This window comes from Babylonia areolata, chromosome 23, assembly GCF_041734735.1.
Source record: "Babylonia areolata isolate BAREFJ2019XMU chromosome 23, ASM4173473v1, whole genome shotgun sequence".
NCBI classification, from domain to species: domain Eukaryota; kingdom Metazoa; phylum Mollusca; class Gastropoda; order Neogastropoda; family Buccinidae; genus Babylonia; species Babylonia areolata.
The window spans coordinates 29,345,989-29,418,077 of NC_134898.1; the positions used below are offsets into that span (position 1 = coordinate 29,345,989).

Below are 72,089 nucleotides of genomic sequence, written 5' to 3' on the forward strand. Positions count from 1 at the left end.
TGCATTTGGTGGAGCAGGTGGTTCTGTCCAGTCCTCAGGCGGAAGATCTTGACCTGTTCCCGTAGTTCCAGCAAATGGTATCTGTTTTCTGGGTAATATTTGGGGTGCTGGAGGCGCCACTTTATTCCTTGTTGTGCCTTAATGATTGTCTTGATTTCATCGTATGACACCAGTTTGTTGGCCTGCTCCTCCTGTGCGCCGTCTTTTGCCAGAATGTCCGCTTTTTCGTTGCCTCTGATGCCAGTGTGCTGGTACCCACTGTATCACCACTTTCTCCACTCTGGCACTCAGCACAACAAGGGGTGAAGTGAGATGGTTCTGTTCTTTGCAGCGGGAGTTCTTGAGGGCTTGGAGCACGGAGAGAGCGTCTGAGAACACCACCACCTCCCCTGTTGTTCTTGTGGAGTTCTGCGAGACTGTTGTGGCTGCCTCACAGAGGGCTTCTCGCTCAACTCGGAAGTTGGTGGAGTATTTTCCTGTTGGCATTGCCACTTCATCTCAGTCTTGTATTGGAGGAAGATTCCAGCTCCTCCATCCCTCGTTGCTTCTGTGGCGGAACCATCTGTAAAGACATGGGTCCAGTCCTCCTGGGGGTACTGGTTGCAGATGTACTCCATGGCCAGGGCCTTCCTTTGGGTGTCTGACTGTGTTCCTCTCTTCTCCACTCCGGGAATGCTGGTGACGACTGTTGGGAACGCCCGCCTCTTTCAAGATGGGTCGGTGACATGTGCCGGGATAGGCTTTGCTTCGTGTTCCATCAAGACTGGGGTTTGTCTTTCAAGACGTCTTGACTGGTGGATGAAGCTGCCTCTTTTCAGCCGGCTCTTGGTGGGTCTGCTCATTCTGTTGTTCATTGGATTGTTTTCAAGGCGTTTGAATTTTGCTGCCTGGATGAGGATCTTTGTGTCTCTTCTGTCCTCCAATGACTGTAGCCCAGTAGTCTCCTCCATCTTCAGGATTGGGGTGGATCTCATGGCGCCAGTTATGACACGCTGAGCTTGGTTTTGTATCTTGTTGAGATGGTCGAGGTTAGACTTTGCAGCTGATGCCCATGCTGATGTCCCGTACTCAACTACAGGTCGGACTCTCCCCGTATAGAGTCTCTTTAGGATACGTTCATCAGCCCCCCAGTCCGTCCCTGAAAGTTTCTTCATGATCGTCAGTCTCAGCTTGGCCCTGCTACAGCATCTGGTGATCTGCTGTTTCCAAGTGAGCCTGCGATCAAAGATCACTCCCAGGTAGGTAGGTGTGGGTTCCTCTGCAAGCCTTTGGTTGTTCAGTGTCAACTTCGCCTCTTGCTTCATGCTGGATAGGCTGAAGACTGTGTAGGTTGTTTTGCTTGAGTTGACAGAGACAAGCCATTCCTTGGTCCAGTTGCTGATCTTGTTAAGCACAGTCTGGAGGCGTACCTGTGCTGTAGTGGTGTACTCTTCAGAGCACCAGAGTACCAGGTCATCTGCACAGATCGCTCCTCTGACCCCTCTTGGCAGTTCTCTGACGTTGTCATCTATGAAGATGAAGAACAGTGTTGAAGATTGTTAGAAGGACTGCCTTGCTCTTCATCCCAAGATCCAGAATCATTTCATTTGTGATTCCGTCTGGTCCAGGTGACTTCAGGTTGAGGCTCTGCAACGCTTCCTCCAGCTCTTTCTCTGTGAAAGCTGTGGTCATGACTTCCTCTTTGGGCTCTTTCTCATGAAGTTCACCTTGGGCCATGTGCACTGTGACTTTATGTTCAGGAGGGACTTCCAGATTGTTGATGCTTTCATAGACGTCTATGAAGTGGTCTGCTGCTTTCTTTCCAGAGAGGTAATTTCCATTCTCTTGTATTGTTATTGTGGTGTGACTTGTTGTTTCGTTGCTGAGGGTTCTAGCCAGTTTCCACAGCTTACTGCCATCCTTGTCAAGATTTAGGCTTTCAGTTTCCTCTTGCCAGCTTTTTCTTGCAGCTTGTGCGCAGGACAGCTTGTATCTGGCAGTTACTTCCTTCAGCGCTATGTTGTTCTCCAGTGATGGCTGCTTTTCTGCTCGGTCCCTGGCTTCCATAACAGCATCTTCCAGATTCTGGAGTTCCTCCGTCCAGTAGGGCTTGTAGTCTTTGTGTGCTCCTCTTGGGATGGATTCTATAGCAGTTTTCAAGACGGCCTTTGTGAAGTCTTGAACCATCTTGTTTGAGTCCTTCTGCCTGATGTTGATTGGCTTTGTGTATGTATCTGTGAGGGTCTTGAAGAGAGTCCAGTCCGCCTTTCTGTAATTCCAACGGGGAAAACACTTTGCTTGAGGAGCCTGCAAGTTGAGGTTGATAGAGAGTTTTACGGGCTTGTGGTCACTTCCTCCAAGCTTGTTCAGGACTGTTCTTGTGGTCCTGACGAATAGGTCTTGGTGACGAACACTAGATCTGGTGGTGATGTGGTCATCCAGCGTCTAGAGTAGAAGGTGGGTTCATCATCTTCTTGGTTGATGAGAGGAAGATGTGTGTCAATCTCCCAATCCTCAACTTCTTCGCCTCTCCTGTCCGTCTCCTCATAGCCCCATCTCTCTGAGTGACTGTTGAAATCTCCCACCACCACACAGTTGTTGTCTGGGATGTTCATGTATGTGATGGAAAGATCAAGATCTTGAGGGCAACAGACATTGTAGATCCTGATGTTGTGTTCCTTTAGGACTATATCAACCCCTTGGATCTCTGCCTGTTGACTGGTGTTGATCTTGAGTTCTTGTGCGGCGATGGAATTCCGCACCAAGACAAGCACTCCTCCTTTGTTTCTTTCCTCACGGTCCAACCTGATGGTCTCGTAACCCCTCACTTGAAAGCAATGGTTTACGGTCAAATGTGTCTCTTGGACACATGCAATATCAGTATTTTCTTGGTGCATCCTTTCTGCCAGGCCAAGTTTCTTCTTATGCACCCCCTCTGCATTCCACTGGAGAATGTTTATTCCCTCTTCTATGTATTCTATTAACACCATGCTTTAATCTTTATTTAGTATTGTGTAGTGTAGACCCTATTCAGGGCGGGGATTGGAAATTTAAAAAAAGAAAAAAAAGAGTACACCAGTGCTTATCTTATCCTAGAAATAAAGCATTTTGTCTTGTCTTGTCTCATCGTGTTGGCGTAATCTGTTTCAGCCGACGTCTACACGTACAGGACACGGAGATCGTAGCCGTTGAAGACGACGACAGCAGTCATCGATCCTCACAGGACAAGACTGAAGACTGAGGACAGGCCAGGCCGAGAAGTAATCCTGTAACCCTTTCTGGGGGCATGGACTGTCAGTTCCGTACAGTAAGCAGATTGATTTCCCTTCCAAGCTTCTCCGCTCTTCCGCTGATGTCACAGAGAATCTTTTGCGTTTTCAAAATTCAACATAGAAACACGTCGGCAGGAGAGCTTTTAGTTTTTCAACATTACAAACCTGGACGGAATTCACTTCCGTTTTCAGTCCGACAGCCTTTCACTTTCTCACGGTCCTTTATAAACATTCATTTTCAGGCAGTTTTTACATAACCAGGCCTACATTTATGTACTCAATGGATTAACACGTATTAATTTTTTTTATTCCATGTGTGGGTGGAAGGTGGGGGTGGGGGATTGGGGTGGTGACTGATGTGTAAAGCACTTTCAGATGTTTCAAAGCACTGTATCATCATCATCATCATTATTACAAGAACACAGAACAGTGTTATGAGTTACAAAATGATATACAGATCCTTTATTACTCAGGACAAATGAATTTCTCTTACTGGCGACAGTAAAGCGTGATTTTTTTTCTTTTTTCTTTTTCTTTTCAAGATTCAAGATGATTTATTCATATATAAGCCAAGATCAGGTCAGGGGCATAGCCCTTGCTACTGGTATCATGTAACTCAGTACTACCTGCCGCATGTGAAGTCTCCCAACGACAGACCAGGCGGAGGAGGAAACCTTTCCCACGGCTGTGAAGGCGGAAGAGGATGACCAAAGGGCAGGGGGAGCTCTAATCCTTGGCTGTAAATCCCCCTAGAAGACGGAGCTCCGAAGAAAAAACCTGCACCTGCCTAGGCCGTCCTACACGTGGCAGTATCTGCACCTGTTGGACTGTGAGCGTCGGTAGGCGAGAGAGTGGGGAAGGGACTGCACAACTCCTCACTAAGAAAGTCACCTGTGCTGGTCAGGCAACCAGGCTAATGTTGGAACGACGAGCTAGCCCTTCAACACCCAGCTTTCCCAAGCTTTGCGGCGATGAAGAAGTGGTAACGTGGACAGGCAGAGGATGCTGCTGGCAGTTCCTAGTCACGACTCTGCACGCAGGCGGCTGTGGGGTGATGGTCGTCCGCCGTAGACTGGGGCAGATGCGGCGCCCGTATCCTCCCACAGTGTCAGAGCAGCCCTTTTTAGGGACAGCACTGCTCTCCCCACATGGGGAAGGGGAAATAAAAGGATCCCCAAACAAATCCTGCCTCACCTAGTACCTAGTAGGAAACCGCACCTACTTGGACATCCAAAAATAGCGGTCGAAAACAACAAAAGAAAAGAACCAGGAGTCATGCCCTGACTCTGGGTGCCTGGAATGTTCGCACCCTCTTAGAGACGACAGACCAGAAAGACGCACAGCGCTCATTGCTAGAATGCTTGATCGCTACCAGGTGGACATAGCAGCCCTGAGCGAAACCAGGTTTGCAGGTGAAACCCAGCTGGAGGAAGTTGGAGGGGGCTACACCTTCTACTGCATTGGAAAGCCAGATGGCACCCCAAGAGCCTCAGGCGTCGGCTTTGCCATACGAACCGAACTTGCACGACAGCTTGACAGCCTTCCACATGGGATAAACGACAGGTTGATGACCCTGCGTCTGAAGCTGTCCAAGGATCGCTTCGCCACAGTCATCAGCTGCTATGCCCCGACGATGACCAACCCTGATGAGGCTCGGACAGGGGTTGATCCTGTAACTCTCGGCCCATACACAGCTCGGAGACCATCATGGAAGGTCTTCATGTCGTGATCATCAGCAGCGGACTGAAGCTCTTCGGACTTTCTCTCACACTGGGTGTTCTTCATCTCACGCAGCCTCTTCTGTACGAGTTGCTTGGTTTGCAAGAACTGGTTCTTCCTCTGGCAGTCTTTACCGGAAATGTGATACTGATGCCGTATATGCAGTGTGTTCAGAAGCTTGGAGATTCCAGAGTCGTTCTCATCAAACCAGTCTTTGTGGCTCCTCTGTACAAAGCCGAGTTTCAGCTGCTGCTGTGTACACAGCATCTCTAAAGGTGCTCCATACCTCTTCTACATCAGTCGATGCAGGAATTTCTTGGAGAGCTATTTGGATTTGCTGCTGCAGCACGTCCTTGGTGATAGGGAGGCGGTGGATGTTCAGCTTCCTAGGGGGTTTCTGCCTGGCTGGTTGGAGCTTGCATGCAAATCTAATGTTCATCTTGCTGCGTACCAGGCGATGGTCCGACCAACAGACTGCTCCTCTCATGCAGCGTGTAATGGAAACATCACCTCTGTTCCTCTGCCGGACAATGACATAGTCCAGCATATGCCATTGCTTGGAGCGGGGTTGCATCCATGTGTTCTTGTACTTGTCCGCTTGTTGGGAGAGGGTGTTGGTGATGGTCAGTCCATGCTGCGCACAGAGCGAGAGCAAAAGCAGTCCGTTGGAGTTGCACTTGGCAGTACCGTGCTGTCCTAGGACTTTTGGCCACGAGGAGAAGTCCACGCCGACGCGGGCATTGAAATCCCCAAGGATGATCAGCCTATCCTTTTTGTCTACCGCTGAAATGGTGCGGCTGTGCTCCTCGTAGAAAGCTTCTTTGATGTCATCAGGGTTGGTCATCGTCGGGGCATAGCAGAACATATATATGTATGTCATTCATCTTATCAGAAATTTCATGACATATCATAAACTTCTAATCTATGTTTTCCAACCATTCCTGGTTTTTTGTTTTTGTTTTTGTCTTTCGTTTGTTTGTTTGGCCAAATATTTTCTTGTGTCAAATTACACTGGAATGTCTTTGTCAAAATAAACCAGTATGTGGAAACAGTGAAACATTATTGCAAATCTGACTTTACAGAATTGCAAGGGAAAATAATCATGCTAAGCAGTAGTCTTTTTTTTTTTTAGGCTTCAGTTGATTGTGACTGAAAATATTCACCTACACATAATGAAAGCTTTAAAATTTGACATACATATTAATGAAAACATTGACAAATTCAGAGACATTAGAACCAGTAACTATGCATTTATTCTTGATACACTTTATACAATTTAATACTAATTCTATTATGCATAAATACTAATGTGGTTTGTCGTAGTGCTGTCTTACAAGAACAAAACAGATCTGTGTATATGTGCAGTTCAAGATGCAACATAAGATTTTACATGTTTGTGTTAGTAATCTGGACCCACCATTTTCTGCTGCTATTTCAGATTGGTGGTCGCTTTGACCAATCGCATGCAGAAAAATCAGTCACACATCTTTCAATCAGATCCAGTCATATACTTTTTCCTGTAATCAGTGCTTCCATACTTGAAGCACTCAGCTGATATTTATTTATTTATTCAGACTTCTTGCTATAGCGCATATTCTTGAAGCTCTATGCGCTTTACAATAGCACTAAAAACATTCACTCAAACATCCCCACACAAACATATGCATATAATTTGAAATATAGGCGAGAGAGAAAAATTAAAATAGGTCATGTCAGTTGATTAAATCAAGAAATGCAACAGGTATTAAAAAAAAAAAAAGAAATTGAAAGAACACAAGCACGTATACGCATGCATATATACGTAGGCACATACATACATACATACATACATACAAACACACAGCGTGCGCACACACACAACACACACATACACGCACACACGCGCGCGCGCGCGCACGCACTCACACATGCACCAACGAACACAAGCCGCATACCGAAACACATTACTCACGCACTCACTCAGTGACAAACACACATACACGCACCTACAGGCACAATACACACACGAACACAGATCAACAATCGAATAATGCAAACTACTGCGACATTACATATATACATATCTACACACACATATATATAATAAAATAAAATAAAAGTTCCTGCTAAGCATTTCCCTGAAGAAACAGCCCGCATTACACACACAGATCAAAACTAGAAAGATGAAACAAATGTTCACACACACACATACACACACACACACACACACACACACACACGAATGACAAACAATTGAAACACACAGGCTACAACATCACATGATAAAGCAATATTCATCAAACATTTCAAGTAAAAACGTATGTACATCATTACATTTAAGAAATTAAACCTGAAAATGTAAAAATGTACGTATTGTTAAAAAAACAAACAAACAAACAAACAAAAACACAAAAAAACAAACAAACTCACACCTCCACCACGTCCACATACACTAGCACACACACACTCACACAAAACTCATCAACAACAACAAAAGCACAACAGATGGACAACTGAGTAAACAAACTACAACATTACTTCATAAAACAGTTCGTGTTAAAATCTCTCACATACATATTTATACATTAAAAAACACAACAACACACACACATACGCGCGCGCGCACGCGCACACACACACACACACACACGTACCAACTCACCCACCCGCACACCCCCAACACACAGACACAAGCTCGCGCGTGTGGACGTGCAAACACCCGCCACCACCTCTCCCCCCTCGTCCCCCTCCGCCCCCCCCCCCCCCACAACCTTCCCCCCCCCACACACACACAACACAACACAACCACACACCTCTATTGTATGTGTACCCACACAATTCCACTTGGAAAAAAAAAAAAGAAAACAGAGAGAGACTAAACAAATCGTCTTCAACTTCAAGTAAAAAAACACCCAACAATTCCTGCAGTTTTTGTGGGAAAATAGAAGAATGTATCCTCGCTGTTAAGTCACATGATGCCTGGAGTGGTGAACTACTGTAACTAATTGAAACGGCAACAAAAATTCTTAAGATGCAGTTAACGCTTAGATTTGTCTATGCACAAGATTCAGCGCAATATAAGTACCATTGTTATTATCATTATTATTAGTAGTAGTTAACCAAAAGATAGGGGGCACAATGAAGTGCAATGGTGGAGGTGGGGTGTAACGGAATTTTTACTTAAATTCGTGGGCATGTGTTGTTTTCAACTGGCACTCCATCCGAACCAAAAAGCAAAACACAAACGCAAATCTAGTTGTTTTTTAGAAGAACGAAAACTCCCATTTTCTTTTACTTTTTAATTAATTTAATGATATTAATAAATATTTAATCAAAGAAAGAAAATAAGTGTTCGTTTCCCAACTCACTCAAAAATAAATTCGGCAATATTAACATTTTTACCCGTCCACTCTTCGATGTTGAAGTCACAAATAAAATCTACCGAAATGGGTATACCTGTTTCTGACGAACGTGTCCACCATCTCTGGTTCGACATTCTTATATTATAATTAACATTTTCACCCGTCGGCAGTACAAAACATACGTGAAAAACTCCAAAACGGGTAAAAATGTTAATTATATATATATACGGGCAATATTAACATTTTTACCCGTGCACTCTTCGATGTTGAAGTGAGAAATCAAATCCACCCGAATGGGTATACCGGCTTGTGACTTTGTGCACTATCTCTGGTTCGACATTCTTATATTATAATTAACATTTTTACCCGTCTGCAGTACAAAACATACGTGAGAAAGTCCAAAACGGGTGAAAATGTTAATTATATATATAAGTTTGTCGACTATAGTAGAGGATTTTAAAACGAACTTGTGGAGATTAGAAAGGTGTCTAAAAAGGGATGCTTTTTGGGGCATTCCATGCACCTAGCAAGGGGCTTGGAAAGAATGGGGGATACGCAAAGTGAAAGAAAAAATGTGACCCATGGGTCAGTTCGAACTTACCCGTCTGTGTTACAAAACATACATGAAAACGATTAAGACGGGAGTGTGTATATATACACAAGTTTGGGTCAGTACTCGTAATGAAACTTGTCTCGATTCTAAACGCCGGTATGTCCGAGTTCGTGGGGCATTCCATGCATCAAGCAATGGGCTTGAAATAGAAAAATTCGTAAAGAAATCGGGAAGCTTGTCGCTGTCATATCTCCAGGAGCGGACATGCGCGAACGAGACGTATAAGACATTTCGATCGAAAGCGGTCAGTGTACGCGAGCGCCAGGTTATTTAAAGTGAAGACGGAATGAACTGTACCATGCTTCGCGAGAGGATGAAAACAGAGTGGGGGACGAGACAACAGGTTGTGATCCTAACATGAACATGACTGAAAATAATAAAACAGCTTGCATGAAATACCGTCACGTGTGTGCGACGTCAAAAGAGTGACGGCAGTCTCCTGTGGTGGGTCCGTTCTTTTCGGCCTGTTTCGTTGTACGTCCTTGCTCGGTTCCGACAGCACTGACCAGGTACACGTGGAAACCGCACACCATTCCCTGTATTGCAGTGCTGAAATGCGTTGCACAAAGGACTTCACATTAAAAAATGAGCGGGACTGGTGAAACTGACCTTCCTTAACAACGTGCTGTGCAGAAAAGTCACATACCGAAATAGGAAAGTGCATTTTAACGGCCGAGTCAGAGTCTGTGCTGAACTTAACTGTTTCAATTGGACAGCTGCACGTCCCTTTCTCGTCAGTGATGCTTTGGCCGGCTGTGAATGTTCAAGTCAGCGATTTCACATGTGTGTGTGTGTGTGCCGGTGTGTGTGTGCCGGTGTGTGTGTGTGTGTGTGTGTTGAGAACTTCATTCCGTGATTGAACGTGGTGTGTGTTAGCTTGTTTCCTCGACAGCACGCGTCACATACGTGTGTGCTGTGTCCTGTGTTGCATGTCAGTGTGCTCCTGGCCTTCCGTGGAGAACTGAGGGCGAGACATAAAATATTTAGCTCCACAGATGGCCATTCTTTCCGTACGCACACAGTTGTTCATGTTACGTTCGGAACCCATCAGTTGTCTAGTCCTCCACTCTTGTTTTCATCCTCCCGCTGAAACACGGTGCAGTTCATTCCGTCGTCTTCACTTCAAGTATAAGATTGTCAGTGCACAGTAACCTCTTTCCTACGTCCCCTTCGTGCACATCCACTTCGGCAGACAGTCGTGCATGTACAATCACAACATTCTTTCAACATGTGTCTGGCAGTGTACAGTGGCAGGTTCATTCCGTGTTTGCCAGTGTGTCCGTATAGTTGCCGCGGGGGCTCAGGCTGACTTCATTCCGTGACATATGATGTTGTGCGAGCCAGTGTACACTCACAAGTTCATTCCGTGATAATGTGTGTAGGGTTGACAACTTCATGGTTCCGGGATTGTGTGTGTAGGCACTGACAACTGACTTCATTTCGTGGCGCACCAAACCACGAAATGAATTAAGGTGTCAGTGCCTACACACAGAATCCCGGAACCATGAAGTTGTCAACCCTACACACATTATCACGGAATGAATTTGTGAGAGTACACTGGCACGCACAGCATCATAAGTCACGGAATGAAGTCAGCCTGAGCCCCGGCAACTGTACGGACACTGGCAAACACGGAATGAACCTGCCACTGTACACTGCCAGACATGTCGAAGGAATGTTGTGATTGTACATGCACGACCTGTCCTGTCTGCCGAAGTGGATGTGCACGAAGGGGACGTAGGAAAGAGGTTACTGTGCATTGACAATCTTGTACTTGAAGTGAAGACGGAATAAACTGCACCGTGTTTCAGCGGGAGGATGAAAACAAGAGTGGAGGACTAGACAACTGATGGGTTCCGAACGTAACATGAACAACTGTGTGCGTACGGAAAGAATGGCCATCTGTGGAGCTAAATATTTTATGTCTCGCCCTCAGTTCTCCACGGAAGGCCAGGAGCACACTGACATGCAACACAGGACACAGCCGTATGTGACGCGTGCTGTCGAGGAAACAAGTTGTCTAGCACACACCACGGACAATCACGGAATGAAGTTCTCAACACACACACACACACACACACACACACACACACCGGCACACACACACACCGGCACACACACACACACACACGTGAAATCGCTGACTTGAACATTCATAGCTGGCGCAAGCATCACTGACGAGAAAGGGACATCCAGCTGTCCAATTGAAACGGTTAAGTTCAGCACGGACACTGACTCGGCCGTTAAAATGCACTTTCCTATTTCGGTATGTGACTTTTCTGCACAGCACGTTGTTAAGGAAGGTCAGTTCCATCAGTCCCGCTCATTTTTTAATGTGAAGTCCTCTTTGCAACGCATTTGAGCACTGCAATACAGGGAATGGTGTGCGGTTTCCACGTGTACCTGGTCAGTGCTGTCGGAACCGATACAGCAAGGACGTACAACGAAACAGGCCGAAAAAAACGGACCCACCACAGGAGACTGCCGTCACTCTGTTGACGTCGCACACACATGAGTGTTTCATGTAAGCTGTTTTATTACTTTCAGTCATGTTCATGTTAGGATCAGAACCTATTGTCTCGTCCCCCACTCTGTTTTCATCCTCTCGCGAAGCATGGTACAGTTCATTCCGTCTTTACTTTAGATAACCTGGCGATCGCGTTCTCTGACCGCTTTCGATCGAACTGCCTTATACGTCCCGTTCGTGCATGTCCGCTCCTGGAGATACGACAGCGACAAGCAGTCCTGATTTCTTTACGAATTTTTCTATTTCAAGCCCATTGCTTGATGCATGGAATGCCCCACGAACTCGGACATACCGGCGTTTAGAATCGAGACAAGTTTCATAACGAGTACTGACCCAAACATGTGTGTATATATACACACTCCCGTCTTAATCGTTTTCATGTATGTTTTGTAACACAGACGGGTAAGTTCGAACTGACCCATGGGTCACATTTTTTTCTTTCACTTTGCGTATCCCCCATTCTTTCCAAGCCCCTTGCTAGGTGCATGGAATGCCCCAAAAAGCATCCCTTTTTAGACACCTTTCTAATCTCCACAAGTTCGTTTTAAAATCCTCTACTATAGTCGACAAACATATATATAATTAACATTTTCACCCGTTTTGGACTTTCTCACGTATGTTTTGTACTGCAGACGGGTAAAAATGTTAATTATAATATAAGAATGTCGAACTAGAGATGGTGCACAACTTCGTAACAAGCCCGGGTATTTTAGACACCTTTCTAATCTCGACAAGTTCGTTTTAAAATCCTCTACTATATTCGACAAACTTATATATATAATTAACATTTTCACCCGTTTGGGACTTTCTCACGTATGGTTTGTACTGCAGACGGGTAAAAATGTTAATTATAATATAAGAATGTCGAACCAGAGATGGTCCACAACTTTGTCACCAGCCGGTATACCCATTTGGGTAGATTTGATTTCTGACTTCGACACCGAAGAGTGCACGGGTAAAAATGTTAATATTGCCATAAATTCGTTTTCCCAACAAGATAAATTCGTTTTCCCAACTCACTCAAAAATATAAACAAAAAGTAACTTCACACACATTACAATGACGGCTGTCCACATCTTAGGTGCCGACACATCCCCGACGGACACCGGGGAACACAGGGCACCACACCAATGGGTGGTCCGCCCTTCCAAGTAGTTTTTGGCATGGCCGCTCTCCCTCAGCAGGTAGTCTCTCCCCTGGGACGGCAGTGGACCAGCGTCTCCCTCAAAATGAAATAAAAGTATCCCCATAAGTCTCCCGACTCAACCAGCTATACCCAAATGTCTGCCCTCAATGAATACCGATCAACCGTTACATTCACATAAAGAAGCGTTAACACTTACATCATACCAAGCAGCTCCCCAAATTATTCGACTTGTAGCATCCACAACATGAAAAATCAATATTCAACTCACGGTTTTTTTTTTTAAAGTAAAATCTTTTCCCACATTAAACAGAAACCAGTCTTAGCCGAATACTGGAAAAATTATCAAGCACAAAAATATATTTAGTTTCTTCGGCAAAATAAAACAAATCAATAAATACCTTATCTCAGTGTGCCACGATGCTGTTCACAACGGGAATGTTTCTGGCCCTCGAGTCAAACAGCAATGACTGGCATCAGCAAAAATAAACCAGTTCAGGGAAACGGAACTGACTTAACGGTAATAATTAACAGTTTAAAAAAAAAAACCGGCATTCACGTGCTTCACAATATATCCCACAGCAGAACATCGGCTGGGAACCTTATGTTCCCGTGTGAAAAAATGTCTGCATTTTCAAATAGACATAAAAATCAACATGCACAAAAAGATACCATATAAAAGAATTATCACCGACAACACATGTACAAAGCGATTTGTTTCATGGGGGTGAGGGAGATGCCTGCTGTTTTCATCACCTTTTCAATATGATTCCATGGTGTATGAAAATCAGACAACCTTCTGTCTGATGGTGCTCTGTGTGTGTGTGTGTGTGTGTGTGTGTGTGTAAAGGAGAGAGAGAGATAAATAAGTAGCAAAATAATTTTGAAAAATAATGTGCGCACGCGCGCACGGGCGCGCACACACACAAACACACACACCCCTTAAAAAGATAGAACAGAGGCTGAATTTTTCAGACAGTAGTTGGCAGCCAACGAACTACTGTCTCAGTGACAAAATTAATTCGTTCAGTTGTTTTTTTCCGCTCTGAAAAGCTAAGCGTAAATCCACATGAACGATCACGCGCGGAAGACAAAAATCATCGCTGAGGTCAGAACTGTATGCATCATTATGCACTGAGTGTCACAGGGCTCAACAACATCACCACAGTGTGGTTTGGCTGACAGGCCAAACCGAGAAACACACTACTGGAACTATGTCTATGTCTCTGTCTGTCTGTCTGCATTTCCATCAGACCCCGTGCTTGCAGGTGCCCTTACATACGTGCGTGCGTGTGTACTCGTGTGTGTGTGTGTGTGTGTGTGTGTGTGTGTGCCAGTGCATACGTGAGTGAGTGAGTGTGCGTGTGTGTGTCTGGGAGAGAGAGAGAGAGAGAGAGAGAGAGAGAACGAAGGGAGAGGGGTATCATAACTTCAGTCACGCCAAAGGTTGTTTCCCGAATTATCCCGGGCTTGCGTGCCCAGGCAACACAAACACTGATTAACCCTTTCACCGCCAAGCTCGCATTTCTGCACAGGCTTGGTAGAGGACCCATGTCACTGAAAGGTGACCATTCATTGGTCTGTTATCCATGAACCTACTGCTCTTAATATTCGGCGGTGGGATAGGCCATATTTTCTATACATTTCAGGGGGGATCCCCAGCTATTCTTAGCCAGTGTCTTTTCTGTGTTTATACCACAAGGGAATTTTGTACTCTAAATTGAATGGCGGTGAAAGGGTTAAACAGAACCAGTCACACAACACCATCAGCACTATGATAAAGACGTGCATCGGGAATGCCTCCCCTGTGAATGTCTGCATGCTGCCGGTCTTGTCCTTGTGCGAGGGAAAGGGAGGTGGAGTGGGGTGATGACTACATCAGTGATTATGGGTCAGTGCTCCCCGCCATATCACTGTGAGAGATTCACAGATGTGTCTTGGAGGATAGGAGGTGAGTGGGGCAGTGGGTTGTTTGGATAACAACGAAGATTTATTCTTGTTGTTGTTGTTAATGGTGTCATTTTAATTGTGAACAAGAAGTGATGCAAGTTAGAAATGTATGGTTTGGAAGTGAAACGAGACTGACATATATACTGGAGAAGTGAAGGTCAGACATGTATGCTGGAGAAGTGAAGGTCAGACATGTATTGTGGGGAAGTGAAGGTCAGACATGTATGCTTGGGAAGTGAAGGTCAGACATGTATTGTGGGGAAGTGAAGGTCAGACATGTATTGTGGGGAAGTGAAGGTCAGACATGTATGCTTGGGAAGTGAAGGTCAGACATGTATTCTGGGGAAGTGAACGTCAGATATGTATTCTGGGGAAGTGAACGTGAGACATGTATTCTGGGGAAGTGAAAGTCAGACATGTATGGTGGGGAAGTGAAGGTCAGACATGTATTGTGGGGAAGTGAAGGTCAGACATGTATGCTTGGGAAGTGAAGGTCAGACATGTATTGTGGGGAAGTGAAGGTCAGACATGTATGCTTGGGAAGTGAAGGTCAGACATGTATTCTGGGGAAGTGCATGTATTGTGGGGAAGTGAAGGTCAGACATGTATTGTGGGGAAGTGAAGGTCAGACATGTATGCTTGGGAAGTGAAGGTCAGACATGTATTCTGGGGAAGTGAAGGTCAGATATGTATTCTGGGGAAGTGAAGGTGAGACATGTATTCTGGGGAAGTGAAGGTCAGACATGTATGGTGGGGAAGTGAAGGTCAGACATGTATGGTGGGGAAGTGAAGGTCAGACATGTATTGTGGGGAAGTGAAGGTCAGACATGTATGCTTGGGAAGTGAAGGTCAGACATGTATTCTGGGGAAGTGCATGTATTGTGGGGAAGTGAAGGTCAGACATGTATTGTGGGGAAGTGAAGGTCAGACATGTATGCTTGGGAAGTGAAGGTCAGACATGTATTCTGGGGAAGTGAAGGTCAGATATGTATTCTGGGGAAGTGAACGTGAGACATGTATTCTGGGGAAGTGAAGGTCAGACATGTATGGTGGGGAAGTGAAGGTCAGACATGTATGCTTGGGAAGTGAAGGTCAGACATGTATTGTGGGGAAGTGAAGGTCAGACATGTATTGTGGGGAAGTGAAGGTCAGACATGTATGCTTGGGAAGTGAAGGTCAGACATGTATTCTGGGGAAGTGAAGGTCAGATATGTATTCTGGGGAAGTGAACGTGAGACATGTATTCTGGGGAAGTGAAGGTCAGACATGTATTCTGGGGAAGTGAAGGTCAGACATGTATTCTGGGGAAGTGAAGGTCAGACATGTATGTTGGGAAGTGAAAGTCAAACATGTATTCTGGGGAAGTGAAGGTCAGACATGTATTCTGGGGAAATGAAGCAGGTCGGACATGCATGCTGGGGAAGTATCAGACAGAAAAGAGTGACAAAGAGGGCTATGATTACACTCAACTCTGTAGCGGGCAGATGAAGTGAATAGTTCAAAGAACATAACCTTACCACACCAATCATAAGAAAAAATTTAGAAGTAAAATCATTCACAACAACAGTGACTGATCTGCCTGAGAGATATAAAGAAAGCAATTAAAGAGCGAGCCTCGAAAGTGATAAATTTCATGTCACTTTTGCACCAAGATTCTACAGTCGACTGTATCAAATGCAGCTGACAGATCAAAAACAATGAGAACAAACAGCTCCTTTATCAAGAGAGAGAAGAATATGGACAACTCTGAGAGGCATAGTTTCTGTGCTATGAACTGGGCGGCTAGCAGTCTGATATGGACAGATGAAGTTATAGGAGTTGAGACTGGTGAAGGTTTGCTGAAGATTTTTCCCTCGAAGACTTTTGGACAGAAATGAAATGTTTGAGACTGAGCAAATGACCTGGTACATAAACGAGTAAGATCGTCTCAGTGCGGTTAGGACACGACACCGTATAAGTTCGAGAGAGATGCATGAGATCAACTAGACACGAAATTATAATTATCAAAGTATGATGACCATAGGCTGCATTACTTGACACGCAACAAAAAGCATTCAAGTAACAAACAGCTCACCACCGCACGTACTGTCTTGCACATGTGTCACATACATACGCGGCTTACTGAGGTTAAAGGTTAAAGGATGTGGAAGCCGTGTGTGCAAGGAAGAAAATAACAGGGAAGCTTCAATTGTATTGTGGCAATAATTCCGCACCCTCCCTCCCTCCTTTCCCCTCTGGTTTTAATTCTGGGTGTATGGGTTGTTCATTGCTAAGTATCCGATGATCTCATCTTGCACGAGTACATCAATTCAAGATGTTTGTCTTTGCTGTTCAAGGAATTTGGGGGTAGTGACGTGGTGTTACAGCTACGTTTTTTCTGACTTTCCTTCACTTTCTCGGAATCGTTATTCCCGTCAGACATACCGACTTTTAGTGGATTTCAACATTCTGCGCAAATGATAACGCGCGCGTGTGTGTGAGTGTGTGTGTGTGTGTGTGTTTCCTTAGTTATTTCAGTCGTTAAACCGATCCATATTGTGAGGGTAAAAAAAAAAAAACTGCACTGAAAGGTTACTCTCTTTTCTATGTATATACCTACCACTCATTTTTCATAGAGACGGAAAGATCGTGGTGACTGTCTCTTTAAATAAACATAGAAACAACCCACTATAAAACGACAATAACAAACTAACTAGTCAGTGGATATTTATGCAGTGAGTCTACACTAAGGACAGCACACTCTTTTCAGTCGTAGCACGCTATATCATTTTCCGTGTTTTTCAATAAGGCCCACCAAGATGAAGTTCGATGAGGTACTCAGCGATGTTGGTGAGTTTGGAACGTATCAAAAGCGGATCATATTCCTGATCTGCATCACCTCTGGCTGTGTGCACCTCCAGAACTTGTCACCTGTCTTCACCATGGTTATCCCCCATCACAGGTAAACTTCAGTCTTTCAGTTCCCTTGTATGATTTTGAACACTAAACCTAAACGTAACTACCTGTCTGTCTCTGTCTGTCTGTCTGTCTGCCTCTCTCTTTGATTGCTTAATAAATTTCGATGTACATTGATGTACATTTGACAAGGATGATAGCAACTAATTTTTGTAGAGCTGGACGAAAGTATAAACATTTGCTAAAGAGAAAAAAGCAAGCAGTTTGCATAGTTAACAGAGTTAGTAGCATCTAAAAGAAACAGAAAGAATTTTTGGAACACTGTACATGATATTTCAATTAAAAGAAAACAACCGACTAATGATATCAGTATCGAAACTTGGTTTGATCATCATTTTAAGGCACTCCTAAACAAAAGACATCTGTTTGGATAATGTATTACCACTTGAGAATGAAGAACAAGATGAAATTAGCCGAAACCATCCAATTTCAAAAGAAGATGTTTTGTTTGCTTTGAGATTTTTTTTAATCGTGAGGAGCAGGTTCAGATGGCATTATTGGAGAACTATTGAGGTATACATGTAAAATAGAATAGATTTTTGATTTTTTCTCTTTTTTTTCAGTTCTCATTTTGATGGAGGAATCTCTCCTGAACACTGGGCTGAATCTATTGTTCCTCCACTTTATATATACCTCGGTCTTGGTTTTGTCCTCTCTCTTCTTCTCCATTCTCTACTTTTTTTCCCATGAAGAAGGGCCTAGGGCCCGAAACGTGGGGAAACTTTCATCATAGGACAAGTTACCACCTACAGGTCAGTCTGACTAGTTTTTTCGCCTTTATATATATATATATTTTTTAAATGCGACTTGAATGACCCTTGTAATCTAGGGGAATTTCTCTGTGTGATATAAGCAGTAAGTTGTACAGTACTATTATAAACCATATACTGGAAGAATGGGTTGAACAAAATAATCTTACCGGTGAATGTCAAGCAGGATTTAAGCATAATTATTACACAACTGATTGTATGTCACATTTATAGATTTCGAAAAAGCCTTTGATTCTGTTAATCAAGCTATTCCAGGACTTTAATCTTAAAAGGTGGTGTTCATGAAAAACTACTAAGATGTATCATGAGTATATATAAATGTGTAAAATTTATGGTAAGGTGTGGAGGTAATATGACCAATTATATTCAATGTACTTCTGGTGTGAAGCAAGGTGATGTATGTAGTCCTGTTTTATTCTATATTTTTATCAATGTATTAATTTCTGAAGTTATTAGGTGTGGAAAATATGGTGCCTTTACTGGGGGCTGTTTAGAAATATTCATACTGCTTTTGGCTGATGATGCTGTGTTTATATTGAAATTATCATTGGTTTACAAACACAGCTGAACATTTTATATAGGTCTGCTACTTCACTTCATCTGAAAGTTGATATGTCAAAAAGCAATATTATTGTTGTGATTAGAAATGGGGGACATTTGGGCATTATAGAAAAACAGACTTACAACGGAATAGTTGTGTCACTTGTGAATGTACCTGGGTATGTATTTTTTTTACAAAACTTAGTTTTACTGTTGCATGTAAAAACCTTGCAAGCAGAGATAAAAATGCACTATCCTGTATTATGCGCTAATTGTCTAGTTTAGAAAATCAATCTTTTGAATCATTTATGAAATTATTTCACTCTCATATTCAACCTGTTACACAGTATTTGGGCTGAAATATTGGGTCTTCATGAATCAGCAATTGATTGAGAAAAAAAAATTATTTGTTTTAAGGAAATTTCTTGGATTGTCTCTGTATACGCCAAATGATTTGTTTCTATATTGTTCTATACAATATGACACAACCACAGACAACATGACCCCATTCCACACAACATGACCCTATCCACACAACATGACCCTACTCAACACAACCTGACCCAATTCCACACAACCTGACCCTATTCCACACGACATGACCCTATTCCACATGACCCTATTCCACACAACATGACCCTATTCCACACAACATGACCCTATTTCACACGACATGACCCTATTGCACACAACCTGACCCTATTTCACACGACATGGCCCTATTCCACACGACATAACATGACCCTGAACAACACAACATGAACTTATTCCAGACAATATAACCCTATTCCACACAACATGACCCTAATCCAGACAATATGACCCTATTCCACGCAACAAGACCCAACACCAGACATTATGACCCTATTCTAGACAATATAACATTACTTCATACAACAGGACCCTATTCCATATAATATAACCCTATTCCAGATGACGTGACTCAATTCCAGACAATATAACACTATCCCAGGAAACATGACCCTACTCTACACAATATGACCCTATTCCACACAACATGATCCTACTCAAGACAGTATGACTATCCCATACAATACGACACTACCACAGACAATATGACTCTATTCCACAGAACATGACCCTATTCCAGACAATATGACCCTATTCCTACACAACATGACCCTATTTCACATAACACAACATGACCCTATCCCATAAAACATGACCCTATCTCAGACAACATGACCCTATTCCACACAACATGACATGATCCTATCTCAGACAACATGACCCTATTCCTACACAACATGACCCTATTCCACACAACATGACTCTATTCCAGACAATATGACCCTATTCCTACACAATATGATCCTATTTCACATAACACAACATATCCCTATCCCACAAAACATGACCCTACCAGACAACATGACCCTATCTCAGACAACATGACCCTATTCCACACAACATGACGCTATTCCACACAACATGACCCTGTCTCCAGATGTCAGATTCCGGGCCTTCCGAACGACACCTACGAGGTGCAGAGCGCACATCACGCCTGGTTGATCAATCTCACCATTCCCCTCACCGACGAGGAGGGACACTACTCGCAGTGCACTGTCTATGACGTGGCAAGCCAGGGAGCGGACAGCAGCACCAACAAAACGGAGCGCACGTGCCAACAGTGGGTGTTCGACAGGTCCGTGTTCAAGGAAACCTTGACCTCGCAGGTAGGTCAAAGTGCGGAGTTCATTTTACACAGAGACAAAACATAATCATTTGGGGGCTTACGGCTGAGGCAGAATATCAGACAGCTCTTATTCATATTAGAAAGATAAATTCTTTGTGTTTATTTTTGAGAGAGAGAGAGAGAGAGAACGCTGAACACTGAAATGTTTAATGTCATTAGCTGAAAAGCTCTGGTGACATAGTAGGTACTAATCAGAACAAAATGGTGCAAAATAGATAAATATGGAACAGAAAGAAAAAACAAAACAAAACAAAACAAAAACAGAACTGAAACAACACAAACTGATAAGAGATTTGCGACACTTTGGCACTTTGTCATTAGCTTGAAGTACATGTGACAGTGGGGCAATGTGCCTTTTTTCAGTCGTTCGTCTCCAAGGTTTGAACAGTACACAGAAACCAAAGTACAGATAAACATATAATAAATATTCACGCATATAACATTGACACACATCATATCAATACAAACACATACTAAAGTACATATAAATCCTGAAATAATTATTCATGCCTCAACATCAAAACCCATCATATCAAAATGAACACATCAAATGATTACAATGTCGAGATTGACCAATCAAATGTAGCCCTTCCTTTTTATCCATGCTATTTTCCTCAAAGAATCCATACTAATTTTCAATTGATTAATGAGTATTTGGACTAATGATGGACATTTTCCGTATATTTACTGCCTCAGATACCATATTTTGCAAGCTAAAGTATCATATTTTCATTTTCTGTCATCAGTATGCCGGTCAAATCTTTTCTCTGCACTGGAGCTGTATTGAAAAGGGTACAGTTTTTTTCGCAATTCATCATATCTTTTGCAGTTGAATATAAAATTATTTTCATCTTCTGGGCTTATGCCACATTGGGCAAGGAGATGTTGCTACGTCTGAATCGAACCATCTTCTGTTGGCATTCAGTCCAAGTGCTCTCAATCCGAGCTTCGCAAAGCAGATTTTATGCCATTTATTTGTTATAAACTTAATATACTTCTCCGTTTGAAATACTGATTTAAATGAATAAAACCATTTATACTTATCATTGCTAATTCTCCGTGCCAGTTTTGTTTGTAACATGCTATGAGTCTGTCTTTTAATTCCGATACAAAGCCGCTATTGTGCCCTACTCCTTGGCACATCCAAACAAGACTGAATCCATGTTCCGATAGCGTTTTCTTGATGTGGAATACCCAGTTCTGTTTGCTCTTCTCCTCTTGCAGCAGCAGCATTTCGTATACTTGTATACACAATCGTGATGTTGGCAGTCTTGTTAGTTTGAGTCAATATTTTATGCATTTTACAATTGATCTAACATGCAATGGGTACCTGCCAGTTTCGCCATACGTTATAGTGTTTGATGAGTGTAATGGGACACCCAGAAAGCACTTCATTGCAAATGCATGTACCTTTTCCATTTGGTTATTTGACATAAGTCACATATTTATATGTTTTTTTTCCTTCTAATTCTGTCAATTTTTTTCATCTCCGATTTAAGATGTGTGTATACACTTTACTAATTGTACTTGTCAAGGCTACTCCTCTGTAATTGTCCGGGTTGTTTGTGTCTCCCTTTTTATGTATAGGCACAATAATTGATTTTGCCCAGTCCAACGGAAATGTTCCACTTTCAAATAATTTGTTAAATAGGTTTACTAGGAATTTCATAACATTACTGTTAGCATTTTTTAGCATTTCGCCAATAATATAGTCTGGGCCGGCACTTATACCCGATTTCAGGTTTTTTATATTCGTTATAATTTACTGTTCTGAAATTGGGTCATCAAAAAGAGGTTCTTCCTCCACATCTACTGCTTCTTCCGTCATTACTTCTTCCTGGTCATAACTATTATCAGCTGTAATATAATTAAAAACGTTAGAAAAGTGGTTATGCCACTGTTCAGAGCTAATGTCATTATAAACTACTGCTTTCCGGTTAACTGAACTTATTATTTACCAGAACAGCTTAGGGTCATGAACGCAGTTTCTTAATTTGTCTAATCTTTCTTCTTCGTACGCTCGTTTCTTTGTCCTTTTTCGCTTAACATAATCCTTCCTCTCCTTAACATAGTCTTCTTTCCACTGATTCTTAACTCTTTCTGTCTTACATATTTGGAATCTCTTAAGGAGTGTCCTGACCCGTTTCTTTTGCTGCCTGCATTCCACATCAAACCAGTCAATGAATTCTTTCTTAGTGTTTCTGACCTTTCTAACCATACAAGCAGCTGCTCAATATAGAGAGTTTGTGAACAATTCAACCCCGATATCAACATATAAATCTAACATACCGTGGGCTTCACCCAGGCTATCTTTGAAATCATTGCTGTCTAGCTCCTCTTTATATACCTACAACTTCCCATCATTCCAAATAATCCTGATTTCATTAGAGCAATCCCCCTTTACAGTTGGTTCCTGACTCTTCTCACTGCATTGACTATTTTCCCACTTTAGTACTAATGGTAGGTGCTGTTATAGTTTTTCTCTGTTGTTCGTGGTTCTACTAATTTTCTATTTTTTTTGTATTCAAATATTACCAGACGCATGTTTTTCTTATTAGTTCTGTAATGTGTGTTAGTGTACAGTTGTGTCCAACTTCCACACAGCTAACGAAACCAAAAATTATGGGAAAGAAACTTTGTTTTGATATAACAATAACGAAATTTTTTAGTTTCCTTTCTTAGTTAGGTTCAGTTAAGGTCTCCAGGAAGGTATTTACGTGTCCTTGAATATGTATAAGACTCTTTGACGGTGGCTTCCTGGTTTGGGTGGGTTTTTAAAAAAATTTTTAATAACATCTACTTAGCTGGCCGGTTGAAGTCTTCGCCGTAATTGAAGAAGCGTCTTCTTTTCACTGGGACGCTGAAGAGGTGACGACCTCCGGATGGTGAAGTCTGTAGAGGAAGAAGACTTCAGGTTGAGTAGTCTTTCGTTCTGCGCCGGAACATAAAGTACTGTTCTGCTTCCATCTTGGTCACCTTACCATAACATTAATTTTACTACAATTTCAGTTTCAGTAGCTCAAGGAGGCGTCACTGCGTTCGGACAAATCCAATATGCTACACCACATCTGCCAAGCGTATCCCAACGTGCTTAGTCAGGCCTTGAGAATAAGAAAGAAAGATAAATACATAAAAAAAAGAACTACTAATAATAATTATATGTATAAGGCGCAAAAACGTGATGAAGCCAATTATAAGCTTACAAAATAAAATAAAAATCAAATCAAATAAATGAATAAATAAATAAATATAAATAACTAAATAATTTTTTTTTTTAATTTAAAATAAAATAAATAAATAAATGAAGAAATAATAATAATACTAATAACAATAAGATAAATAAATAAAATAGATAAATAAAAGAGACAACAATGATGATAAATAAACAAATAAATGTAAAAAATTCAGACACACATTCACACATACACACACATATGCATAACAGATATGCACCAAACGTGTAGTTTCACAGATATGAAAGCACAGTCAAATACACATAAACGTACATGAGCCCCAACACACACACACACACACTTACTTGTACGAGCACACACACATACACCCATATCCCCTAACCCCAACCCCCCACACATATATACAAAGATATATATATATGCACACCTGCACGTTCCAATATTCCGTTGCTCCCACAGTGTAGGCATGCATATACACTCATATCTCATCCTCCTCCCCCCCTTCTCCCCCCCATACCCCCCCCCCCCCCCCCCCCCCCCCCACGCATGTGCACAGAACTCTCCTGACACGTGTACACTTACAACCTCGCGCATGCGCAAACGCACACAAACACACAGACCTACACATACACACAAACACACACATACACACACAGAGGCTGCCACTGATTGGCCGCAAGAAGGATGGGAAAAGATCTCTGATGCCAAGCACGTGGCGTCTAGTGTGTTGCTCAGTCTATTGTATTTGGAAAAGCCCACAGAGACTCTGTTCCGTTCTGAAGAAATTTGCGCAATGCTGGTTTGGAAATGATGCTGATATTTGTTTGATTTGCAAAGCATCGTGCTCTACCTTTCATGCTAGACTTACGGCTGCTCCCTCTCTCCGCCTTTATTTCTTTGAGGTGATCGATGGTGTGATGGCTTTGTACCTGTTCTTTTTGATATTCTTTGACTTTTCTGAGGATTTCCGATTTTCCTAGATATAGGCCGCTCGTTGTTGTTGGTTACCAGCAAGTCTGTCAGCTCGCTCATTTCCCTTAACACCTGCATGTCCCGGGCAGTATGACCATGTAAGTTTTTTTATCTGAAAGTTGCGCATTGCCTAATGCCACTCTGGGCTTCCCATTCCGTTTTCAATTTTCTGTATGAGGTTTATTGAGTCAGCTAGAATCATGGCATGTTGGTTTCCGGGCATATGGATGGACGATAGCCACTGGAGGGCACGTGTCACAGCTTCAACTTCCATCGTTAGGCTGGAGGTTGTGACTTTGTAGGCAGCATTTTTCCCTAATTGTTTTTCCATTTTGTTTCGCAGTGAATCCCCAACCGGATTGGTCTTTGGTGACGGAGCCATCTGTGTATATGATAATGTCCTCTTCTTTACTGTTTTCTTCTATGAGTAGCTTCACTTCCGTATCAGTTTTGCCCTCTGGCCATTCCCGACATTGTCTTCCTAGAGTGGGTGAAATGGCTGTGTTGAATAGATGGTTGAGGTTTTCGGGGTTTTTCTCCCATTCTTTTGTTTCTTTCAGGTCTTGTAGTCGGCATACTAGCCAGATTGTGTCTTCTGCTTGCCCCATCCATGATCTTCCTCGTCCTAGACGGCTGCCTTTTGGTTCTTTGACTGCGTCATGCAGTGGGTTTTGAAGGTTTTCTAATGCTTTGAAGTAGGTCTTAACCTGTTCTAACTTGTTTCTGGCCTGCACTGAAGGAAGGTCGAGCAGGTATCGCATGGTTTCCGTGGTCGTGTCTTTTGTTGTTCCAAGGATCAGCCTCATAGCTTCATTTTGAACTCTTTCTAATTTTAGGAGGTTGCTTTGAGATGGTGTTATTAGCCCAAGTCCGTAGTCGATCACACTGAGGACGAGTGATTGGTATAGCAGGAAGAGGTGGCGTTGTTCAATACCTTTGGTTGCCATTGCTTTTAAGAGTGAAAGGCCCTTTTTGCATTTGAGAACAGTATTTTCCGTATGTTTTCTGAAGGTCAGCATCCTGTTGAACTGTATTCCTAGGTAGCGTAGGCATTCGGTTTTCTCGATCTGAATCCCGTCAAATGACACAGGTGGTGGTGATTTGCTCGCGGTTCTGTTGTTGAGGGTGCACAGCAACGTTTGGACTTTCGTTGGATTGATGGAAGATCCTGTGTCTTTGCACCATTGAGCAATATTGTTTAGTTGTTTCTGGACGGCTTTAGTTCTTTCCTGAGCATTTTTCGAAGTTTTGAAGACCAGGCCATCGTCCGCAAGAGTAAGCACCCGAGCTATTCCATTGTTGTTTAAGTCTGCAAGGCCATTCGTGTAGACGTTGTAGAGGACAGGAGAGAGCGGAGACCCTTGTGGCAGTCCCATGGATAGTTTAGAAGGTGCAGACATCCAGTCTCCGAGGCGTAGGACGACGGTTCTTTCCTGAAGCGCTGCTGCTATCCATCTTGTCAGTGTCAAACTTACTCTATACCTTAGTAGCAGCTCCATGAGGTGCGCAAACTGGACTTTATTGTAGGCATCGTCAAGGTCGATTGCTACTGCTAGTGTTTCTTCTTTTCTTTGAAATCCTTCACACACCTCATATGCAAAAGCAGCTGCATTTTCCCATGTGGACTTACCTGTTCTGTAACCACCTTGATTTGAAGGGAGAATGCGCCTGTGTTCAAGATCCCTTGCAAGTTTCCTGGCTATCATGCAATTTTACTACAAGAATATGAAAGAAATACTGAGAGATCTAAAATAGTCAATGAGCCAACCCATTTTGGCGAGCTCATTCATTTTCTCCCAGCAAGAAAATCATGAGAATACAAAAAACCTGAAATAACAATAAAAACAATTAATTCAAGTAAGTTCACTCATTCTCTAGATCAAGGTCATCCTATAGATAAAATTCATAAATTCAATCTTTTCTCTCACCTCTTAATTTCAACAAAATACTTGAGCTCTCCAAAATCCGTTTGATCGTGAATGCAGTTACAGAGGCAATGGCGATGACGTGGTAATATTCCGTAGAGTTGCGTCATACTTTGCTTTCGTAGAAGCGCGAGTTCGGCGAGGTGTGTTTCCTTGTTAAAGGTGCCATGAATATAAACAATTATCAATGTGCAGATCACACTCTGCTCGTAAATCTTCAGATATAAGAAAATAATCAATAACGCTGCTGCCATGTGATGACAAAAAAGTAAATTCGCCTTCTGTGTCACTGCTGCATGATTCATTCAGTATCAGTATCAGTAGCTCAAAGAGGCCTCACTGCGTTCGGTCAAATCCATATACGCTACACCTCATCTGCCAAGCAGATGCCTGACCAGCAGCGTAACCCAACACGCTTAGTCAGGCCTTGAGAAAAAAGTTAAATAAACAAATAAATAAATAAATAAGATAATAATAAAAATAATAAAAAAGATATATACATTAAAATACTACTACTACTACTATTTATTTATAAGGCGCAAAATCTTGATGAAGTCAACTCTAAGCACGCACCCACACACACACACGCGCGCGCGCGCGCACGCACGCACACACACACACACACACACACACACACACACACACACACACACACACACACACACAAGTCAAGCATAAGGGCAAGATCGAGCAGGGATCTACCAAACTTGTTTATGATTGAATCTTTGGAGTTACGTGTAGCTCTTTCTTCGTCAACCTCTTCAAAATCAAAACCTGGCACCAAGTTTGCTAAGTTATCATCTTTTGGCTGTTCACATTCTGTCCTTGCATTTAGGTCATCACACAATATAATGTAAACATTATCTGTGTGTACCTGTTTTGTCAAGCTTTCTTCTAAGAATGCCGTCTTGTAGCTCAGTGTGCTCATATGGTGGTGAGATAGAGAGAGAGAGAGAGAGAGAGAGAGAGAGAGAACAAGAACAAGAACAAGAACAAGAACAAATTCTTATTCCATAGGCTTCTGGCCCCTAGAAACAAAAAGAACAATGTAAAATGCCTATCAAGGAAAAGCCATGCATTCAAAAAAGTGAAATTTCCGAAACCAGAGAGAGACAGACACAGATAGAGAGAGACAGAGAGAGGGGTGGGGGTGGAGGGAGACTAGGATGATTAAATCATAAGAGGTATGTGTGTGATTACGGTTTGACACCCGTTTCAGCGTGATGCTGTGTCCTCGGGAAAGGCACTTTACTCCGATTTTCCTCACTCCAACAAGGTGTGAATTGGATTTCAATACAATGTCCGTGAGAGTCTGGGTTCGCTTGTCGCTCTCGCCCTTCACTGGAAAATCAAACTGGGCGTCTTGTCATTCGGACGAGACGACAAACCGAGGTCCGGTGTGCAGCGAAGCACTGAAAAAAGAACCCATGGCAACAGAAGTGTTGTCCTCTGGCAAAATTCTGTAGCAGAAATAAACTCTGATAGGTACACAAATGTATGTATGCATGTACTCAAGGCCTGACTAGATGCAGTAGGTTATGCTGCCAGTCAGGCATCTGCCTAGTGGATGTGTTGTAGCGTATGTGGATTTGTCCGAATGCACTGACGCCTCCTTGAGAAACTGAAATTGAAAACTTAAACGACAATGGCGGAAGGAGAGGACTAGGCCTCAACCGAGGATCTGTGTTATGTGAGTATCCATATCAATCAATCCATCCTATGCCGAGTCCCAGACACAGTGGGTATGAAATAACTGCCCTGATTGCAGTGACAGTTTATGGGACCTTTAACCTTTACCCTGTTGCATGCAATGTGTGGGCAGCTGAATCTGGTCTGCGGGCAGAAGATATACCGGTCCCACACCAGTATGATGATCTTTGCTGGCAAGTTCGTGGGCGCTTTTCTCACCAGCATGTTCGGAGACCGGTACGTTCTGTGTGTGCCACATATTATCATTTTGAGAAAATGAATGACTGGGCCAAATGTTCTGGGGCTGACCACACATTATCATTATGAGAGAATGAATGACTGGACGAATGTTTATGGGTTGACCACACATTATCATTGTGAGAGAATGAATGACAGGACGAATATTTAGGGGTTGACCACACGTTATCATTATGAGAGAATGAATGACCGGACGAATGTTTAGGGGCTGACCACACGATCCACATGCTGTTCCAGGTTTGGACGACGACGTGTGTATACCGTCACGTTGCTGATCATGCTGTCCTCGGCGGTAGCGATAGTGTTCGTGACGTCAGTTCCGGTCTTGATGGCGCTGCGGTTTCTGGCAGGAGGCTCAACTACGGGATCCTATCTCTGCACCTATGTCATTGGTACGCCTTGAAGGAAGGAGGTGGAAGCAGGGAATGGGGAGAGAGAGAGGGGCGGATGGGGGCTGGGTGTGTGTGTGCTATGTTGTGTTGTGTTGTGTTGTGCTGTGCTGTGCTGTATTATACTGTGATGTCCTGTGCTGTGCTGTGCAGTGTTGTGTTGTGTTTGCGTTGTGTTTTCCTCAGTGTCTGTGCTTGGAGATGATAGTCGGTTGGGCGTGTGAATGGGTACCTGACTTCGGCTGGGGAAGGTTAAAAAGGCGGAAGGAGAGGATTGGGCCCCGCCTTCCTGTGACGAGCTCAAAACCTAGTTGGTATGAATTCACAGCCCCAGTGTCCGTAAAGGCTATTGGGATCCTTTATGTCTGTGAGAGAATCAAATCTGGGACTCCCGCTTTGTATTCCAGGCGTTCTATGCACCTGACTAATGCTCAACCTGAGCGTTTTCTCACCGCAGCAGTTCTGAACAGTTCATTAAATTTTGTCCTTGACAGAAAGTCATTTTGTTTATGACAAACGTATACAGTGACCAAAAGATCAGAGAGAAAGAGACAGAGATACAGAGAGGGATAATTTATTCATGTACAGACAATTGCCCCTCATGAAGGGGTGCAAACACGTGAACATATAACCAAAACAACAAATAATACGCGGTCATGTCAACAAGAAACATAGTTTAGAATTCTCAGACATCAGAGCTGATCGCAGTCTGAATGCTTTAAACAGATAGATAGACAAATTGCGAATGATCTCTTCGTGTCTAGAAGCCACGAGTAACGCTAATCTGAGCTGACAGGGAAATTTATAGAATTTAGGTAGTATATACTTGGTTCTTCATTCATGCAGAACAGGGCAACTCAGGACGAAATATTTTTCATTTTCTTCTCCCTCGCTGCAAAGTTGAGAGAGAGAGAGAGAGAGAGAGAGAGAGAGAGAGAGAGAGAGAGAGAGAGAGAGAGAGAGACCTTGAATATGGAGGAAGGCTGGTTCTCAGAGAGACATCCTCCCTATGGGACAGTGCCATCTGTCTTGCCTGACATCACTCGAGATTTTTTCGTGCCACGTGGACTCGTCACATGTCTCGGCAACCAGGCGATGGTCGACCAACAGATTGCTTCTCTCATGCAGCGTGTAATGGAAACATCAACTCTGTCCCTCTGCCAGACAATCACATAGTCCAGCATGTGCCATTGCTTGGAGCGGGGCTGCATCCATGTGTTCTTGTACTTGTCCGCTTGTTGGAAGAGGGTGTTGGTAATAGTCAGTCCATGCTGTGCACAGAGCGAGAGCAAAAGCAGTCCGTTGGAGTTGCACTTGCCAGTGCCGTGCTGTCCTAGGACTTTTGGCCACGAGGAGAAGTTCGTGTGTAATGTTGTGTCGTTTGCAAAAAGTTCACAGTATATTTGAATATGAAGGGGGAGATCATTGATATGTAATGTGATAAGCAAAGGATTCAAGACAGAACCCTGCGGAACTCCACACGTTAGTGTTTGTAAGGACGAGGAAGATGTATTAACAATTACACATTGTTGTCTGTTTGTAAGACATGAATGAAGAAGATTCAAGGTACTGGTGGGAAGACAGTACAGTAATAGTTTTCTGATAAATAGGTCATGGTCAATTACGTCAAACGCTTTCTTGAAATCTATAGGACACCACAGTATTAATTGCTATTGACTTTGTTGAGCCATTGATCAACAAGATTAATCAGTGCAATATGACAAGAGCGACCTTCTCTAAAACCGGATTGGTTAGGGTGAAGGAGTTTATTGCTCTACATATGTTTGAGAATACATTTGTTTGTATGTTTTTCTAGTGGTTTCGATAGAATGGACAGTATTGATATTGGTCTGTAATTACATGGATCGTTGGTATTTCCAGATTTATGAATTGGGATAACTTTGGCCTTTTTCAGAGCGTTTGGAAAATAATGTTTATCGAGGCATAAATTGAATATGTACATTAGTGTGTCTGTATATCACTGGTACTGGTACTGAGATTTTAAGAATTTTGCTGTCAAGTCCATCAAGATCTCGGGATTTCAACTGCTTACAGCGTGCTAAGTAACCGTAAACTTCAAATAACGTGATGAAAGGGATATCTAGATCAGAAGTTATGTTTCCTTCTGAACGGAACGCTTTCAGTAATTCCAGGTTATTAGATTTTGTGTGGTTTGTAGAAATTATTTTATCAACTATCTTTGAAAAACGAGTGTTAAGTTTGTCTGCAGATATGCCTTTTATACTACTGGATTTTGACAAAGATTGTTTGTTGGTAATCTGGTTTATTGCTGTCCAGATAGAATTATTTTTGTCAGACAGTAAGTCTAGGAAGTATCTCTTCCGTTCTTTTCGCTTTTGGGAGTTAATGACTTTTCTTAGTCTGTTGGATTCTTCATAATATCCATGCTGTTTTAAGAGGTCCCGGAGATGACCAGCTTCCTTTAATTCTTGTGTTATCCATGGTTGGTTTGTGGTATGTTTTACTCTCTTTGTTTTGAGTGGAGCATGTTTGTTGTATATTTCAGTGAAAGTATTTAACCAGTAATCGATAACTTGATCAGGGTTGGTGATGTTATAAACCTACGAAGATTGGAATTGCTCAGATCTGTCAAAAAAGTATTTTCATGGAACCTGGTGAAGCAGCGATAAGTGATTGTTTTGTGTCCAGCTTTAGGTACCTTCACTCCTTTTTTGAACCAAGTCACATAAAATGGGATATTGGTCACTACATGCTGAAACGGGAACGCAGGTTTCTATGGTGTTGTTTCTATTTGATACATAAATGTGATCGATTAGTGTTTGAGATGTTGCTGTAACTCCAGTGGGTGTTTGTACAAGCTGGTGCAAGTTAAACAGGGTTGTTAAAGCTGTCCATTGGTTGCTCACCTTCAGAAGATCAATATTAAAGTCCCCCAGGAGAATTATTTGTTTAGCTTCCAGTGAGGCAGCATCCATCATTGATACAAAATTATCCATCCAGTTTATCCTTTCAGACGGGTTTCTGTAACAGAATCCTATCATTATTGGATGACATTTTTTTCGTCTGACTTCAATCCATAGCGATTCTACAGCATGCTATTCTAGGTGCGTTAGTCGATTGCTTGTGAGCGATTCGCTGACGTAGAACAGCAGACCCGTTTCTTTGGACTTCCTTGGATCTTTTCGAATGATATTATATCCAGGGATTGAAATGTCTTGGTCTGTTATATGCTTGTTTAATCTAGATTCGGATACACCAAATAAATGAAAATGTTTGCCATGATTTAAGGTTAGTGATGAAATGTCGGTTAGCTTATTGATCGCGTGATTAATATTCAAGTGTTCAATCCGCAGACCTTTCAATGGCCAAGTATTCTAGGGGAGTTTATTATAGATTTTACGGGAAATACAATGTCAACGAACGTAATGTAAGAGAAAAAAAGAAGAAGAAAAAAACCCAAGTACAACAACAACAATAATCAAATAATGAAAGAGAGGAATAAAAGCACACCAAAAAGGAAATAAATCAAATAAAAGGGAGAAAAAGCTGGGGATACAGTCAATATAGCAGCTCAGTAATTGTACACAAAATGTACTCACTGATCACATGTGCAGTACAGTTCAGCACAAATTTCAAGTCAATGCGAGTAGTAAAAAAGATAAAAAATAAAAATGAAAAGATTTTGGGCAACTACAGAAGAAAATGAAATCGTCAGTATATAGACTGGTATCTGAGTTTTAAAAAAAAAAGCAAAACGGAAATAGATAAACACACCAGTTGTGAGAACAGTCAACATCAGTCACAACACCAGGACCGTTGGCTGAGAGAGATGGAGAGAGAGAGAGAGAGAGAGAGATTCAGATTCAGATGTTTTATTCATTAAGGCCATAGCCCCATATGAATGAGGGGCGATAACAACATTATTGTATGTTACCAGAATAATAGCCATTAATTATGATATAACTGTATCTCTTAAGTGAAAAGCTTTATATAAATACAATGCCAAATTACCTATAACTCCGTCATCCGTAGATGCCATCAGCAAATTAATTCGAAATAAACATGGATATGTATGATATTTCTTTGAGATGAATTTTTCACGAAGATCACACAAAATAGGACATTTCAAAACAAAATGTATTTCATCTTCAATCGATTCTTCACACAACGGACACAGGAGGTCAGAACTTTGTACATTTTTATAACGGTATCTGTAGGTGTTTATTTTATGAATTTGAGATGCATGTCCATATTAAATAAAAGATAAACGTTATGAAAAAAAACTGTTTATGTTAAATAACACTAGATCATTTGGCGTTTTCACTTCAATACCCAAAAACCTTTTAAGTCCGAATATATGCACAGATTCACAATGTACAACAGCATTCTTATCCAGACCCCACAACTCTGAACCATACTGTACCATGGGCTGAATTTGGGTATCAAACACTTTAGTAAAAAAGTTCTAGAGAATTGTTATTTAACATAAATAGTTTTTTTCATAACGTTTAGTAACTTATACTTTGCTTTACTGGAAATATGTATGGTGTGTCCATCGAGATCGATGATGACCATCGTTGTCATCCAGATGGGGGATGGGGGATGGGGGGAGGGTGGTGGTGGGGTGGGGGGAAGGATGCTCATGAATCTATCTGTGAGTGCGCAGATGGCTGAATAGTCCAATCTGCGCACGAAATGTTCGCTGACAGTTGGGGCAGACAAAGACAGGCATATCATTGTCAGGGAGCTTGTTTGCCCGTGACTTTCTGGCCTGCCTCTTCTCAACAGCTGCAGCAGTCCTGTTGGCCTCGCACAACCTGGCGCCTTTGTGCACAGCAGCGCGCCATTTGTCACGGTCCACTGCAGAAACCTCCCAGGAGTCAGGGTTGATATCAAACGCTTTCAGAGAGACTTTCAGAGTATCTCTGAAGCGCTTCTTCTGACCTCCGTGTGATCTCTTCCCTTGTTGCAGCTCGCCATAGAAGAGCCTTTTGGGCAGCCGATGGTCTGGCATGCGCGCCACGTGTCCAGCCCAGCGAAGCTGGGACTGCATCAGGATGGTGAAGATGCTGGGAAGGGTGGCTTTTGCGAGCACCTCTGTGTCAGGGGTCTTGTCTTGCCACTTGATGTTCAGTAGCTTCCTGAGGCATGTTGTGTGGAAGTGGTTCAGCTTCTTGGCATGTCGTTGGTACACTGTCCAAGTTTCGCAGGCGTACAGTAGTGTGGGGAGAACTACTGCTCTGTAGACCTTTAGCTTGGTCTCAAGACTAATGCCTCTTCTGTTCCAGACATTTGCATTGAGTCTACCAAAAGCTGCGCTTGCTTTTGCAATCCTGACGTTCACTTCATCGTCGATTGTCACATTTCGTGACAGTGTGCTGCCAAGGTATGTGAACCGCTCCACCGCACTGAGTCTCTGACCGTTGACTGTGATGTTGGGCTCAACGTAGGGTTTCCCTGGGGCTGGCTGATGGAGAACTTCAGTTTTCCTCGTGCTGATGGTAAGGCCGAAGTTCCTGCTGGCAGTGGCAAACTTGTCGACGCTGAGTTGCATGTCAGCTTCAGATCCAGCGTTGAGGGCACAATCATCAGCAAACAAAAAGTCTCTGATGATGTCTGTCATGACCTTCGTTTTTGCTTGAAGCCTTCTGAGGTTAAACAGCTTGCCATCTGTTCGGTACTTTAGGCCGATTCCAACATCGCCATCTCTGAAGGCATCAGTAAGCATTGCAGAGAACATGAGGCTGAACAGCGTTGGAGCCAGGACGCAGCCTTGCTTGACACCATTTGTGACAGCAAAAGGAGCAGATGTTTCACCATTGTCCTGGACTCGAGCCTGCATGCCTTCATGGAATTGGCTGACCAAGGAAATAAATTTCCGAGGGCATCCGTACTTGGCCATGATCTTCCACAGTCCCTCTCTACTCACGGTGTCGAAGGCCTTAGTGAGGTCGACATAGGTGGAGAACAGATCAGCATTTTGCTCCTGACATTTCTCTTGCAGCTGCCTTGCAGCAAACACCATGTCAGTGGTTCCGCGCTCTTTCCGGAATCCACATTGGCTCTCAGGCAAATAACCTTGGTCAAGGTGTGCTGTGAGGCGGTTAAGTAGGATCCTGGCAAGTATCTTGCCTGCGATGGAGAGCAAGGAAATGCCCCGATGGTTATCACAGGCTTGCCGGTTCCCCTTTCGCTTGTACAAGTGAATGATAGATGCATCTTTGAAATCCTGGGGGATCGTCTCTTCTTTCCACATGAGTGAGTACAGCTGATGAAGCTTCTCAGTCAGCACAGTGCCTCCATCCTTGTAGACCTCTGCTGGTATGGAGTCTGAGCCAGGTGCTTTGCCACTGGATAGCAGACGGATTGCTTTCTGGGTCTCAAGAAGTGTTGGCGGATCATCCAGTGCTTCGTTGGTGGGGACTTGTGGGAGACGGTCTATGGCTTCATCATTTATGGAGGAAGGGCGATTTAAGACACTGTTGAAGTGCTCAGCCCATCGTTCAAGAATGTTCTCCTTCTCGGTGATCAAGGTATTCCCATCTGCACTGAGGAGGGGGGATGATCCTGAGGATGTGGGGCCGTAGACTTCTTTTAAGGCATCATAGAACCTCTTCATATCGTGCCTGTCAGCATATCCCTGGATCTCATCAGCTTTGTCACTCAGCCACTTATCTTGCATCTGGCGTAACTTTTGCTGAACAGTCCTGCGGATGTCATTGTATGCATCCTTTTTTGATGTGGACTTTGGGTTGCTCAGGTGGGCTTGATGCAGACGGCGTTTCTCATCCAGAAGCTGCTTGATTTCATCACAGTTTTCATCAAACCAGTCTTTGTGCTTTCTGGTCATGGGTCCCAGGGTCTCTGAAGCTGTACTATAGATCAGCTCACGCAGGGTCCTCCAGTCAGACTCCACATTCTGGTTGTCCAGAGAGGCGGATTCCAGACGATCTTCCAGCAGCTCCACAAATGACTGTTTGATGGTGATGCTTTTCAGCTTAGCGATGTTGAGCCGTTTTGGAGCCTTCTGGCCTTGGGGGCGTCTCTTGGGTTGGATTCGAATATTCAGCTTCGAGACTACAAGGCGATGGTCTGTCCAACACTCGGCGCCGCACATGGTCTTTGTTACACGTACATCTTGCCTATCCCTTTTCCTGACGATGACATAATCGATGAGATGCCAATGCTTTGAGCGAGGGTGCATCCATGACGTCCTGTTACGGGTAGGGAGGCAGAAAACTGTGTTGGTTATCAGCAGTTCGTGCTCTGCACAGGTCTGAAGCAAAAGCAATCCATTTGGGTTGCAGTGGCCCACACCGTGCTTTCCAATCACTCCATCCCAGGAGATGTAGTCAGAGCCAACTCTAGCATTGAAGTCCCCAAGAATGATGAGCTTGTCTGCTTTAGGGATGGCAGCAATGACAGAGTGAAGGTCCTCGTAGAACTTCGCCTTCACTTCATCCGGGTTGGTCATGGTTGGGGCGTAGGCACTGACAATGGTGAGGTGCTTCTGGCCAGATGCCAGTGGGAGTTTCATGGTCATAAGCCTATCGTTGACTCCCTTTGGGATTCCAGCTAGCTTGCTGACAAGTGCTGTTTTTACTGCAAAACCAACGCCAGCCTCACGTCGCTCTTCGCTTCCTCGTCCACTCCAGAAGAAGGTGTAACCAGATCCCCGTTCACAGAGCTCGCCTTCGCCTGCAAGCCGAGTCTCACTCAAGGCTGCGATGTCGATGTTGTATCTGGTGAGTTCGGATGCAACTAGTGCTGTTCTCCTTTGGGGTCTGTCCGTGTTATCTCTGTCCAGGAGAGTCCTTATGTTCCAAGCACCAATGGTGAGAGGAACGATCCTTGTTTTTTTCTTTTCTTTCTCTTTGTTTCGACCGCTGATGTAGGGTCCCCGCCAGCCGCGGTATGCTGGCCAGGGTGATATGGAGCAGGCAATTTTTAGGGCACCTTTTCTAGCCCCTTCCTCATGCCAGGGAGGTGAGCAGTGCATTCCTAAAGAGGGCTGCTCAGACGCTCAGACGGCTGCCGAGCTCCATCGCTGCTCCTGTCGACGAAGAACGACCCTATGGCCTGAGCCGCCTGCGTGCAGGTCTGCGGCTGCGACTGCCAGTGTACCCACACCTGTCGTTTCGTCGCTCGCCTGTCGCCACAGGACTTGGGGGTGATGAAATGATGAAGGATGAAAGGTCATTTTGGATGACTGATGACTTGCGCGATGAGTTTGTTTAAAGTGAAGAGGAGTTGCGCAACGTCGACCTCACTCTCTCGTCCGGGTCCACCAATTTCCAGTGGCAAGACTAAGTCGAGACGACTGGATGATGAGCACGGATGCAGTGGATGACCAAGATATCCTTTCAGTGTCTCATCTTGCTCTCTGCACTCCACAGTGCGTTGCTGTAACCGCCTTCCTCTCCGTTGAACCGATAGGTTTCTTCCGCAGATTCTGCCGGATCCAGATTTCGCATACATGGGTAGACACACCCCGGGGACCAACTGCGTGTGGCATGCACACAGCACAGTGGAGCTAGATGGCCGTCGGTGGCTCTCCTGAGCCGACGCCCTTTTATGGATCTCCATAAGGGTGTCTAGCCACCCGCCTCACCAGTCCCAGAAGGGAGCGGTGGAAGTGCCGGTTTAGTCGTCGGCAACCCGACCCTGAACAGGTTGTACTGGATTACAGGTTACCAGTAGCAGATCTAATGACCTGACCTGACTGGAAATATCTCTACAGGCAGCTACAAAACTCAGACGAGTAAAAATATAATCCGAAGATAATTATAAGCATTAGTAACAGGCATAGTAATTCCATCATATACCCATCTTTCCCTCGATGCTAAATAACCCCCCTTCCTGAAGACAGTTATACTACTTTTATCCATGTCAGTTTGTAACTGCAATTCATCAGCTGAATTTTTCAAATTATTTAGTTGCGTCTGCAAACCAACAACTGTCTCTGAGAGAAAAACTACGTCATCAGCCAGCAGTAAAATGGATAATTCCACATAATCCACAGTAAATCTAGCACCATGTCTCCCTCGATCAATTTCATCTGACGCTAAATCGTTTTTGAACAATAAAAACAATATAGGACTACATACACCGCCCTGTTTTACTCCTCTCGTACAGTTAATATAATCAGTAAGTTTATCACCACATCTTATTCTTGTTTTAACTACATCATACATGCTCTTCACACATTTATACAGCTTCCCAGTTATCCTATTTTTCATTAAGATAAGCCATAGTAGGTTTCTGTTAATGGAATCGAATGCCGTTTCAAAATCAATAAATGCTACATACAGTTTACGATTAAAAGAAAATTGTTTCTGAACGAGTGCCAAAAGAGTAAACATATGATCAATTGTTGAATATCCCTGTTTAAATCCCGCTTGGTGCTCACCTGTCGTATTGTTAGATTGTACATATTCCTGAAGTCTTCGATTAATAATAGAACTAAACACCTTACTACTGACATTAGATAATGAAATACCTCTATAATTATTTGTATCATTGATATCATCTTTCTTATACAATGGAAGAGTTATTGATTCGCACCAGTTATCAGGAAAAATACTTTTATCAAATAAAGCATTAAAGAATTTTACAAAAAAATCTACAATTTGTTCACTCTGTGTTTTCAACAGTTCTCCAAAAATACCATCAGGTATAGCAGCTTTACGTTTCTTTATTTTTCTGAGCGCAATCAGAACTTCTCGAGAAATAGGACGGTTCATAACTTCATTTGAGAGAGAGAGAGAGAGAGAGAGAGAGAGAGAGAGAGCCTGATTGTGTGAGCTTCCACGGGCAAGAGGGCACGAAACGTTTTGTTTATCCGCTTTCGGCGTGTTGTGCCGAATCTTTCCTCCGCCAGGCATGGAGCTTATGGGGAAGACCTATCGACGCTTCGTTCCCATCCTCGTGGAGGTGTCTCAAGTTGTGGTGACCATGCTGGCCATCCTGGCTGCCTTCCTGCTGAGGCACTGGTCCCCTTTCCAGGCCTGCATCGCTGCCCCTTGTTTCTTCTGCCTTGTTGGCTTCTTGTGAGTCTCTTGTTTCCTCTGCCTTGTTGACTACTTGTGAGTCTGTCTCTTTTCTTTGCCTCACCCCGTGCTTCCTCTGCCTTGCTGACTACTTGTGAGTCTCTTGTTTCCTCTGCCTTGTTGGGTACTTGTGAGTCTGTCACTTTTCTTTGCCTTGCCCCGTGCTTCCTCTGCCTTGCTGGGTACTTGTGAGTCTCTTGTTTCCTCTGCCTTGTTGGTTACTTGTGAGTCTCTTGTTTCCTCTGCCTTGTTGGTTACTTGTGAGTCTGTCACTTTTCTTTGCCTCACCCCGTGCTTCCTCTGCCTTGCTGACTACTTGTGAGTCTCTTGTTTCCTCTGCCTTGCTGGCTACTTGTGAGTCTCTTGTTTCTGCTGCCTTCGACTACGGACTTGGGCTAACAAAACCATCTCAAAGCAACCTCCTAAAATTAGAAAGAGTTCAAAATGAAGCTATGAGGCTGATCCTTGGAACAACAAAAGACACGCCCACAGAAACCATGCGATACCTGCTTGACCTTCCTTCAGTGCAGGCCAGAAACAAGTTAGAACAGGTCAAAGCATTAGAAAACCCTCAAAACCCACTGCATGACGCAGTCAAAGAACCAAAAGGCAGCCGTCTAGGACGAGGAAGATCATGGATGGGGCAAGCAGAAAACACAATCTAGCTAGTATGCCGACTACAAGACCTGAAAGAAACAAAAGAATGGGAGAAAAACCCCGAAAACCTCAACCATCTATTCAACACAGCCATTTCACCCACTCTAGGAAGACATTGTCAGGAATGGCCAGAGGGCAAAACTGATGCGGAAGTGAAGCTACTCATAGAAGAAAACAGTAAAGAAGAGGACATCATCATATACACAGATGGCTCAGTCACCAAAGACCAATCCGGTTGGGGATTCACTGTGAAACAAATGGAAAAACAGTTAGGGAAGAGAATGCTGCCTACAAAGTCACAACCTCCAGCCTAACAATGGAAGTTGAAGCTGTGACACATCCAGTGGCTATCGTCCATCAATACGCCCAGAAACCAACATGCCATGATTCTAGCTGACTCAGTGAACCTCATACAGAAAATTGAAAACGGAATGGGAAGCCCAGAGTGGCATCAGACAATGCGCAACTTTCAGATTAAAAAACTCACATAGTCATACTGCCCGGGACATGCAGGTGTTAAGGGAGCGAGCTGACAGACTTGCTGGTAACGCAACACCAACGAGCAGCCTACATCTAGGAAAATCGGAAATCCTCAGAAAAGTCAAAGAATATCAAAAAGAACAGGTACAAGGCCATCACACCATCGATCGCCTCAAAGAAATAAAAGCAGAGAGAGGGAGCGGCCGTAAGTCTAACATGAAAGGTAGAGCATGATGCTTTGCAAATCAAACAAATATCGGCATCATTTCCAAACCAACATTGCGCAAATTTCTTCAAAACGGAACAGAGTCTCTGTGGGCTTTTCCAAATACAATAGACTGAGCAACACACTAGACGCCACGTTCTTGGCATCAGAGATCTTTTCCCATCCCTCTTGCGGCCAATCAATGGCAGCCTCTGTGCGTGTGTGTATGTGTGTGTTTGTGTGTATGTGTGGGTCTGTGGTTTTGAGTGCGTTTGTGCATGCGCGAAAGTGTAAGTGTACACAAGTGTCAGGAGAGTTCTGTGCACGTGTGTGTGTGTGTGTGTGTGAGGGGGAGGTGTGGGGGTGCGGGGGGGAGGTGGGGTAGAGGATGAGGTATGTGAGTGTATGCATGCCTACACTGTGGGAGCAACAGGATATATATATATATATATATATATATATATATATATATATCTTTGTATATATGTGTGTGTGGTTGGGGGTGGGAGATATGGGCGTATGTGTGTGTGCTTGTACAAGTAAATGTCCATGTGTGTGTGTGTGTGTGTGTGTGTATGTGTGTGTGTGTGTGCCGTGGAAGCTGCGATACGTAGACTAGAAATGAGTGTGTGGAGGAGGGGGTAGAGGAGGTGTAGGATAATGTGTGTGGTGTGTGTGTGTGTGTGTGTGTGTGTGTTGGAGCTCATGTACGTTTATATGTATTTGACTGTGCTTTCATATATGTGAAACTGCATGTTTGGTGCATATCTGTTATGCATGTGTGGGGGTATGTGTGAATGTGTGTCTTCATGTTTTACATTTATTTGCTTAATTATCATCTTGTTGTCTTATTTATTTATTATTATTATTATTACTACTACCTTTTTTATATTATAATTATTATTTATTTATTTATGTAAGTTTATCTATTATCTATTCACCTTTTTTTTTCTCAAGGCCTGACTAAGTGCGTTGGGTTACGCGGCTGGTCAGGCATCTGCTTGGCAGATGTGGTGTAGCGCATATGGATTTGTCCGAACGCAGTGACGCCTCCTTGAGCTACTGAAACTGAAACTGAAACTCTGCCTTGCTGGCTACTTGTGAGTCTCTTGTTTCCTCTGCCTTGTTGGGTACTTGTGAGTCTCTTGTTTCCTCTGCCTTGTTGGCTACTTGTGAGTCTCTTGTTTCCTCTGCCTTGTTGGGTACTTGTGAGTCTGTCACTTCTCTTTGCCTCGCCCTGTGCTTCCTCTGCCTTGTTGGCTACTTGTGAGTCTCTTGTTTCCTCTGCCTTGCTGGCTACTTGTGAGTCTCTTGTTTCCTCTGCCTTGTTGGCTACTTGTGAGTCTGTCACTTCTCTTTGCCTCGTCCCGTATTTCCTCTGCCTTGCTGGCTACTTGTGAGTCTCTTGTTTCCTCTGCCTTGCTGGCTACTTGTGAGTCTCTTGTTTCCTCTGCCATGTTGGCTACTTGTGAATCTGTCACTTCTCTTTGCCTCGTCCCGTATTTCCTCTGCCTTGTTGGCTACTTGTGAGTCTCTTGTTTCCTCTGCCTTGCTGGCTACTTGTGAGTCTCTTGTTTCCTCTGCCTTGCTGGCTACTTGTGAGTCTCTTGTTTCCTCTGCCATGTTGGTTACTTGTGAATCTGTCACTTCTCTTTGCCTCGCCCTGTGCTTCCTCTGCCTTGCTGGCTACTTGTGAGTCTGTCACTTCACTTCTGTTTGTCTCGCCCCTAGGGGGTACATGAAATAAACTTCTTCTCTCCTTGCCTTGCCTTTCCGCCCCGTGTTTCTCCTGCCATGGTGGCTTATTGTGAATCTGTATGCCTCTTTTATAATTGTCATCCCTGCTTTTAAGATTATATGAACAGTTAGTTTTGCCCCCTGTGTCACCATCAGCCTCAGCAAGACCGAGTCCATGTACCAACCGGCTAGCTCACAGAACGCCAATTCCTTCCCCCCCCCCACCCCCTCCCCCACCTGCAATCAAGATCAATGACACAGAGATCAAGTCAGTCGACAAGTTATGCTACCTGGGCAGCACCCTATGCAGCAACGGAGCCCTTGATGCAGAAGTGACGCTGCGCATCGCCAAGGCCAGCTCCGCCTTTGGCAGACTCAACAACAGGCTGTGGGACAACAAAGGCATCAGGCTCAGCACCAAGAGGAAAACCTACAGAGCTGTTGTGCTGACCACCATGCTGTACTGCTGTGAAACATGGACGACGTATCGCCGTCACATTCAACAACTTGAGCAGTTTCACCAGAGATGCCTACGAAAGATCCTCGGCATAAAGTGACAAGACAGGGTCTCCAACCTCCAGGTCCTAGAGAGGAGCGGCCTGCCCAGCATCGAAAGCCTGATAATCCAGTGCCAGCTACGCTGGACAGGACACGTTGACCGCATGACAGACAGCAGGATCCCGAAGATGCTTTTGTATGGCCAGCTGAAGGAAGGCCACCGTGAACTTGGAAGACTCTGCAAGCGCTTCAAGGACACCTTGAAGACAAACCTCAAAGCCTGTGACAGACATCGCTTCCTGGGAAACTGATGCCCTTGACCGCTCTCGCTGGAGGATGCTGTGCTCTAGTGGCAGAAAGACGTTTGAAAACAAGAGAACGCTGGCCATTAAGGAGAAGCGTGAGCGAAGGAAGCAGGGCTCAACTTCTGGAGACGTTTTCCCTTGCAACACCTGTCGGAAGTGCTACGCATCCAGAATCGGTCTCTTCTCCCATATGAGGACACACACCGACAGATAAGCCTGCCTGCCTACTCATCCGTCGAACCGACGGGAGACTCCGTCAACATTTCGTACAGTACTACACTGTGTGTGCTGTGTGTGAGAGTGTGAACAGAACAAATAAACACATTTACCAGCCGCCGTGGCGAAGTGGTTAGCGTCGCGGACTGACGGCTGGGAGGACGCGGGTTCGAATCCCAGCGGAGGTGGGTTTTTTGGCCCTTGGCCGGCTCCTACCCAGAGTTGAGTGTGCTGTGGGCTTAAATGGGGAGACTGGCACCACACAGTCGAGTGTCAAACACTTCAAGGATGCGTCTTTGGGTGTGTTGCTCTAATTACCTGACCAACACTGCAAGTGTCTGTATCTCTCGGGCCTGGTTAACGCCGGGATATCATTATGACAGGAAGCGTAGAATACAGCCTTGTCACGCAGTCCCAAACCAAAATGTACCTCCATAGCAATATCGTCATCATCATCGTCATCCTCCTCCTCCTTCATCGTCATCAATATAAACAAAATAGTGTCAAAGTCTGTGGCCTTTCATGCCCTCCTCTCATGGTGACCTCAGTTTCGATATCCCTCCACTTCCGTGATTGGGGTGAGTCCTGTCAATGTCGTCAGTGTCGACAGATTCATGGGGGGCTGTTGTTTGAGGGGCGTGGTGGCGGTCTCCACTCTGGGAGGGACGCTCACTCAGTCTGGCTCCGCGACTAAGCCATTATTGTCGTTAGTAGGGGGCTCAGTAGGTGGTGTCCTAAGTACGTTAAAACAGAACAGGCACCACTGAACACCACCGAAGTGACTCAGCAGCAGTGCAGGGTCTCCTCTGGTGTGTGGCCTCCTGGCGACCTAACATCGATGGTTCCCTGTGGACTGCCGAAGCTGGAACTGCGACGGACGAACCCGGGTGTGGCCGTGTATGGGGAAATCTAAATGAGCGGCGTGGGAGTAATGCCACTGAAACGGTGCAGATGATGGGGCTTCAAAAAAACAAACAAAACAAAACAAAACAAAAACAAAACAAAAACCAAAAAAATCATATGTGGGTACATAAATTAAAATCAACTTGCATGTGCACAATATACACATCAGTGTACACCCCCCACTCATCCCCTCCCCCCAACACACACACACACACACACACACACACACATGCACACGCACACGCACGCACAAACATGAAATACGAGTGCAGGTTGTGAGAGAATGTATAAAGGCAATAGCTGCCATAGATCTAGAATTAACCAACCGCAAAAGTTCACAGTGAAAATATTACAAAAGACATTGGTGTAGAAGTACTTAAATCTGACGGAAGGAAAAAAAAGATGTTCTCTCTCAATCCACTTGCGAGGCAGTTACACGAGCAGCCATAGAATACCACAAACACTTCTTGTAAATACAGAAGTTTTCGTAATTTTCGCCTGGAGACCACATCTTTAAACAACTTACATTTGATAGCTTTTATCAATATGTCGTTAAACTCAACGTCACTTCTCATAATTTCCAAACAGCTTCATCCCAGAGTCTCCCAGATGGCTGATCTCCAAAGGCAGACTGAATGAAGCCCAGAAGATCATAGAGAAGATTGCACGTGCCAATGGTGCTGCATCCCCTGTCCAGCTTGAGACCATCATGGCAGACGTGTGTGAAGAAGTGCCGTCCTCTTCAGCCTCTGCAAACCCTGTGCAGCTGTTCCGAGTTCCGCGACTGTTAGTTTGCTTCAGCCTGCTTTACCTAAGTTGGTGAGTACATCCGAGTAGCTCGAATAATCGTGCGTTACAATTATTCTTTGTGGCTTAGAGTACGTCCGGATAGCATGCTTATTGCAGCGTACAGTATATATTCAAAACAGTTCCTTGGCTAATTTTGGTCAAGAAAACTATTCACAACAATTGTGGTTTTAAGATCAAAGGGAACAATTCATGTGTTTAAAGAAGCGTGTATGTTGCTGGGTGATAACCGGGAAAATTTCCAGATTTTCAGACAGTGCTTTTCAGGAAATCGGATCTGAGAAACTAAGAAACTTAGATGAACAGACTATGAATAAATAAACGAAACGAACGGATCCGAGAATGGGAGAGTAACATCAGTCAACCATTCTGTTCCTTCTGTTTATATTCTCCAGTCCCACCCACCTTCATAGCCCCAGTTCCACACAGGCAAATACACACAAACATAAACGCGTATTGAATCACTCAGTACGGCCAGTCCTCTCTTCTCCTCTACACAGACCCCTCGGATGTCCAGTGGGTGTCTGAATGACCCAACCTTTAGCTTCCGTCGTCAGAACTGTGGTATTCTCTGTCAACATTCACCTCTTCAGTATAACAGCCTTCCGCTTGCAATATTTTGATGATGGTAATTGGGGTGAAACGCTGTTAACGTCGTCCCTTTCGCCGTTCGTATGGAGAGAGTTAAGACACCTCATAGCATAAAACAGTCAAGCAACTATAACCATGACAGCAGCTCTGCATAATTCCTTTGACTATTGGAGTTTCTATTGCCTCTAGGATACTGTTCATCCGTGATAGAAATTCTGCATTATTTCTTTGACAAAAAACACAGGGTTTTCACTGCACCTAGGATATTGTTCATTTGTGATAGCAACTCTGCATCATTCCTGCGACAATAATTTCGGGGTTTCCACTGCCTCTAGGATATTGTTCAGCCATAATAGAAACTCTGCATCATTCCCGTGACAATTCTTCTGCGTTCGTGGGCTGCAACTCCCACTTTCACTCGTATGTACACGAGTAGGCTTTTACGTGTATGACCGTTTTTACCCCAACATGTAGACAGCCATATTCGGGGGTGTGCATGCTGGGTATGTCCTTACTTCCATGTTCCACCGAACGCTTACATGGATTACAGGATCTTTAACTTGCGTATTTGATCTTCTGCTTGCGTATACACACGAAGGGGATTCAGGCACAAGCAGGTCTGCACATATGTTGACCTGGGAGATCGGAAAAAACCTCCACCCTTTACCCACCAGGCACCCTTACCGAGATTCGAACCCGGGATCCTCAGATTTAAAGCCCAACGCTTTAACCACTTAGCCATTGCGCCCGTCATCGCGTGACAATAATTACGGGGTTTCCACTGCCTCTAGGATACTAATCATCATGAACCTCTATGGCCTGATGCTGAACATCTCCACCATGAGCGGAAACGTCTTCCTCAACTTCTTCATGTATGAATGCATGGGCATCCTGGCTCTGGTCCTCTTCTCGCTGTTCGTGGAGCGTGTTGGGAGACGGCCCCTGATGGCGTCTTGCTCCGCCCTGGCCGGCGTGGCCTGCCTGGCCACCATACTGCCCACTGTCCTGGGGGGAGACCGTGAGTGGGGATCCCTTTTTGACTTCCTTGCGTAGATAATGTGAGTCTGTGTAATAACCCGGTGTTCAGTTTTGTCGTAAATAGATAAACCAGTTACAAGAAGAAGAAGAAAGAATATAATCCAGGTAGAAGAAGAAGAAAGAGTATAACTTTTTTGCGAGGGTTAAGAAAAAGAAGAAAATCAGAAAGAATATAACCTTTTCTGTGAGGTTTATGTCCCTTTCTTTCCGTCCATCCCCATAGAAAAAGCAAATTAGAAAGAATACAGCCAAACGTGTTTTTGCAAGGGAAGAGAAACCAGTAAAGACCTGTTGGGTTTCTGTCCATTTTGTTAGCAGTTGGGAAGACGACATCATGGGGGGGAAACATACACAAGAACGCCACACGCTTGTTATTGTTTGGACTGTTGGCAGAAGAATAGTTGGGGCCACCGGTGTTTATTTATTCCGGCAAAAAGTAAAAACTAAAGGGACATAATTATAAGATCATATACATGTATGTCTTGGCCTGCCCAAACATATACCAAACATATTAGGGCTGCGTAACACCTTTCTTTCCCCTCCCCACCCAAAGCGTGGATCCTGAATGCTCTGTCGATGATTGGGCGGCTGGGGACGTCCACAGCCATGTTGGTGCTGTACTTCATGTCCCTGGAGATCTTCCCCACGGTGGTCGGAGCTTCGGGATCGGCAGCTGCTCCATGATGTCCCGTCTGGGAGGTCTGGCGTCGCCCTACGTGGCCGACCTGGTGAGGCGGTCCTGATGGCTCTGTGTGTGTGTGTGTGTGTGTGTGTGTGTGTGTGTGTGTGTGTGTGTGTGTGTGTGTGTGTGTGTCTGTCTCTCATTCATTTTGGAATACTGTTCAAATCAAATCAAACTGGGCAGTGTGGCGTCGCCCTATGTGGCCGACCTGGAGAGGCAGTCTTTCACTTTTCTCTCCCTCTCTCTAATAAAAAAAAACAACTTCGTTCGTTCATTCTCTCTCTCTCTCTCTCTCTCTCTCTCTCTCTCTCACTCACTCCTCTCACACATACAAACACAGTCTGTGTTAGTAGTTCAAATGATTATGTAAATTATTTGTGTTCTCCCCCCCCCCTCTCTCTCTCTCTCTCATTCATTTTGAATACTGCTTAAATCAAATCAGACTGGGCGGTCTGGCGTCGCCCTATGTGGCTGATCTGGAGAGGCGGTCCTGATGGGGCTCCCTCTCTCTCTCTCTCTCTCACAGACACAGTCTGTGTTTGTAGTTCAAATGATCATGTAAATTATTTGAGGTGTGTTCACGGGTATGCATGTTCTTTCTTGCTCCCCTTGTCTGAAGAGCGTTGTAGCACTGAATGGACACTAAAAGCTCTCTCTCTCTCTCTCTCATTTGTTTACCAGAATTTGTCAACATTTCTCTTTCATGCAATGAACAGGACGGAAACGTTTCACAGATGGCATTTGAGGTGTTTGATTTAAATCATGTTGCAAAGTCCATTCCATTCCTCTCCCCCAACCCCGCCAGTGTTTGTCTAAGGGCTTATGGCCGATGTACAATAAACAATTCAGTGTTCAGTGTTCTCTTTGTATCTCTCTCTCTCTCTATCTCTCTCTGTCTGTCTCTCTATCTCTGTCTCTCTCTGTCTCTGATTGTTGGTCGGTCTGTGTATGTCTGGAGGAAAACGTACTTATTTATTTGCTGGCTTGTTTGTTCGTTTGCTTGCTTAAAGTATTGCCGATTATGTCCTCCAGTGGACATTAAATTTGTGTTGTTGTGGCTCAAGGCTGATGTATATTAACTTTGTGGGTATTGTGGCCAAAGGCCGATGCATGTTGAATTTGTATACACTGTGGCCTTTCATATCTGTGATACTGCATGTTTGCTGCATATCTGTTATGCATATGTGTGTGTATGTGTGAATGTGTGTCCTTTTTTTTTATTTTAATTTTTTAATAATTTTTTATTTGTTTTATTTATCTGTTTATTTTATTTTCATTATTATTATTATTATCATTATTATTATTATTATTTATTTATTTATTTAGTTTATATTATTATTGTTAGTTAGTTATATTATTTCTTTTTTTTTTTCTTTTTTTTTTCTTTCCTTTTTTCCTTTTTTTCTCAAGGCCTGACAAAGTGCGTTGGGTTACGCTGCTGGTCAGACATCTGCTTTGCAGATGTGGGTGTAGCATATATGGATTTGTCCGAACGCAGTGACGCCTCCTTGAGCTACTGATACTGATACTGTGGCCTTCTTACATTAAATTTGTATTACTGTGGCTTCTGATTGTATGTTTTGTACCTTTTATAGGCCGATGTACATGAAGTTTGCATATACTGTGGCCTAAGGCCGATGTACATGAAGTTTGCATGTACTGTAACTTAAGGCTGTATGTGTTGTGGTTTAAGGCTGATGGCTTAAGCCTGATGTACATTAAGTTTGTATTGTGGCTGCAGGCCAATGTACATAAGTTTGAACGTATTGTGGCCTTAACTCATTTACATTAAATTTGTATGTATTGTAGCTTAATGCCGATGTACATTAAGTATGTATGTATTGTGGCTTAAGGCTGATGTACACAAAGTTTGTATGTATTACGGCTTAAGGCCGATGTACATAAAGTTTGTATGTATTGTGGCTTAAGGCTGATGTACATAAAGTTTTTAATGTATTGTGGTTTAAGGCTGATGTACATGACGTTTGTATGTATTGTGGCTTAAAGCTGATGTACTTTAAGATACTGTATGCACTGTGGCTTAAGACCGCTTCTCAGTTTTGAGTTCTGTCTGTCAGAACACCTACGTGAGTGGAGTGTGGGGGGCAGCCGTCCCCCAGATTGTATTCGGGGTGGCCGGGGTAGTGACCACAGTCATGGTGCCAGTCTTCCAGAGACCAAAGGAAGGCGTCTGCCAGAAACCATCGAGGATCTATCCTGTTTCAAAGGTGAGCGCCTGTGTGTGTGTGTGTGTGTGTGGTGTGTGTGTGTGTTGTGTTGTGTTGTGTGTGTGTGTGTGTGTGTGTGTGTGTGTGTGTTCTTCTTCTTCCTCGTTCGCCTCCCGTTAGATGAGCAGCCCGGTGTCCTCGATGAAGGCTGTCCGTCCGTCGCAGCTCTTCCAGGGTGCCGTACAGCTTGGCTTCCACTGTTGTCGGTGTTGGTCAGTACTTCCTCCTGGATGCTGCATGCGTTGTACAGTCTTGAAGTATGTGGTCGGTCGTCATTAGTTCCTCACCCACAAGGGCACTCTCCACTCTGTCCAATGCGAAATTTTGTGTGCATTTGGTGGAGCAGGTGGTTGTGTCCATCCTCAGGCGGAAGATCTTGACCTGTTCCCGTCGTTCCAGCAAATGTGTCTGTCTTCTGGGTTATATTTGGGGTGCTGGAGGCGCCACTTTATTCCTTGCTGTGCCTTGATGATTGTCTTGATTTCATCGTATGACACCAGTTGTTGGCCTGCTCCTTCTGTGCACCGTCCTTTTGCCAGAATGTCCGCTTTTTCGTTGCCTCTGATGCCACAGGTGTGCTGGTACCAATTGTATCACCACTTTCTCCACTCTGACACTCAGGGCAACAAGGGTGAAGTGAGGATGGTTCTGTTTCTTTGCAGCGGGAGTTCTTGAGGGCTTGGAGCACGGAGAGAGCGTCTGAGAACACCACCACATCCCCTGTTGTTCTTGTGGAGTTCTGCGAGACTGTTGTGGCTGCCTCACAGAGGGCTTTCTCGCTCAGCTCGAAAGTTGGTGGAGGTAATTTTCCTGTTGCATTGCCACTTCATCTCAGTCTTGTATTGGAGGAAGATTCCAGCTCCACCATCCCTCATTGCTTCTGTGGCGGAACCATCTGTAAAGACATGGGTCCAGTCTTCCTGGGGGTACTGGTTGCAGATGTACTCCATGGCCAGGGCCTTCCTTTGGGTGTATGACTGTGTTTCCTCTCTTCTCCACTCCGGGAATGCTGGTGACGACTGTTGGGAACGTCCGCCTCTTTCAAGAAGGGTGGGTGACATGTGCCGGGATAGGCTTTGCTTCGTGTTCCATCAAGACTGGGGTTTTGTCTTCAAGGCGTCTTGACTGGTGGATTGAAGCTGCCTCTTTTCAGCCGGCTCTTGGTGGGTCTGCTCATTCTGTTGTTCATTGGATGGTTTTCAAGGGGTTTGAATTTTTGCTGCCTGGATGAGGATCTTTGTGTCCCTTCTGTCCTCCAATGACTGTAGCCCAGTGGTCTCCTCCATCTTCAGGATTGGGGTGGATCTCATGGCGCAGTTATGACATACTGAGCTTGGTTTTGTATCTTGTTGAGATGGTCGAGGTTAGACTTTGCAACTGATGCCCATGCTGATGTCCCGTACTCAACTACAGGTCGGACTCCTCCCCGTATAGAGCCTCTTTAGGATACGTTCATCAGCCCCCCAGTCCGTCCCTGAAAGTTTCTTCATGATCGCCAGTCTTGGTCCTTCTACAGCATCTGGTGATCTGCTGTTACCAAGTGAGCGCTGAGGTCAAAGGTCACTCCCAGGTAGGTAAGTGTGGGTTCCTCTGCAAGCCTTTGGTTGTTCGAGTGTCAACTTCGCTCTTGCTTCATTGCTGGATGGCTGAAGACTGAGTAGGTTGTTTTGCTTGAGTTGGACAGAGACAAGCCATTCCTTGGTCCAGTTGCTGATCTTGTTAAGCACAGTCCTGGAGGCATACCTGTGCTGTAGTGGTGTACTCTTCAGAGCACCAGAGTACCAGGTCATCTGCATAGATCGCTCTCTGACCCCTCTTGGCAGTTCTCTGACGTTGTCATCTATGAAGATGAGGAACAGTGTTGAAGATTGTTAGAAGGGCTGCCTTGCTCATCATTCCCAAGATGCAGAATCATTTCATTTGTGATTCCGTCTGGTCCAGATGACTTCTTCAGGTTGAGGCTCTGCAAACGGGCTTCCTCCAGCTCTGTCACTGTGAAAGCTGTGGTCATGACTTCCTCTTGGGGCTCTTTCTCATGAAGTTCACCTTGGGCCATGTGCACTGTGGCTTTATGTTCAGGAGGGACTTCCAGATTGCTGATGTTTCATAGACGTCTATGAAGTGGCCTGCTGCTTTCTTTACCAGAGAGGTAATTTCCATTCTCTTGTATTGTTATTGTGGTGTGACGTGTTGTTTCGTTGCTGAGGGTCCTAGCCAGTTTCCACAGCTTGCTGCCATCCTTGTCAAGATTTAGGCTTTCAGTTTTCTCTTGCCAGCTTTTCTTGCAGCTTGGTGCGCAGGACAGCTTGTATCTGGCAGTTTACTTCCTTCAGCGCTATGTTGTTTCTCCAGTGATGGCTGCTTTCTGCTCGGTCCCTGGCTTCCATAACAGCATTTTCCAGATTCTGTTGTTCCTCCGTCCATTAGGGCTTGTAGTCTTTGTGTGCTCCTCTTGGGATGGATTCTATAGCAGCTTTCAAGACGGCCTTTGTGAAGTCTTGAACCATTCTTGTTTGAGTCCTTCTGCCTGATGTTGATTGGCTTTGTGTATGTATCTGTGAGGGTCTCGAAGAGAGTCCAGTCCGCCTTTCTGTAATATCAACGGGGGAAAACACTTTGCTTGAGGAAGCCTGCAGTTGAGGTTGATAGAGAGTTTTACGGGCTTGTGGTCACTTCCTCCAAGCTGGTTCAGGACTGTTCTTGTGGTCCTGGCGAATAGGTCGTTGGTGACGAACAACTAGATCTGGTGTTTGATGTGGTCATCCAGCGTCTAGAGTAGAAGGTGGGTTCATCATCTTCTTGGTTGATGAGAGGAAGATGTGTGTCAATCTCCAATCCTCAACTTCTTCGCCTCTCCTGTCCGTCTCCTCATAGCCCCCATCTCTCTGAGTGACTGTTGAAATCCACAAAGGGGGGGAATGTTTTTGGGGGGGGGTTTTAAAATTTAAAAGGGGTTTGGGGTTTTGGGGGGGGGTTTTTTTGGGGGGATGGGTTTGGGGAAAAGGGGGGGGGGGGGGTTTTTTTGGGGGGAAAAAATTTAAAAGGGGGGGGGGGGGAAAGTTTTTTTAACCTGGGGGGATTTTGGGGGGGGGGGGGGGGGTTTTTTAGCCCCCTTTTTGGAAAGAATTTTTGGTTTTAAATTTTTAGGGAAAAGGGGGGGGGGGGTTTTTGGGGGGGGGGTTTTTTTTTCAAAATTGGGGGGGGGGGTAAGAATTAATCCCAAATTTTTTATTTCCCTTTTTTTTTTTTTTCCCATTTGTTTTTTTAAAAGGGGGGGGGGTTAAAAAATTTTTTTTTTTAAAAATTTATTTTTTTTTATTCATGAGTTGGGGGGGGGGGTGGGGGGGGGGGTGGGGGGGGTGGGGGGGAGGGGGGGGGGGGGGGGGGGGGGGGGGGGGGGGGGGGGGGGGTTTTTGGGTGGTGGGGGTTGTGTGGTTAAGTTTAATTTTACCCTTCATTATTCATTTAAAACAAAAAAAAAGAAAAAAAGGGGGGGGGGGTTAGATTAACAAAGGGGGGGGGTTAAATTTAAAAAAGAAAAAAAGATTTTTCTCTTTTCCGGAAATAAAGGGATTTTTTTTTCTTTCTTTTCTTTTAATCGTGTTTTCTTTTAAAAGTTTGGGGGAGTACAAATCCAGGACACGGAATTAGCTTTAAAACACCCCGTCAAAAGGGCCCCCACAGGGAAAAAAATGGCGAGGGGGGGCCAGGCCCCAAGGAAACTTAACCCCTTTCCCGGGGCTGGCTGTCCGCGTTTTAAGGAGATTTTTTCCCTTCCATCTTTCGCCTTCCCTGTTCCTGAAATCTTTTGGCAAAATTTAAAGGAGAAAAACCGGCAGGGGGGTTTGCAACAAACAACCGGATGGAACACCCTTTTTGCCACAAGCCTTTACCCACGGGCCTTTTTAAAATTAAAATTTTTTTGCAGTTTTTATTTCCGGCTAATTTTTAAAACCAAGGAAAACGATTTTTTTTTTTATTCCATAGGTGGGGGGGGTTGGGGGGGGGGGGGTTGGGGGGATGATGTGTAAAGCCTTTGTTTTCAAAGCCTTATAATCATATCATTCAAAAACCCAAAAAAGTAAATTTTAAAAGAATCAGTTTTTTATGAAAAAAATTTCTTGTGGGCAATAAAGCGTATTTTTTTTTCCCCTTTAAGATACAAGTGTTTTATCTTAAAACCGGTTATGAAGGGGATTGGGAAAAATACAATGAATACCTAAGCTTATGGAAAAAAATTTTATAAATTTAGTTTAAAAAGAGAGAAGAAAAAAGGTGGGGGAATACCCATTTTTAAAGGGGGTTTAAATTTTAGGGGGGAGTTTTTGGGCTGGTGGGTAAAGGGGGATTTTCCGTAGGTAAATTTAGACCTGGTGTTTTCGGGGTAAGCCCCCAAGTCAAATCCAGAAAAATCCAAAATGCGGTTTGGTTATAAACGAAATTCCCTTCCACCCCCAAAAAAATTTGTCCAAAGGGGAAAAAAAAAACATCCAAAATTTAATTTCTTTTTTTTGGGGTATATGTGGTCCCCAAACATTTTTAAAACAGGAAAGAATTGAGGAATGGGACCCCCGGGGGGAAAAAGCTTTTTTTTAAAGATTTTTTTAAACCTTATTTAAAAAAATTTTTAATATAACAAAAAAAAAGGCCGCGCGCCGGCGGCGCGGCGCCCCCCGGGGCCGGGGGGGAACCCCACAAAAAAAACCCCCCCAAAAAAAAAAAAAAAAAAAAAAAAAAAAAAACAAAAAAAAAAACACAACAAAAAAAAAAAACCCAAACCAATTAAAAACAAAAAAAACCCTGGAAAAAAATTTTGGAATTTCTTGAAAACCAAAAAATGGTTAAGAAAATATACCTTTTCTGAAAAAATTCCAAAAAAAAAAAAAATAAAAATTTTCCCCCCCCCCCCCCCCCCCCCCGGGTTTAAAATTTACTCCAAGTTTAGCCCGGGAAAAAGGAAAGACATACATGAACCTATGTTACACCAATAATACGCACTTTAACAATACATGGCATTCCAGCTTTCCAGTTTATACAGTATCATAAACAATAATGAATATACTGTTCAACAGCAGCACCCACAAACATACAACATGAAGAATGTTATAAGAGCACAACAAGCAGCAACTAGGACCCCGACATAAAATTATACTATAGTTAACGTTATGAGTGACAATTCTGTCAGATAATCACATATCAGAGTATCAAAGATGTGATGAAGACTTCGAAAATATATAATTATGGACTTCCAAACACTGCGACATGTAAAGGAATCAAGAGTTATGTCTCTTTTGATCAAAACAATTTCAGTAATATCACAAACTACCTTGTAAAGGTCCATTATCTAGTAAACGCCCTCCCCCCACCCCCCAGCACGCGCGCGCGCACACACACACACACACACACACACCGTCTAATATCACTGATTGTGAAAAGACGCTAAACTTAAGAACGAACACACACACATCCAACCCTATCTACATTTCGTGTTAAAAACTGGGCTTGGGGTAAAATATAGTAATACCTTGTAAACGCCCTCCCTCACTTTTGGAGAGAGGAAAAGAAGAATAAATTATAATCAAGTATGCTATTTCTGATCGTGTTGCTTTGCAAAGGGGTGCATATTCTGATCTAAAGAATATTAACAGAACGCCTGCATGAACTGTAAACGTGTCATTGAAAAATCCAAGTAAGAGCATGACGTCACTCCATGACGCAGTGACTTGTTTCAGCAGGCAGCAATTTGTTCTCACTCCCAGCGCAGCCAGTGCTGTGTGGCGAAACTGAGAAAGGGAACAGGCTCCCGCTAAGGGTAAAGTACCCAGTGAATGCCCACCCCCAACTTAATGTGGTGAAATTTGAGCAAGGTTGGGATGGGTGCGTACAATTCAGTTTACTGTAGGCAAACAGGACGCTAAAAGGACAAAAGCCTATGTTGACCCAAAAGACAGTTAAGTAACTCTCGTTTTACAAAGTAAATAAATGAAATCAGCCTATCCGAACAACGGAGTTTGTTATCCACCAACACACCAACAATGATATTACTGGAAAATCCACCGTCAGTAAAGATAATAAAAGACAATCCCTGTCAACTCGTGTCAGCAGTGTGAATTTTCCACTGACCTCACATAATTAATATTTTATAGCAATGGGTATAATGGTTATCATAATTCTACTTCGAATGACACAACATTTTTTTTCAGTAATTCTAATAAACATATAATAATCGCAAACAACTTGAGCTGAGGACGAACTATCCCAGGTTTCCCAGGAAACAGTGTACCCACACCAACAACATGGGAAACAACCTGGCTTCAGCAAGAATAATCCCTATCCACTCATATCAACAATAAGAAATTTCCTCTTACTTCTCATAATCATTACGTTATAACAATGATTGATATAACCAAATACTAGTAGTACTACCACTAAGCTAATTAGGCCTACAACAACAACAACAACAAACCGGTAATACCCAAAATACTAACGATGAAACAAATCATGTGTAAGTTGTTGCAATGGCGTCTTGACACTGTGCCGAAGCAGTAGCAAGAACTGTGCCAGAACTGCAGACTGTTTGGAAAATAATGTCTTGGAAGTTTCCAATGTCATCAATGGTGACTTGCAACTCATTTCGTGGTAAAGTCATCTGTGCCAAATGCTGATCGGAGATCTCTCACCGACCCAAGCGGACAATGCTGAAGGACTGAAAGTCTGTCAGTGTTTAGCTGACTTCATTATATTTTGCTCACTATATATGTGCTAACTACAAATAACTTATATGCACCATTGTGCGCTTGCATATTACCAGTATTGAGACACACACACACACACACACACACACACACACACACACACCAACTGTGAACGTAACGTTTTCCGGTGATTCCAAAGACTCGGATCAAACATGAAAAAAACACACGAAAACAATCTGGTTGGATGCATCATTTCCAAGGAGATAGTCCAACAAACCAAAATATGAAAGTATATTGGTGCAATATATTTTTTTTACTTAGAACAAAAGCACACACAGCAATCGTTTCATTAAACACACACACACACACACACACAAAAAACAACAACTAGCAGTTAGGTTGACACTTAAATGTACAAAGCAAGAACGAATCTAAAACAGACCGCAGCAGCTAGGGTGTGTAGGCTCACTTTCTTGGTAGAAAGTGACGGCACTGGCGAAGTCGAAAACGGCACAGCTGACGAAAACGTGAGGCGAAGAGTAGATAGAAAATGATGTTGACAGAAGAATTCAGCATTTCCAGCAAGTCTGCAGTGAGGACGATAATTCCCAGACACATATCATCACAAATCTTTTCCCCCTCCACAGCATAAAAGGTACGGATCGCATCAGTAATGAAAGCCACAGGGTAGGAGAGGAAGGTGGAGACACTGATGCACAGAACTGCCGCTACCAGCCGGTAGAGGCGCTGTGAGGCAGGCTGTTGACTCCCTGTGGTGGAGCTTACCCTGTGTTGGCACACAATGAACACGATGCTGATGTTTAGAATCACTGCTATCACGATCGGCAACACCAGGGAGAATCCTTGAACGGTAACTTCAAGCAGGTTCATAGCATGCACATCGGTCGCCCGCACCCCGTTAAAGATGGCTGGAAACACACCAGAATACAACAGAGCAGTTGGAAGGCAAACCAACATGGACCAGAGTACTGTGATGACGTAGCCCACAACAGTGCGTCGTTTGGTGAGGTAGCTGTTAACATGTAACGGTTTGTACACAGCCAGCCAGCGACTGAACACCACTGCCAAGGTGGTGTGAACCGTGAACCCTCGGAAATACCTGTTGATTATCATTAGCAACGGAAAACGTATCAATACTGCATGTCCAGCTTCTGCGAGGAGGTAAACGGCTAATCTTATGACGAGAAAGATGGTATCAACACCAGCAAGACACTTCATGAGAAACGTGGTCGGGTTAAAACCGACTTCAGCACTCCAGACTGCGAGGATCACCACATTGGCACAGATCCCTAGCGCGGCCAATGGAGTGAAGACGTGCAAGTGTATGACTCTGGTGATTGCTTCGACTTCATCTTCTCCACCTCCCAGGTGGTCGGCATTAGTGCTGGGCTGCGGACTGACTTCCCACCTTGAGCTCTGATCACTCGTCATCTCCATGGTGACAAACAACCTGCCTAAAGTCTGATGGTAAAACTAAACGACATAGACACACACGCCAGCACTGTACACCCTGAGCTCTTTACAGAATTAAATACATTCAACTGTAATTGTCCACACACCATTGACACTGCCCTCAACCGATGTTAGAGAAGATACTTTCATGTTGAACACACACAGAAAAGAAAAACAGCCACCAAAAACAATTGCATTACAATTGAACTCACGACAAATTCTGGTTTTTAGAAAAAGAGGCCAGTGATAGTGGCTTGTTGTGTTATCAGCATCCAGGTTCAGCACAGTGCTGTACTAAACAGCAGGCTTTTTTGGTCGACTCGCAAAAATGTATGCAGAACTCCTCTCACAAGCGGATACAACACACACACACACACACACACACACACAATGTGGTACCAAAAAGAGTGCCGTCGACATTTTCACACGTCATGAATTAATTATTTTGATGGAGTTCTGTCCATTACTATGGTTGTCGTTGTTCTCCATTCCTGTGTCAGAGAAATCGATTGGATGCAAATAACTCACTGATATAGTGTCCTTGAGGGTCTGGGTTCGATTTTTCTCTCGGCCTTTAACCCAAGTTTTACTGAAAAAAAAATCGGACTGGTGTCAGTCATTCGGATGAGACAATAAACCAAGGTCTCATGTGCAGCACGCACTTGGCGCATTGAAAAAAGAATTCATGAGAACATAAGTGTTGTCCTCTTGCAAAACTCTGTGGAAGAAATCCACTCTGACAGGAACACAAATACATATGCACGCACCTAGGGCCTGACTAGTGCGTTGAGGTAAGCTGTTGAAGGACATCTGCCCAGCATGTGTGGTGTGGCATATAATGATATGGATCTGTTTGAACGCGTTGAGGACTCCTTGAGAAATTAAAAGCTTGAACTAACCCCATTTGTGTATTTTTCCAAGCATGAATATTGAACTTGTGTTCCTATGGTGGTGTCATGTCAGGAGTTTTTAAATGGCTCGAGTCATTGTCCAGGAAGAATTGTGACATGGCAGTCAGAGACTCCCGAACCCAGGAATTAAACACTGTGTGTGTATCTGTTTAATGTTTATTGTGAAGCACTTTGAGCTCCCTTCAAGGGAGGCGAGTACACAAGTATCCATTACAATCATTATTATTACAATTACTATTATTATTATTATCATTTCACCACATCCCTCGCTTACATTACCTGTATTCTGTTGTAATGAAGATGGTTCTTCAATGAGAACCAAACAGAGAAAAATAGAGAAAGGAGAGAAGAAGAAGATTAAGAAGAAGAAGCAGAAGAAGAAGAGACAGACAGACAGAGAGAGAGGTTTACAAAAGAAAGAGCACAGAAGAAGCCCACCAACAATTCGATGGCTTACGGTGAAATGAAGACCACCATCAAAAGCACACCGTAAGAAGATGAGGCAGCTGTAGCTCACATGGTAGGTGTACCTACCATCTGCTGGTCCATATGCCAACCTTACCACAATATTCTTTTTACTTATTTCGATGGTTGAAGTTGAGATGATGAACCCAAATCTGCCAGCTGTTATCATCCAGCTTGTTCACCCCTAGATCACATTATATACGTGATCATTTAGACCCGACATAAAACCATACATTTACAAATGGCGACAATGGGTTCCGCAGTGGACATGAATTACTTATGTGACTGTCAGAACAGTATACCACCCACTGACTAAAAATCGATAAACAGGTCATTGGCCAGGAAAGATGAAGCAAACTGGACGCCATAGTGACACTCGTATCCGACTGTCAGTCCCCCGAGAAGTCGTCTGCTAACTGGTGGTAGTTTCTGAACTGTAACTGTGTATCTTCGATGAAATCGTGTTATGCTTGCCCCCACGACATGCCAAATGTTGTGTCTTGATTTATATCTGCCAATAGTTTATTTACCAAAGTTATCACAAGAGAACAGTGCAGTGACACGTAGCGTAAACTTGCTGTGGAGCCACACACATCAGCTCAACTAACGCCGCGAGCAAGTGAAAGCTTGCTGTAAAGCAGTCATCGTAGCCAGCTGAGCGCTCGGCTACATTATCATATGAAATAACTGCTTCGAACTGTACTGACACGAGTGGCAAAATGGCTGATTGAACACTTCCGCTGGCTTCAGTTAGCGAAGGGGCTCAAAGAAGGCATGCGCTATCCACCTAATTTTAGAGCAGTGGATACCACCCCCGTGTGACATACTGCGATGCATGATGCAAGAGGCCCCGAGGAGCATCAGCATTCTTCTCAGGTTCCGGGGCACTGCACAGCTTTCACATGCTGTGTCAGGCTTTGTCGGTGGGGGTTGGTGGGACTGTGAGTGACTGTATGTACATAGTGTTCTGTTGTGACTTTGTCGTTTGTCTCTGTAGCACAACACGTTTCTCAGTGGACTGTTTCATCACTTAAGCAATGCCCTCCCCCCCTCCCCCGAATCCCCACCCCCCTCCTTCCTCAACTAAACCTTGTGGATAACCCCTTTTGGCCAGCCTCCAAGCAAACCGAGGGCTCGTGTGCAACTTGCACTTGACGCAGATAAAAGAACTCATGTGGCAAAATTCTGTAGGAAAAAATCTCCACAGAAAAAGGGGGGAAAGAATATGCGTTATACTGTGGCGACGCGCTCTCCCATGGGAACTGGAAACAGCCCAAATTTCACGCAGAGAATGTGTCGTGACAAACAGAAACACAATACAATGCAAAACAATGCAGGGAAATACACAGCCACACTCTCTATAACATAATAACCCACCACCTAAACTGACAACTTTACGCACGGACGTTTGTATTCATGCATGCGAGCAGGCGCGGTGTAATGCATTTTGTTCGACGTTGCAGAATGTTACTAAAATGTTTGTTAACGATTTTTGTGAAACACTCTCTCTCTCAAACCAGTCAAATAATTAATACGCAGCAGCAAATTGGTTGTTGCACCTACGTAAATACGGACAAACAAATGTAAATGCTTTCGAAAGGCCCTGAGGCTATTTCGCCGCATGTGAAAGCGGACTTTTTTTTCTGTAGTAAATATTGTATTCTACAGTATCACTTTTTTTTGTCACAACAGATTTGTCTGTGTTAGATTCGTGTTGCTCTGCCTCAGGGCGAGCGAGTCGCCACAGTGCAGCGCCATTCCCAACCCCAACGCTTTTTTTTTGGGGGGGGGGGGGGGGGGGGGGTCTGCACGTGTATTTGACTCACTATCAAAAAAATCATATTCTCTCCAGAACTTTGCCAGTGATAACTCTCTTGTTCCTGTGGGTTATTTTACGTATTAGTGCACACACACACACACACACACACACACACACACACACACACTTTTCATCCTTGCACTTTCAAATTAAAGTTTAATTAATCTTGCGGAAAACAAATATTCAGTCCTGAGTAAAGGTGGGAGGGAAATGTATTGAGTTAACATTCAGCAATATTTATTTAATACAGATCAAAATGCAGAGACCTGAATATGATTAGGACGCACATGCAGATTTATCATTCATAATTCAACAAACACAGTGGAAGCATACCCTGTACAACAAAATTTATTGACAAAGAAAAAATCCATGTCTGTATATCTTAATATTACATAGTGAGGTACTGAATTGTATGTAACACAGATGTATTTTGAAACTGTTACTTCTGAACTGCATGTAACACATTATGTACTTATACACTGCTTTTTGATGCACATAACACATTGCTTGGAATATTCAATCAGGAAATTCGTTTGGCGAACCTCTTCAAAAAGATGTCTTTGGGTGACGAGTGATGGCACAATAAGGATTTTTTCCCCTCATGTTCCAGCAGCTTAAGATGTCTATTTCTTGCTGTTTGGGGGGAATTATAAAAGACATTTCGATTGTAATATTGAGATAATTAAAAAAAATCAAAAAAAAAAAAATCATACCTGTAATCAGAATTACCAATTTCAAAAATGGATGAGAGGACAGATCCAGAGAGTCATATAGTGTGCTGTAGGCAGAAGAAAAAGATTCCGCCAAATGCTTGTTTTGTAAATTGTCATTTCATTTCAGAATCGTTCTTCTTACCCTATCGTTTTCAAAACAGGATGGACAGAATGGTCATAAATAAAACAATATCTTTCAAACTCACAAAATTAATGGTCCCTCATCATCCATTTAAAAAGTGCTGCAAGTCTGTAAAGAGTTCTCTGAACACACTAATTTCAGTCTCACTGAATGTGCAGGCATTTACAGGCACAAACATAGCATATATACTGACATAATGCACACATTGTCCATAAACACATCATGCTCTTTCAGTCTTTGCATGAGTAAGATCTGGATTAATATAATAAATTCCACAAAGATCTATCAAAACATGAGCAACAGATTTCTCTATCTCTTTTTTTTCTCTCTCTTTCTCTTTCTGTGCATGTACAAGCATTTGTGCATATGAACCACCACCTTTCTCTCAAACATGACTAAATATAATCAAAATTGTAGACCATGACACATAGAAAGCTCTTGATACAGAACGAAGGATGCACAAAAATATTTATCTTAAAATCTTCCTTGCTTACTTTTCCTGGGAATTTCCACTGAACCTGACAAACAGAACACTTTTCTTTTGACTATTAAATGGTACATACTTTTTTCTTGACTGTATTCATGGCTCTTACAAAGCAGAATATTGATTTCCAAAAATTATTTATACCTTACCCGTTCTCTTTTATTTCTTTTTCTTTTTTTCTCTCCTTTTTTAAGGGTATTCACAGTTCATGAAGCAGACAGACAGAATACTTCCAAATTAATCCACTAACACATATAATATTCTGAACAATGGCAAATTAATAACAGTACACACTGACACTTCATACTGAAGCAAGAGTTTTGGCTTCACAATTATGTATAAAAAAAAAAACAAACAAAAAACCCATATTCACTGATTCCCAAAATCTGATAGTGCTGGCTTTAGATTGTATTTCTCTTTTTTGTCACAACAGATTTCTCTGTGTGAAATCCGGGCTGCTCTCTCCAGGGAGAGCGCATCACTACATTGAGAGCACCACCCATTTTTTTGTATTTTTTCCTGCGTACAGTTTTATTTGTTTTTTTCCTATCGAAGTGGGTGTTTCTACTAAATTTTGCCAGGGACAACTCTTTTGTTACTGTGGGTTCTTTTATGTGCACTAAGTGCATGCTGCACACGGGATTTCGGTTTATCGTCTCATCCGAATGACTAGCGTCCAGACCACCACTCAAGGTCTAGTTGAGGGGGAGAAAATATTGGCGACTGAGCCGTGATTCGAACCAGCGTGCTCAGATTCTCTCGCTTCCTAGGTGGCCATGTTACCTATAGGCCATCACTTCACTGTCATAAGCATACCAACAAAATTAATGCTTACTTTCCAAATAGATGGAAAGCTGGCATATTATTGCATGTACTTTTCAATTTTTCACCTTTTTAACTTCCTTTAACTTAGGATTATGTCTGATTGCTACTCGCATGTCTTGACATGAGTGTGTAACTCACAGACAAGGAACTCAGTTCTGTATGAACCCTACTTAAACTTAGGTTTTATTGCTTCTTGTTTCATTTGTTGTGGTGGAAACTATCCGGTTTTTATTCAAATCAAACTTTACACATGCTTCAGTAGTCGCTTTATGCTATACCCACCAAATTTTACAACAATCCATCCAGAAACAAAGTTTTACTGAAAATTTCTTTCTGACTTTAACCCTCTTTTAGCCTTCACCGGTTTCAAATTACTTGATCTGGAATAATGGCAACGTTAAGTTTATAAGGTATTGAATGAGTTAAATACTTTGGTTATATCTGAAGAAATACCCATGAAACGTCTGTTGATGATTCCACATCCTACCAAACCTTTACATCTATCATGGGATCTTTGACATTTTATATTTGATATTCTGAACACTTACCGGAACACATGAAGAGGATTAAGGCACTGGCTATTTTTAGACCATGTGAACGTGGGAGATTAAAAACAAACCTGCACCCTTCACCCACCAGACACTGCCACGATCTGAACCAAACTTCATAGACCCTAGGGGTGATAGTCCAACTTTCGATTTACACATAGACTTGGCGATATATCTTGATGGTCAAAATCTCATTCAAGAGTAAGGTCACTTGAAAACGCATCGATATACACCAAAAAAAAAAAAGGGGGGGGCACATATTTACTAAATTTTACAGGCGTCAGTCAGTGTCTGCGCCAGTTTCATTGCAATCAACCAAGCAATCTGTAAGATGTTATGTGAGCAGAGAGACCCTCGTCCTCCTTATCTTGATCTTCAGGCACAAATTCTGAAAGCTGATTTTATGGCATCAAAGTAAGGAGCCTGCTCAAGGCAAATTGTTATATATATATATATATAAACATACATCAGTTACAGTTCTGGAAAATAACCAGCAAACTTTAAACTTGTTTCACAACATTCCAAGGCAGAAAACTAAAAACTTCTTTCAAAACACTAATAAAAAACAATCCCAAGCCTAAATCTGCCTGAGCGAAATTGGTTTTCACACACACACACACACACACACACACACACACGTGCATGCACACAGACACACAGACACAGACACGCACACACACACATAAAGACATCTCTCTCTATCCTAATTGCTTTGCAATTCATAACAAATGGAAACAAAAACTGAATAAATGAAAACGCACCAATGATTACATGACCGCAATAATATACAATAATAATGTACAACTATACAGAACGGTGACGCAATGTCCAGCTAATTCAAGTATAATTATACAACTGAGGGTCAAGCATAATTTTGCAGTAACTGAGGGGGAACTTTAAACGAATGTATAATACACAAATCTGCAATCAGTGTGACAAAATACATCAACAGAATATCAAACAAGACAAATTTTCATTATTGCCATTATTGCTTTATGCCCCGTCAACTAATAAAACTATCTGCAAACCATGAAACAGCTGTCAACAACATCACACTCCCACTTTCCATCAAAAATGACATTGCTGTTCAGAATAACTCTATCCTCAACAGAACAGGGCATGTTACAAATCAAACTAGTGAGCACATAATCCTACAAGGTACTTCCATACAATCTATCAACTCAGATTCTATCAAAAAATGTTCAGAAAAAAACAAACAAACCATGATTGAAACAATAAAAAAAAGATAGTAAAAACCTCACTTCCAGTGTTCAAACAGAAGTCTTGCAAACAACAACAACAAAAAAACAAAAACACACAATACTGAACCCAGGTAAAGGCAAAAACATGGAGAACTTTTGAACAGGGATGGAAAACAGTATGTGGAAGAGACAAAAGAAAAGAGGAAACAACAGGAAAAACAAACAAATGATACAAACAGGAAATAAGTACTGCAGAAGGCAGGGCACTGCTTGTAACTGACAAATCACAAACATTCATGTTGCGGAGTCTGTGTACAGGTGGAACATACTTGATCAATTCTGCACAAATAAGTAAGTTGTGGGAAATAACTGAAAGAAAGTGGAAGTATTATGTAGAAGACTATACATCTGGAATGTTCCACAAAATTTTCTTCTGTGCAAGACTGTGCACATTTGGAATGTTCTACAATACATTACAATACAAGCGCGCTGGGTTGTGTCAGGCATCTGCTTGGCAGATGTGGTGTAGCGTATATGGATTTGTCCGAACGCAGTGACGCCTCCTTGAGCTACTGAAACTGAAACTGAGCTACAATACATTCTCCTGTGCAAGACTGTGCACAACAAGAATGTTCTACAACACATTCTCCTGTGCAGTACTGTACACATCTAGAGTGTTCTACAACACAATCTCCTGTACAAGACTGAACACATTTGGAAAACTCTACAAACATTCTCCCATGCAAAAAAGTGCACATCTATAATGCTCTACAATACATTCTCCTGTGCAAAAAGTGCACATCTAGAATGGTCTACAACACATTCTCCTGTGCAAGAAAGTGCACATCTATAATGCTCTACAATACATTCTCCTGTGCAAAAGGTGCACATCTATAATGCTCTACAATACATTTTCCTGTGCAAGAAAGTGTACATCTATAATGCTCTACAATACATTTTCCCATGCAAGAAAGTGAACATCTATGATGGTCTACAACACATTCTCCTGTGTAAGAAAGTGTACATCTATAATGCTCTACAATACATTTTCCCATGCAAGAAAGTGAACATCTATAATGCTCTGCAACACATTCTCCTGTGTAAGAAAGTGTACATCTATAATGCTCTACAATACATTTTCCCATGCAAGAAAGTGAACATCTATGATGCTCTACAATACATTCTCCTGTGTAAGAAAGTGTACATCTATAATGCTCTACAATACATTTTCCCATGCAAGAAAGTGAACATCTGTGATGCTCTACAATACATTCTCCTGTGTAAGAAAGTGCACATCTATAATGCTCTACAACACATTCTCCTGTGCAAGAAAGTGCACATCTAGAATGCTCTACAACACATTCTCCTGTGCAAGACTGTACACGTCTATAATGCTCTACAATACATTTTCCTGTGCAAGAAAGTGCACATCTATGATGTTCTCCAACACATTCTCCTGTGCAAGACTGTAGTCATCTAGAATGCTCTACAACACATTCTCCTGTGCAAGAAAGTGCACATCTAAAATGCTGTACAACACATTCTCCTGTGTAAGAAAGTGAACATCTAGAATGCTCTACAACACATTCTCCTGTGCAAGGCTGTACACGTCTATAATGCTCTACAATACATTTTCCTGTGCAAGAAAGTGCACATCTATGATGTTCTCCAACACTTTCTCCTGTGCAAGACTGTAGTCATCTAGAATGCTCTACAACACATTCTCCTGTGCAAGAAAGTGCACATCTAAAATGCTGTACAACACATTCTCCTGTGTAAGAAAGTGAACATCTAGAATGCTCTACAACACATTCTCCTGTGCAAGGCTGTACACATCTGGAATGGTCTCCTGTGCAAGAGTGTAAACAATATATGAAATACTCTATGATACATTATCTTATCCAAGACTACACTTTTGGAATGTTCCATGATACACTTTCCTGTGTACAACATCACATATGAAATGCTCTATAATACATTCTTTTGTGCAAGGTGAGTCAAATCTGGAACATTCTACAAAAAAACAAAAACAAAAAAATGACCATTCTTCTGGACAAGAAGCAAATGCTCAAGTTCCCAGTAAAATCTGCATTGGCATGCATACAACCTGGCTGGAAATAACAATTCCATAAAATATAATTCATCATAAGAAGACAGGTAAAATGTATCCAATTATTGCATACTATTACTAATGTCTTCACATGTGCATTTTTGTGTGTGCGTGCATCATTTACACACTTGCTGTAGTTAAAATATTTTTCAGTTATCATTTACACACACACACACACACCTGCTGTAGTTATAATATTTTCCATTTCATACCATTTAAACAAAACAAAACAAAAAATAAACAGCAATCAAAAAAACATGAAACAAGCAAACAAGAACAGAAAGGCATTTACAGAAAGATCATGCAAGTGAACGAAAAGAAATATGCAGACATTATTCAAATGACCAAACAAGAGCTGCTGAACATAATTATGACTAATCAACGGCAAAAATCCAGGCAGTTCTTTTCTTGGCACTGCATGCAAAGACTGGTTCATAGTCTATTTCTGTTCGAAAGTTGAGGGTTTAAAGGCATGTGTGGCAGGAAGGGGATTGGGGGTTTTGGAGGGTAACTATGAGGAAGCAATCCACTTTCCTGTGTTTGCAAAACACTTATTTTTCTTTCCTATTCAATGATCAGCATTCCATAAGTCTTATTTTCATTGATAATTCAGTCCGCCGTAAGTCTGGGGTATTTTTGTGTTTCTTTTTCTTATCCAAAGAGAGAAATTTTGGTTACCTCCACTTATTCAGTTCTTGTTTGGTCAATATCTTATTATACAGTCTCCAGTTTGTATTCAGTTTAACAGGCAAATGTATCTGAATTGCTTGCAAACTCACTGCTTGGACTACAAGCTTTACAGTTATTGAACAGCTACAAGCTTTACAGTTATTGAACAGCTTATCACCCCCGAAAACGGAGTATGGCTGCCTACAAGGCGGGGTAAAAACGGTCATACACGTAAAAGCCCACTCGTGTGCATACGAGTGAACGTGGGAGTTGCAGCCCACGAAGGAAGAAGAAGAAGAAGAAGAACAGCTTATCTTGACCAAGGAGTTAAGAGATATATGGCAGTAAATTCAACACACCATTGGCAACATTTTTCATTGCATGCATGCATGCGTGCGTGCGTGCGTGTGTGCATATGCGTGCGTGCGCACGCGCGCGCGCGTGTGTGTGTGTGAAACTTGGGAAGAAAATCCTGCTTTCCTTCTTGTCTCTTTTTTCAAACTAAAAAAAAGAACAAAAAGAAATGCAAGGGGTGAGGGAAACAGCTGATTTTTTTTAAAGACACCTGATCCTCAATACTTCCAAAATAAACCACACACAAGTGTTTGTGTGTTCTCAAAATCAAACTATTTCAAGAACAATGTGTATGTGTGTTCTCAAAATCAAACCATTCCACACAAGAAATGGTTTACAACAGAGAAACAGAACAATCTTATAAGACAGTTGCATGATTGTAACCCAAACACAATCCCAACTCAGTAGATTCACTCTCATAATGTCACTGTTCTCAGGAACCAAAATACTATTATTGGAGATTCAGGTAATCGTATCTTCAGAAATGTTAATAAATTGTTTGCCATTCAAGCAAGCATCAAGTAAAACAACACCACCACCACCACCAACAACAACAACATACTTTTCATGTCAGACAAATCATTGCACCCATTCATATTCATGTTGTAGCTTCACAACTGACAATATAATCAAGAGCATATGAATTATATATATATGTGTCCTTGAATCTTGGATGCTTCACAACACTGATCTTGTACAAAAATATGCAATGTTTAAACACACACACACACACACACACACACACACACACACACACACACACACACTTCTTCACAACATTGATGAAAACCACAAACACAGTGACACAACCTTTTCCAGTCTAATCACTATGGCAGTGATACAGGTATCATGTAAGTTAAAATCTAAAACAGAAAGAATAGGCACTAAAGTAATATCACCATCAGAGTCACATGGCATTTTGCGTTCGCCAAACAAATGACAACCTCAAATTTTCACCATTTCTCTGAGGGCTGAATTTTTCACCATTTCTTTGAGGCCCTAAATAAAAATCTCATATCAAAACTGGACTCACACATCCAAAGGATCAATATATACATATATATATATATATGTGTGTGTGTGTGTGTGTGTGTGTGTGTGTGTGTGTGTGTGCGTGTGTATGTGTGTGTGTGTACACATGAAGGAGAAATGTAAAAACAAAACACATAATCCAAAATCTAAAATGCAAGTAAACACCCACATTAAAAAAAAAAGCAACAAAAGGTAAGAGTAAAGTACCTGGGCATACTGGTCTTAAAGCTCAAGACCATTCACATTTCACAGAACACATGAGGAGGAATGTAACAGATTCTGTAAGCCAGTTACTTTTTCAGCATTCACTTTGTGGTCCGATCTTCGCCCCACCCCTTTCCCACTTGTATGATTTATCACTGGTGTGGATCTTACCATTTGTGATTGGTTGTGGGATTCAGGTCTGTTGAGCTACACATCCACTGGGGAAACAGTCCGTGTGGAAACAGTCTGGTTAGAACTTAAAACAACTTATACTACTACTTCAATTTTAGTGAACCGTTGGCCTATTGGTAACACGTCTGCGTAGGAAGTAAGTAAATCTGAGTGGACTGGATTGATGCCAACACTTGTCAGTATTTTCTCACCCTGCATTAGACCTTGAGTGGTGGTCTGGACGCTAGTCATTCCAATGAGATGATAAAGTGAGGTCCCCATATGCAGCATGCACTTATTAAGTAAAAGAACCTACAGCAAAAGAAAAAAAAGTTCTCCCTGGCAAAATTCCACAAATATTGCACTATGATAGGAAAACAAATACACATGCAGACAAAAAAAATGAACAGACAAATAAACAAAAAGAAAGAAAGGATGGTGTCTCACTGTAGTGGCTTGCTCTACATAGTGACTGCTGCCCACAGCCTTCTGTTCCCTCTTCACAGATCCATCCCTTCATCTGTTCACACCACAGCCCTTTTCATGTCCCTTCCACCACAAACAAAATTTGTGCAGTCTTCCCTTCTCAACCGCACCCAAAGAGTGATAAGTCTGTTGTGTATATCAACACTAAAATAGAAACATTAACTGACTTGTTTCTCTTATTAGATTAATGACTTCTCTTTTATGAAGTCCGCACAGTAATCTTCTGTCGTTGTAATTAAATATTTATTTCAAATATTCATTTTTTTACTCCACCCTCCTTCTACCAACTTTCTAATTCTTAAAATCTAATTTCACTGGATGAAGAGAGAATCCTTCTTTGCAATACCAGTGAAAACAGGTGGGGGTGGGTAAAAAACATTTTTGAGGTGTATCCCAAATAAAACTCTGTGGTGTGGAATAGAGGAAAATGGAGGATGAACGACTGTCAAACAACGCTGACAACTTTTCATCCAAAATTACTTGTAATCATGTCTGGGGTTGGTATTCACTGGGCATAAAATTGTTTTCACAGTGACAGAGATTACATGTAATTTCATCCACCTATGTATACACTTAAAATAGTGTTGAGTTTAAAGAAATGACTGATGGGAAAGTTTCTTTAACACAGACAGCAGAAATTCTTTATATTGAGCATCATATACACTGTATTTATATAAAATGGAATGAAAAGTAACAATAAAAAATTCAGTCTTTTATTTTTTTCAAGAAAAAATTTCTTAGTTTCACTGACAGACAGCAGAACGACACACGGTGAAAGCCAAAAAAAACAAAGCATAGTATGTAGTACAGTGATTGTCATACTTATAGTGCATAACATATATGTATGCCATTCATCTTAAATTTCTAATCTATGTTTTCCACCCATTCCTGATTTTGTTTGTTTGTTTGTTTGTCGTTTGTTTGACCAAATATTTTCTTGTGTCAAAATACACTGGTATGTCTTTGTCAAAATAAACCAGTATGTTGAAACAGTGAAACATTATAGCAAACCTGACTTTAAAGAATTGCAAGGGAAAATGATCATTCTAAGAAGTAGTCTCTCTTTTTTTTTTAGGCTTCAGTTAATTGTGATTCAGAAAATATTCACCTACACATAATGAAAGCTTTAAAATTTGACATCCATATTAATGAAAACAATGACAAATTCAGAGACAAAAGAACCAGAAACTATGCATTTATTCTTGATACATTTATCAATACAAGTTAGTACTAATTCTATCATGCATAAATACTAATGTGGTTTGTCGTAGTGCTGTCTTACGAGAACAAAACAGAAATCTGTGTATATGTGCAGTTTAAGATGCAACATAACACTTTACATGTTTGTGTTAGTAATCTGGCCCCACCATTTTCTGCTCCGATTTCAGATTGATGGTTGCTTTGACCAATCGTATGCAGAAAAATCAATCACACATCATTCAATCAGATCCAGTCATATACTTATTTCTGTAATCAGTGCTTCCATACTTGAAGCACTCAGCTAATAATAATATGTATGTGTACCTACACATTCCACTTGAAAAAACTAATAAGAAAACAGAGACGAAACAAATCGTCTTCAACTTCAAGTAAAAAACACCCAACAATTCCTGCAGTTTTTGTGGAAGAATAGAAGAATGTATCCTCGCTGTTAAGTCACATGATGCCTGGAGTGGTGAACTCCTGTAACTAATTGAAACAGGAACAAAAATTCTTAAGGTGCAGTTAACCAAAAGATAGGGGGCACAATGAAGTGCAATGGTGGAGGTGTGGGTGAGGGAGATGCCGGCTGTTCTCATCACCTTTTCAATATGATTCCATGGTGTATGAAAATCAGACAACCTTCTGTCTGATGGTGCTGTGTGTGTGTGTGTGTGTGTGTGTGTGTGTGTGTGTGTGTTGTGTGGTGTGTTGTGGTGTGGTGTGGTGTGGTGTGGTGTGGTGTGGTGTGTGTGTGTGTGTGTGTGCGCGCGCGCAAGGTTTTCATCATCTTCCAACAGATAAAACTTCTATAGGTTGAATTAGATTGTAGGAATGTTGAATTAGACTGTTGGAATGATGATGTCTTTGACAAGAGGCTAGTGCTCCATACAACATGTGTCACAGAATTCTGTGTGTGTGTGTGTGTGTGTGTGTGTGTGTGTGTGTGTGTGTGTAAAGGAGAGAGAGAGAGAGAGAGAGAGTATATTTGCATCAGTCATGGTGACTTGCAGTCCAAAACTGAAATACCATAATTTTCCATTGATGAAATCCCTGCCACATGGTACCTAACTGTTATTGGTCTTTCTCTTTCCTACCATTAAGTTTTGGGATTGTTGTTGTTGTTTTTACACACACAACCCCAACAATGCCACAGAATAATAACACCGAAATAGGAACTATCAAATGGATGAAAATCAAGATGTGAAGACGCCACAGAATTGGACATGATCATTCATTTAGCCAGCATAAGTA

At 42.8% G+C, this 72,089-nt stretch overlaps 3 protein-coding genes across 3 annotated transcripts in view; 2 read left to right on the plus strand and 1 right to left on the minus strand.

Moving 5' to 3' along the window:
* LOC143297886 (organic cation transporter protein-like) overlaps positions 1-3,541 on the plus strand; it is a 23,549-nt gene extending 20,008 nt beyond the window's left edge. The window contains exon 11 of the mRNA XM_076610414.1: positions 3,130-3,541. Within this exon, the coding sequence (XP_076466529.1) occupies positions 3,130-3,220 (91 nt within the window). The 3' untranslated portion in view covers positions 3,221-3,541. The remainder of the gene's footprint in view (positions 1-3,129) is intronic.
* A 10,912-nt stretch (positions 3,542-14,453) lies between these two features.
* Positions 14,454-49,316, plus strand: LOC143298076 (organic cation transporter protein-like). The gene is made up of 10 exons (XM_076610756.1): positions 14,454-14,546; positions 17,334-17,486; positions 20,279-20,507; positions 28,441-28,544; positions 28,803-28,957; positions 38,817-38,985; positions 44,575-44,805; positions 46,176-46,402; positions 46,976-47,150; positions 49,183-49,316. Exons 2-9 carry the CDS (start codon positions 17,344-17,346, stop codon positions 47,104-47,106), a joined length of 1,389 nt encoding a protein of 462 aa, XP_076466871.1. The 5' UTR covers positions 14,454-14,546; positions 17,334-17,343; the 3' UTR covers positions 47,107-47,150; positions 49,183-49,316.
* Positions 49,317-61,027: 11,711 nt separating this feature from the next.
* The window catches only part of LOC143298079 (uncharacterized), a 14,613-nt gene continuing 3,551 nt past the window's right edge, over positions 61,028-72,089 (minus strand). Inside the window, exon 2 of the mRNA XM_076610758.1 lies at positions 61,028-72,089. This exon is cut by the window's right edge and continues 1,123 nt beyond it. The gene's annotated coding sequence lies outside the window, so the exon portion shown is untranslated.

What these genes read in the sequence shown, in the direction of transcription:
- LOC143298076 (XM_076610756.1), top strand. Translation starts at nt 17,344, where the DNA reads ATGAAGTTCGATGAGGTACTCAGCGATGTTGGTGAGTTTGGAACGTAT. An exon ending in TCTCTGCACCTATGTCATTG is followed by an intron (nt 28,958 to 38,816) that starts GTACGCCTTGAA and finishes TTCCTCCGCCAG; the next exon opens with GCATGGAGCTTATGGGGAAG. An exon ending in TTCTGCCTTGTTGGCTTCTT is followed by an intron (nt 38,986 to 44,574) that starts GTGAGTCTCTTG and finishes ATTTCCAAACAG; the next exon opens with CTTCATCCCAGAGTCTCCCA.